Genomic DNA, 71,301 nt, shown 5'->3' on the forward strand with positions numbered 1-71,301 from the left:
GCAGAAAGGCTAAGTCGCCCCTTGATGCGGAGCCATCGGGAGGGGAAGGACGGAGGGAACTGGAGAAGCCATTTCTCTCCCAGCAGCTCGGAGGCCTGAGAGTACCCCCGCATGATTTTCTGCAGTCTGCCTTCACCCTTCAAAGAGACAATGATTTGGTTTTTATCACAATAGGCCTCCGTTTATCTCTGAAATCTCGTGGGCGCCTCCTGCCTGTCTTGAGGCGGCTCAGATCTGAATCAACCGCTTTCATCTGGATTTCAAAAGCCTTTATCTCCGTGGGGCAGATGCTCCACAGGCCAGGCCGCTGGTCCACCAACGAGAAGGTCCCTCACCCAAGCTAAAAATACCCGCTCTGCCTTCTGCCTATTCTTAGCCCAGTCCAGAAGGACAGGGCTGGGAAGATCAGTCAAGATAAGAGACACACAATTCCCAGGCGCCATTAGGAGCTTTTCAGAGGAATAACGTGCAATTTCAAAGGTCAGATCAGCACCCCTTACCCTCCGTTCCTGCTCGCCTCCCAGTGTGAAATATGTACAAACTGGATGAAAAGGAAGAGTTACAGCAGGTACCCCCGTGACACTCGCAGGAATAATAATAATTCACGTCCCTTCACTGGTCAGCCAGTTGACAACCTGGGAGAGGGCCGACCTACTTAGACAAGGAAGGAGCCACACCACAGGGTCACCACAGGTTCAAGGACGCTGCTGGATGCACAGCTATCCGGGGGACAGGGAGCAGGAGGTGTGCCCCTGGGAGTGACAAAGGTCCCACCAGCCTGCTCTCCTCCTCTGCCCTCCTCCCCTACCTCCGCTCTGACCTGGTGTTTGTCACATTGGACAACAGAAGCAATGCGCCTTGTTCCCTGAGGGCACAGCTGAAAGCCACCGTCATTTGAATGTCCTTACTCAGCCTATCCTAGGAACTTGGGAGGGAGGGGATAGGTCCCTGGACATTTTCATGCCCAGACTGTTTGAGAAGTCAAAAATGCCAGAAGTCTCCCTGGGGGAGATGCTGTGTGCTGATTCTTTACATGGGGATGGGGGGTGGTCGCAGGTGAGACACAGAGGACAGGGGGACGGTCATGAACCACACCAGGCCTGGCGGGCGCAGGAGACCACAGCGCACGTGTGCGTTCGCTGCTCTGCAGGATCGGGGCCTGATGCCGCCGGAGGCGGGAGAGCTTGGGATGGGAGGCAAGGACGCAGGAAGCCGCCTCCTGGGATGGTGGCGACCACGGTTGTAGAGTTGAAACAAACTTTTAAGGCAGAGGATGGTTTCTGCCACGGGCACTCCTGTGGCAGCCGCATGATAGCATTTTCTGTGGAGTGAAAGTATTTGAGATGGTGCGCAAGGAGAAGTTCCAGAATGGTTTTAAGGGAAGGTGCAATTTATTTCTTAAAATCGGAGTGCATTTAAAACAATGCACGGGGGGCCCTGGCCGGTTAGCTCCGTCGGTGAAGAACGTTGTCTTGAGACAACAAGGTTGTGGGTTTGATCCCCAGTCGGGGCATATACAGGAGCAGCTCGGTGTTCCTGTCTTTCTCACCCACCTCTTTCAAAAATAAATGAAAATAAAACAATGTAAGGATGTGGGAAGTGTCACCAGCCAGCGGACAGTGAAGGACACCTGTGCTCTACAGTCTGGTACCCCTCTGTCCTCTGGGCCTGAAAGGTCTTAAACAGACATCACATGATCAGATAAATGCTTTTCTTGTATTTGGGTTTTTTTGTTCTTGGGGTTTTGTTTTTGTTTTTTGCTCTTAGGAGAATCTGCATTTAAGGGAGACTCTTACCTGACAGACAATGCTTCACAAAATTGGATAAATTTGCCAACAATAGTTTACAAGGGCAGTTAAGAGATGTAGCATGAGAACTTCAACCCCAGTGAAAACAATATACAGTAGTTACTATAGTAACATGTGGCCTGAAGAACGGTCGGTGTCCTTATATCTCCACGAATCCCCCCGTGCTGTCAGGGTGGGGGGCGGGGTGCATGCATCACACGTGTGGACAACCGGTTTCCAAAAAGTCAGGGTGCTGTCGTCAGACCTCCCTCTCTCTCGGGCAAATACTGTTCCCTCTGCCTGTTTTTAGGAAGGTTTCAGGAAATGAGCAATGTGTATCATCTTACTGGAGTTCTATTTAAGCATGGAGAGCTGACAACTTTCTAACCGGATGTTTTATTTTTAAAGAAGAAATGTGTTCACCCGCAAGGCTATCTGATTGGGAACGGATATTATAGAGACAGCACAAAGGTGGACATTCCTGAAAAGCACTTTTTCCCCTGGGCTGTCTCCTACCTCCACGTCCCTCATCTCTAATAGCTATTCAATATCAGCTTTAAGAGCATCTGTTGTCATCATATCATAGACACGTGGCTGACGCATAACGTGAATTTTGTTCCAAAGGAAAAACGCCCAGGCTGGGAGTCAGACCATCTGTAAGAAGTCTGCTGTTCCGGGGAACTCTGTAACTTTGGACGGAGCCTCTCACAGCCGTCAGCATCAACACCCCCTCCTGACAGTGACAATGGGGGAGGAGGCCAGCCCTAGAAATGGCAGTGGTTTGGGGGGTGATGGCTGTGCCTGGGCTGACGGGCCAGGCAAGCTGACACCTCCTCAGCCCCCGGGGTGTCTCTGCGCGTGTCCCTGGCTGCTGCTGGAGTCTGAGCTGCAGAGAGAGAGGAGGGCTGGGCCTCCGTTCAGGGCCCACGGGGAGTGTCTGCACTGTCACCCAGCTCCCTGACCCCCCTCCCCGCCTCTCCACTTGTCCTTGGGAGAACTGTTGAAGAAACTCAAGAAAATAACAGATGTGGTGGTTTTAGTTGCTGCTTACAAAAGCAGTCAAAAATAAACGCTCCGTTATAAGAAATCAGACAAACACCCATCGAGTCAACCTGACTCTCGAAAGGCTCTGGGCGCTGGCTCCTCTTGAAGTGTCTGATGTTTTCTGAGAATTTGAAGTTTTCTGGGAATTCTGCTTGGCAGCTGGGAAGGTGGAGGGCATCTGAGGCAGGTGTCACACAGCACAGGCAGTTTCTCCCCACTGTGGTCACGAGGCTCGTCTTCAAGGCAGAGCTGAGACGTCCATGCCGCTGGCAGCCGGCACCCCGACTGGTCACCAATTTGGAAATGTGACTTGTTCACAAGGCCTGGTGGCCTGGCCGTGGGGGCAGGTCAGCAGCAAAGACTGCCCCCTCACCAGCATTGCTTCCTAATCACATGGTGGCTTTTAGTGTGTGTGTGTGTGTGTGTGTGTGTGTGTGTGTGTTTTAACACCTTCAAAGAGCCAGACAGTAGGGTTTGACCACGAAGCGGAAAAGCTTAGGGAAGGGGACCAGGAGTTCACCCTCTGAGACTGAAGTCCAAGTCTGGACGCCCCAGAGGCTGGGAGAAGCCGACCAGAAGGTTGCCCGGGATTTGGAAAGATTTGTGGGCAGAACAGTTTCCGAGAGACGGCCTGTTTAGAACCCGTAGATGTGAGGAAAGCGTGCTTCAGAGACACAACAGCTGCAGAGTTTGGCTTTGGTCACCGGCCCTCGGAAGGCGCTGCCCGGAGCCCGCCTGACCCACATCAGAGCCGGGAGCCCTCACGTTGCAACGGTGTGCACGTGGGGGTCCCCTTGGCTGAGGGGCCCAGGCAGTCCGACTGTGGTGTCCGGCCGGCCTCCACACGCCGCCGCCAGTTTGTGTAGTGACCTTGCTCTCACCTTGCTCCGTGGGTGAGACGGGGGCGGGGGGAGCGGCTCTTCCAGATGGGAACACTCAGATACCCACCCACATTCAAGGGAATAAAGAGGAGAGAGGATGTAGCAAAGTGATTCAGGGACTGTGCGTCAGCCTCAGGCACAACGAGGCCTCATGTTATGCAGGGATGAGAAACCATCAGAGACCAGCTGGGCCCTCGGACACTCCACCCGTCCCTCTGGTGCCACAGGGACCTTCACTGTCATTTCTCCCTGTCCATCTGCTCCCTGTCCTGCTTCTTTCCACATAAACGTGCTCTTGCCCCACCTCCTGTATCATCGGAGCCGCTCACCCCATCTATAGGGGCACAAACCCAAGCTCCCAGTGCCAACCGACCTCAGACCTGCCCCTGCACCACCCCTACCCCCGCTGGTGTGGAGCCATGTGGCACCAGGTGCTCCGTCCTTCCTAATGGGAGGCAGCTGGGTCCCCCTGACCCAGGGGAAAGTGGTCAACAGTGCATAGAAATGGGGCACCGGCAGCCCCCTCTGCGAGTCTGCGCGCAGGACGGCAGTCCAGGTCCAGCGATGACTGACTGTTCAGACGGGGGTTGTCCCAGCTGGTCTGGGGCTCACCTGGCGTGAGCAGCACAGTCAACGGACACCCCCCTCCCCCCACCCACCTGAAGGAAGCATTCTGGATAAAGGATGTTTGCTAGTCAAGAAGGATTCCGGAGGCTGTGACACAGATATATATTTAATGTACCATTGTGGTCGGGGTTACAGAGACTATTTACCAAGCAGTATGAGTGCACAGCATACAATATATTGGGCACAGAAGCTGTTGGTCAAATAAGTTTGCAAATATGATGTATATGTTTGCTCGCTTATACTTTGCATTTGGTGTGGGGGACAGGCTGTAAGCAGGCAGGGTTGTTATAGCCTAAGGCTTAGTTTTAAGACTAAGCTTTTCCCCACACCCTTGACTGTTGCATGATGTGGGGTGGTACACTCTTATGAGGAATCCCATTTATGCCTCAGATAAGTGACTTTGTATCAGAGACTTCCTTGTTTGTATATTGGATTAAAGGTTTTGATTCCTACACTATAAAATGGGGCAGAGGAGCCCAAGCTGGAGGAGAGCAGAGAAAAGGCCACATGGAGGAGAGGAGAAGCAGCCAAGATGGCAGAGTGCTGAAGGAGAAGCCAGTTTGTACAGAGAGAAGGAGATGGGGAACAGAGGTGAATAAGGCTGGTGAGGTACAAACCTTTGATTCTAGGAAACTCAGATAAGTCAGTGGCTTTGGGAGCCCTGAATGGAGACGGAAGTGTTTTCCCACTGTGTGTATTTCTTGCCCGCCGGGTACAAGCTAGGATTAAAGCTAATAGCCCACCAGTTCTTGGCTCTGTTGTTTCATTACCGTTTGTCCAAATCAAATGAGAACCTGCACGGGCCAGGCAGTTGTGATGGTGGCTGTGGCTACTGGCTTTACAGAAGTGAAACACACGAGTTCTTCCCACACGAGAGTGTCAGGGACAGACGCGGACAAGGGGGTTTCCAAACTGTCACCTCCACCCCTTTTCTTGGGGCCGGTAGCTCCTGGAGGAGATAACTTGCCAGTTGCAACATTTTTTAAAAACATTTAGCTTCCTCCACACCCCTGAATACTGATCCTTGACCTCAAACGAACTCTGGGCAGACATGACCCAGATCACTTCTATTCAAGGACAAATTCCTTCTGTTCCTTTTATGCCTCAGCTCGCGCTTAGACCCAGCCACATTACTTGTCTCTTCTCACAGGGGAAGGGGGGAAGGGAGACCCAGGTGTGGGGCGGGGGTGGGGGTGGGAGGGAGCATCTCCGGTGAGAAAGTAGGTGCCGTGTACGAGGTTTATGAACCTGGTGTGAGCATTAAGAGTTTGACAAGTAGCTTCTCTCCCGGAAAAATAAGATTATTGTTAACTGTGAGGCTGGGATACTGTGACAAAGTGTTGGTGGCATGTGTGGCCCTTCAGTCTCACTCTGACTCTTCATTGAAAGCTACGAATGTGTCCTCAGCCGGAAGAGCTGCCCTTTCCAGCTCCGGGATGTGAGAACTGAGCCTGGGGTGTCTGGCGCTCTGCTCGGCCCCGAGACTTGCCATTTGAGTGAGAACGTGTGTGGCACAGCAGCAGGTCCCACGTGGTTTTCTAGGGACCGTGTCCCCACAAATGTTAAAGCCTCCCCTGTGTGGCGGGATGGATACACCAGACGCCCAGGGAGGTCTAAGGGCAGCTGAGTCAGGGTGTACCGAGACCAGGACCTCACACCCAGCGCCTGTGCGGTCGCCTGGATGGACCTTGGGTTTAGTGCTTGGGTGTTGGAAGCTGTGTTCCTCACCCTTGCTGCCTGGGGATGTCCAAACCAAGTGGGGACAGTGAACCCTCCCAATTGCTTTTTTTTTTTTTTCCTAATCAACATGCCCCAGGATTTTGAGTGAAGTTTCTCATTTGGCTGTGTTGTCAGTCAAGAAATGCCTTCCTGTCTTGAGGACGACAGGAGATGGCTTTTCAATCACCCAAGGCGACCCCTCCACGCCTCCTAGCGAAGGCACTCTACTCCTCCAGCAAGACGCACCCTTCCTCACCAACTCCTTCTCTCCCCTCTCTCTCTTGTTCCTGCGACCCTCTCTCTCCCCCCACTTGCAACATTTCCAGGAAACAGGGTCGATGGCCCACTGGGGGTGGGAGGTGATTTCAGGGGTTGAAATGATTTCCCTGAAAAAACTATCAGCCTTTTATATCTTGAATGACCCCATTGGTGTCGGGACTGGCAGCGCGACCAAGGCCAGCCAGGGGCTGCTAATGAGTTTATTGACTTGATTGGATGATGGTCAAGGTTTTATGGACATTTCTAGATGCCTGTTATTCTTTGGGAAACAATGGTTACCGTGTCCTGTTGGAGGGGAGTGTGTACGGCAGACACACCAGCCAAGTCAAACACAGGGCTTTACAGAGGACAAACAGGAAAGCAATTCCTTCCCCTGTGTTCTTGATGCCCTAGAACCTGAAGCTTACTTAAAGCATGGCTGCCCCTATGGAGAGCTGGGGGAGTGGGGTTCGGGGTTCGGGCACAGACAGACGTTCGATTCTGTTGGCTTGAAGGCAAAGTTACTGAAATGCCTCAGTGAATTCCGGATTTCAGAAGATATCTGTCTGGGAGAATGAACGTGTGTGTGGGCACATGAGTGTAGGTGTGTGCACACATAGATGTGTGTGTGTTCACATATGTTTGTATGTGTTGCATGCACGGGTGCATGTGTGTGTATATGAGTGCATCTCTGTGTGTGTGCACGTGTGTAGGGGGCGTTCCCATGAACGAGCGCCGCTTCAGTAGACAAAGATGGAACTCAGAGTTCTATATCTTACTCTAGAGTCCATGGTCTGCCTGTTTCTTCTGGTCGAATTTAGGTCCTAATCTGACCCCAACCCCAGGCTGTGTCAAACCCAGTCATCGGAAGGCTCAGTCATGGGGATGTCCCTGCCTTAACCCTAGACTTCCCCCCAAGAGGGAGATGCAGATGCCCCTGTTCTCAGTGACCACATGCCTACATCCCTGGTCCACTTACGGCTGTGGGTGCACTGTCTCTGGGAAGAAAACGCGCACACACCGGGCTCCTGCACTGCCCACGTTCCGGGGAACGCACGGGGGGGGGGGGAGGGTGGAGGAGGGGGGACCGATAAGCAGATGTCACACAGTTTGTTTTCCCCGGAAGGATCATCCTGGTTTCTCTCATCTCCCAGAATGAAAAGAATGTACTTTCTCTCTGTTACCATGGAGACCTCTCGCAACACACATATTTTTCTAAGTTTAAAAACACTTCCAAAAGATTTCAAAGAACTTCTTTTTAGGGCAATTTTGATGTGTTTGCCTTTTTAATTTGGGGCTGTGCTGTTTGTATCCCTTTTCATTGTATTCGTATGTTAGAAGAGTTTCATGTGTGGGGTGTGTGTGTGTCTATGGCTTTAAATTTAAAATCACATATATATGTGTATAGAGCCCATGGAGCCTCACAGCTGGCCTTGGGCCCCTCTCCTGCCTCTGGCCCCCACGATCAGCTTATGAAAAGGTGAACCGACAAGTCCACCCCTGGCGTGGGGCGTGCGGTCCCCGGTGAAAATGCCGGCCTGAGTCTTTGTAACACCCGCCCCCTGGGTGAGCTCTGTACTGTCTATCGATTCTCTGGGCATGTTCAGACACGTCTTCCTTTCCCGTCATGTGTGGAAAACATTTGAATTTCTAAGCAAATTAAAATTTTTCTTAAAAACGTTTTGGTGCCCAAGGAACAAGAACTCATCTGGGTTCTTGGTTCCGATAGCATTTCTAGCCGCGTGAGACTGTGAAGGTCTGGAGACTTTAAACTGCATGGGGGCCATGTGGACAGGTGTTCAGGAAGGTGGTGCTGGGACCACCCCGTCCCTCCGGCTCTGCTTGTCACGGCTATACGAATGCACGTGGTCCGCACGATCACGGTGCGGTCTGGCCCCATCTCTGCAGCTGGGTGACAGGGTGTCCAAGAAGTGGGCATTACTGACACATGTGGATGGACTCACCCCACAGAGACACCTGTGGGCAGGGGAGCCTCCCGCCCATGCACAGAAGGTGACGGGGCAGAGAGGCCCAGGAAGGGATGTCCACCTTTGATAACAAACATAGGGGAAACCCAACAAGCATGCTCAGCATCTGGCGGATGGAGACAGTAACAGAATCGCCTCACCTTCCTTATTCTTGGGAAATCACTGACTTTCTTTGGGAATAACTGCATAAAACGGGTGACCGAGTTGTGAAGCCAGGAGTGTGCGTCAGACACAGGGAACGGGAAAGAGGAGAAGGCAGAACTAAGCAGTATGATCTTCTACCGAAACATTTCCGGAGTTTATTAACCCTGTAAAAACTCTTTTTTTTTTTTCACTCACTCAGTAGCGTCACCTTGGTTAGTCTCTTACATGGTTTACCGTGATTTGCCTTATTACTAAATCGTGTAAATAATTGACATCATCTAGTCAAATCTACTAATGGTAAGGAAACATCCTAGCAAGACTTAAAACAATAGTGGAATACGAATTAAAAGTGTCAGCTACTGAAAACACCATGGCTAGCCACGTGAGCCCAGTCGGGGGTCAGGGTGCACTTTGGTGAGAATTCACTAACCCAGGGAACCGGGACAGGAAGGGAACGAGAGCTGCGAAAGAAGTATATGATTTTGCAAAAGCCGGGTACTTTGAAGCTCGCTCTCTCTCTTTCACTTAGAACGCCCCTCTGTATAGTCAAATTGGTTTTTCCAAAGATAATTTGGTGTTTCTCAGTCAATTGTCATGTACTAGAAACATGTACTGCATCGTACATAAGGTCATTAATCATTTCAGGCTGACAGGTGTTCGCATTTGGGCACACAGCCCTGTTGGTTTTTGAGGTTGAGAAACAGTGTCTGTCTTAGGGGACATTCCCGAGTTAAAAGTTTTAGAATTTTACACAAATTAAAAAAGAAAAAAAAAGAGAGGGGAATTAAATCTTTGGGGTCGCATACTGGAGGCATAGATGCATTTGCAAAACAGGCCATTGTCAACCTGAGGTCACTGATTTAATGTGGAATTTGTGGGCATTATGGGGGTGTCTGCGGGAGGCACAAGGAGGAATCAATCCATATTGAGCGTGTTCAGCGAGCTGAGCAGAACACACTCATGGTTGTATTTCTTGTTCGTAATCTCTAGCCACATGAAGATTCTCTAAGAGGGTAGGCCGTATTTTAAATAATTTGCTTTAAAAATCAGAGAGTGGCTGCCTCACAAAATTCTCAACCAAGGTCAGAAACAATTAGGTGGGCGACATCCCCGGATCAGAACTCAAACAACAAGTGAGGCCCATTCATTGCACTTGACATGGGTCTCCCTGCACCCCCCCCCCCCCATGTTCCTCATCAGAACAAGGTTGATGGCGAAGCAAACGGAAGCCAGATGGCCCCGCCTTCAACGATACTGCACATTGGTCTACACTTCCTTGCCTTCGGCAGGATTCTCCTGTGATTCTGATCGGGTTTGGCAACCACGGACTAAATGGGGCTTAGTTAAGAATAGGGGCGGGAAGAAGGCACTGGGGAAAGGAAGCCACTCAGATAATAACCGTCCAAAGCAATGCAGGCCGAGCGAGCAACCCCCAGGATTCCCTGGGTAGGTGTCTTGAAGCAAAGCTGTAATGGGGGGAGATACGTCATCTGCTGGGAGCGCAGGGTTGTGACAGAGGGACAACTCACAGGGCGATTCTCAGGGCTGCCTCATGGCTACTTAATGAGCTCCTGATAAAACTCAGAACGCACGAAGCGGGGCAGGGAATCCTTCTCCATCAGGGCGTAGACTCTTTTCTGGGCCACATCGAAGCTGCTCAGCGAAGGTTCCACCAGGTTCTTCAGGGTGACGTCCTTCGTGAAGTGGTCGATGTTCACCTGTGGGCCAGAAAGCAGGGTCACTATGGGTGTGGGTGAAGACGTGGAATTTCTCACCAACAAAATGAACAAGGGGTGAGAGTCACCAACGGTGAGAACAATGCCTTCTAGTCTCTAGGCTGTGGGGAAGGCCACCGAGACTTTAAGAAGTGTGTGGCTGGCTCAGATGAAGAGGTGACCAGCGCACCCCATGTCAGACCTTCTTCCAGCTGCTAATGCGTACATGCCTCATGGAATCCTCTGGACCCCGAGACTCAGCCTCTCCTTTTATGGGGCAGGGAGAAATATATCTACAAAGGCGAAGTGGCTTCTTCAAGTTCACAGAACTAATGAATGTATTAGAAACCACACATCTCGATGTTGAGCCCGGGTGTGCATTCATCTCACAGCTCAGAGGATGGAGGCCCTGGCCAGGCTCTTTAGTTAGAGCCCACAGGTCCTTAGGATGGGGGCCACAGTATGTTTGTTCTGCTAATTCAGACAGGGTTTGTTCTATTTCAAAACTCCTTTTCTTTTAGTAAGAGAGACAGAGAGAGAGACAGACAGGAAGGGAGAGAGATGAGAAACGTCAATTCTTTGTTGTGGCACCTTAGTTGTTTATCGATTGCTTTCTCATAGGTGCCTTGACTGGGGGGCTACAGCAGAGCCAGTGACCCCTTGCTCAAGCCAGCAACCTTGTGCTCAAGCTACTGACCTTGGGCTTCAAGCCATCGACCATGCGGTCATGTCTATGATCCCACGCTCAAGCCAGCGACCCCATGCTCAGGCTGGTGAGCCTATGCTCAAGCCGGCGACTTCAGGGTTTCAGACCTGGTTCCTATGCATCCCAGGCCAACGCTCTATCCACTGTGCCACTACCTGGTCAGGCCAAAATTTCGTTTTTAATGTCTCCTATTTTCATGGTAACATCAGTGTTTGAATATAGAACCTTAAGAACAATGGTTTCCTGGGGCTCAGAGCAATCAGCCACAGTCTGGATGGGTGACTGCCGTTTGGCAGATACCACAACAGATCCTAGAATTCCATGGAGGGGGATGGAGTTGGTAGGAAGGTAGGTTGGAGCTGGGGAACCCAGTGATGTCAGAAAATGTGTGTCTGATTTAACTTGAAACCAATCTTCTTGATAACATCATAAACAGGGACTTGGGCTGGCAGAGAAAGGTCTCTTCCGGACCCTTCTGTCTTCTCCACCTGGACCCGCGGCTCCCTACACACTCCTGCTTCCGCCCTTCACCTCCGTGTCATGGAGGGAGGCTCACCTGTTGGTATTAAGGTGTATAATTTGTCCATTAGTGACGACTAATTCATAACTAAAGAGTCTAGAGCACCCATGAGAGAAAAGGGATGTTAGGGAGGGAGGATCTCTCTCCAATCACCATAAGTAGATGATTGCCTACTTACAGGGCTTGCTCGGACCACTCTGGGGCTGACTCCAAATCTTGTGAAATGTTTCATGCCCAGATTGGATTACAGGGTGCAATTCGAAATCAGAGTGATCTGACTGAAGTATCAGGAATAGTTTTTGCTGTGTGGCCGCCCTGAATTCCACAAAAGGCTTCACAGTTCAGTTGTCCATGAAGAGCAGAAAGCAGAGAAACTCCCCCCAGAGTGCCTCTAAGATCAACGCACATGCTGTCTTTAGTAGCCAACAGACGGGGTCCTGTCTTCCGACATCTCTAGCACTGTTACCTGGTAATAATTTGATTTTCACCAGCAGGTACCCTGCTGTCTCAACTTAAGTATAAATGGTGGGGGGAGGAGGGATAGACAAAGGGATGAAGGAAGTAGAGAGGAAAAAATGTTTCACAAAAAAGGAAGAGGAGGGATGAGGAAGAGAGAAACGAGAACTGAGAAGGGGTGGGAACACTTGTTAGGCATGCATCAGCTCGGACACTGAGGTATGTGTCTCTTCCCACCCTTACAACCCTGCATTGTCTCCATTGTCACAAAGAAGGTACCACGTTCATAGAGACTTGCTAATTTATCCAAGATCATGTGAGCGCCCTCCTTGCTCATTGCTGACGTTGAGACCGTGCTGCTTGACCAGGAGGAGGGGGTTGGTCTGAACAGGGTCAAGTTCATGTCTGCTTGGCAGTATGGCCCTGCCTTTGTACCCAGGAGGTGCTCGGGAAAGGAGGGCCACATGCCAGTTGGCGCATAGCCAGTAGCTGTGCACCATACAGAAGTCCTTCCTGAGAAGTCGCCGAGGGGACCCTCACGCAGAGCACGCCCGCCCACCGAGCCCTGGCGACCCACCTCTTTAGGTGCCTCCGTCTTAATGAACTCTTCATAAATTCTCTTGGCCTTCTCAGCCATCTCGATGGAGGACTTGGTCTTCTTGAAGTTCTCACAAGCCATCCAGAATTCCAGGTTCTCCTCACTGAATTCAGACTTTAGGAAACTTTTGAAACTGGCGAGCCCGTCTAGGGAGGAGAGAGGTAGAGTGAGGAAATAAGCTTATTTATTTGCTGGTCTCTATCATCTACCATCTATCTATCTATCTATCTATCTATCTATCTATCTATCTATCTATCTATCCATCCACCCACCTCTCACTACATCCTGCTGTATAGCCGAGGCTTGCTGTCTATATACTTCTGTCACTCACATAATAACCTTACAAACATTAACTCACTTTCCACGACAAACCTAACAGGCAGGTGTAATTATATCTGATGTTACAAGGGAGCTCAGTCAGAGGGGGCAGTCACGCGCCCCTGGCCAACCGCGGCATGTGGCAGAGGTGGGATGTCATCCAGACAGTCTGCATCTGGGTGACGCGGGTTTACTTGCACACGGCATCAGGGAACGCTGTGACCATGCATGCCACCGTGGCTGCTCACTGATTTTTAAATTCCAATGAGGACGCGATACCTTTAAAACTTGGGTTAGTCACAGACATGTTAATAGATAAAAGTAAAGTGGTTACAGGGAGGGGGAAGGAAGGGTTGGCAATGTAAATTATATATATATATATATATATATATTGTTTTTGTGACAGAGACAAAGGAAGACAGAGGGAGGGACAGATAGGGACAGTCAGACCAGAAGGGAGAGAGATGAGAACATCAACTCATAGTTGTGGTACCTTAGTTGTTCATTGATTGCTTTCTCATATGTGCCTTGATCAGAGGGGCTACAGCAGACCAAGTGACCCCTTGCTCAAGTCAGCGACCTTGGGCTCAAGCTGGTGAGCTTTGCTCAAACCAGATGAGGCCGCGCTCAAGCTGGCAACCTTAGGGTTTTGAACCTGTGTCCTCCGCATCCCAGTCCAATGCTCTATCTACTGTGCCACCACCTGGTCAGACACTGTAAATGATATTATTAATGTTGATTCTTGTATAGGAACTATTTATTCACTCAATTGCTCAGATGGTTTTTTGAGCAATTCAGGCACGATGATAAGTTGATAAGTCCTAAGATAAGTAGACAGAGATGTGGTTCCACCCAATGGAGCTGACAGAGTCGGGGGGAAGGAGAGAGAATTTGAAGAAACACCATTTAGGAAAAACCACACCAAGGACAGTCATAGAGGAACAGGAGGGCCCTCCCAGCCTTCAGACAGATGCGACATCATCAATTTCAGACCCGAAGGAGGAGTGGGTGGGGTGCGGGGAAGTGGCCGCACCAGAGCGGTGACCCTGTCCTCATCAGTGCCTCGAACCAATGGACCCAAACGTGACGGCAGCTCTTGTGATGACCTTTTCCGTGCACGGTGCTCACACGAACTTCAGCTCATAATGGAGACTATGTGCCAGTGTCCACCAACATGCATCCGCACATGGGTACTGAGATTCTTGAGCCCGACCCTTTCATTTTTTCCTCCCCCTGCAGCGGTAACCTCCCCATGTCAGATGAATAGCAGCAGGCTAGTGTGGGTATAGGAAGGCACAGGAGGAGAACACAGGAAGAGCCACTCCATATCTTTGTCATTTCCTGCCTTTCTAAGGGTGACTAAATACATAAAACCCCAATACTAATAACTCTGCCTATAGGGAGAGTCCACCTGCATTTGTTAGCTAAGAGGTGGCCGGGGGGAGGAGAGGGAAGACTCTGGTTTTGCACTGACTATACAGGACCTCCGGCCGAGCTTCTGTCTGTGATGTGCCTGGCGGGTCCCCTCACCTCCTCCAGGCCCCCCCTCCCCCGGGCAGGGGCAGAGGCAGGACCGACTGTCATCCTGTCACCGGAACCTCAGGGCTGAGCTTTCTTCCTCTCGCTGGTCCCCATCAGCCCCACCTTCTGTGAGCTGTTAGCTCTACTTGGGAACAGTTATTCAGACAAAATTCATTTCCTTTGACCTGATTTTATCCACTTCCCTTTCCCTAGAGTATGTCTCCCTGCTCCTTTTTTTAGACACTAAATGGCCATCCCTGAGTCACGGCCTGGTGCAGGGATTATGGCAGCAGGCCCCTAAGCCCACGTGACACTTAGACCAGGGCCTGTGGTATCCTCTGGCTAATGCACTGTCCATACATTTCCATGGTCTCCATGGCATCCGTGGCCCACCAACCAGTGCCTCACAGCCACATCGGACTCAAAAGAGATAGAAGGCTAAGAGATAATGAACTCGCATAAGAGATTTTTATATTTAAACAAGATGCTGTGAATTTTCAACCCCCCACTCCACCCCGTGTCCTTGCCCTGAAGACAGTCCTTATTGAACACCTAAAAAGCACCCCAGGGGGGCCGTGGGAGGTATAATGAATGATGTTCTTTACAAACCTAGCCAGAAAAATTACTTTAAAACCATCTGATATGATGTACATGGATAACTTAAGTGGTTTTCCTCTTTCCCTGTCAGTTATAGCCTAGGGCAGGGGTCCCCAAACTTTTTACACAGGGGGCCAGTTCACTGTCCCTCAGACCGTTGGAGGGCTGAACTATAAAAAAAACTATGAACAAATCCCTATGCACACTGCACATATCTTATTTTAAAGTAAAAACAAAACGGGAACAAATACAATATTTAAAATAAAGAACAAGTAAGTTTAAATCAACAAACTGATCAGTATTTCAATGGGAACTATGGGCTGCTTTTGGCTAATGAGATGGTCAATGTGCTCCTCTCACTGACCACCAATGAAAGAGGTGCTCCTTCCGGAAGTGCGGCGGGGGCCAGATAAATGGCCTCAGGGGGCCGCATGCTGCCTGCAGGCCGTAGTTTGGGGACCCCTGGCCTAGGGGCTCTTTCGGCAGCCTATACCCTGAAGGAAGAAATAAGGCCTCCTTCCCTCCACAGGGTTACAGTTTCCACTGTTTCTTAAACAAAGATGTCGGGCCATCTCTGTGCCCGATGGAAAACGTCCCAGGCCCTTTCTAGCTGCCAGGAAGCGAGAGCAGGGACAAGGTCTGACAGGGTTTCCACAGCCGGTGGAGAGGAGATGGGAGGAAACAGCCTCACAGACTGAGTCTGCGGCCGACTGATCGCTGTGAGCCCCATGGCCCCAACCGGGCTCTGTGAGCTATTTTCCCCTTCCTAAAAGGGAGAGAGAAAATTTCAGTGCCCCAAACGTGATTTACAACCCCAGAACATGTGCCAGACTGCTCTGCCGATTGTGTCCAAGGAACAGGCTTGGACATAACTTTCCAGGGCACGGGAGTCACCGCGCTCACTGGATTTCACATTGTGTCAGGACTTTTTGTCACTCAGCCAAGATGTGTGACATGGCTCTGTGCTCTGTTGGTCTTCTGGGAGACATTTAGCGCTGTTCTTTCTCTCACCTGGCTTCTGAGAACTTTCCAGAGAGTCCCTAACGAGGACCCTCCGCTGCCACGGCCTCATTCCTCTTCCTCCTTAACCGCTGCTTTTTTCCTGCCTCCTCCTCAGAGACGTCCTCCGTGGAACTCCCGTTATTCCAGGGAGGTCCTCATGGCTCAGAGTCAAACAGACTCCAGGCCAAATGTCTCTGTCCTGCAAAGGAACTCACCTGTCCTCTTTGCCTCGCTCCATGCCCCTGCCAATGCCACGGCCTGGTAGAGTCCCCAGCCCACATTCCTGGCCGTCCTTAGGCTTTTCCCTGCTGAGCCGGCATAGCCTCGAGATCCCTCCCGACACACCTGGTCCAGGCCTCGCTACCCAGGAAGCTCACTAACGCTCCTGATCCTCTGGCGCCTATGAGAACCCTCTGGCTGTGTGAACCCCGTGACAATCCCAGAGCTGCCCTCAGGAGTGGGGTCAATTTGACATCCATGTAAATAGAGCAGCAGCCCTACCAAAGAAAACACACACACACACACACACACACACACACACACACACACACACACACAGATTTTCCCCTCCGAGAAGCAGAAAATATTACCATAGAATCCGAGGCCTCAAGCTCACACCTGTTTGTAAACGGAAAGCCGGGGTCCCTCAACAAACACGAAGGTATGAACACTCCCTGCCCCTGCTGACCTCCTGCCTGTCTTTCTTATCCTAAGAGCTCTGTCCTTTAAAAGCCTAAAATGTAAACATTTGACCTCAGCTGAGCATTTGCCCAGCTGGAGAGGATTGTATGTGGGCCACATAAACATATGTTCCCCTCCTTAATGGTTTTGAAAACATGGCAGTAATTCGGCTAATTCCCAGGTTTCTTGACAACAGCAATAAACAGGCACCCGACCCCTGGGCACTTAGTGCTCCTTCTGTATCCACACGTCACCGGTCAGGCTGCTATTGGCCCCTGAACCACCAAGTAAGACAGTGAATGAGTCGATGAAGAAACATAACTATTTTTTTTTCTCTTCGTTAACCTCATGGAATTTTGGGTTCAAGAAGCAAATGAGCCTAATCAGGCAGCGGAGCAGTAGATAGAGCATAGGACTAGGACATGGAGGACCCAAGTTGGAAACCCCGAGGTCGCCAGCTTGAGCGCGGGCTTGTCTGGTTTGAGCAAGGCTCACTAGCTTGGACCCAAGGTCGCTGGTTTGAGCAAGGGGTTAGTTACTTGCTCTGCTGTAGCCCCCGGTCAAGGCACATTGAGAAAGCAATCAATGAACAAATAAGGTGTCGCAACAAAAAATTGATGCTTCTCATCCCTCTCCCTTCTTGTCTGTCTGTCCCTATCTGTCCCTCTCTCTGAATCTCTCTGTCTCTGTCACACACACTCACAAAAAGAAGCAAAATGAATTCATTTATCACCCATGGAGTCAATACACATTTATTGGACACTTGGTATGTGTCAGGGCAGGGAATTCAGTGAGCCCACAAAATAAAATAAACAAAAAGAGTATTTAAAAAAAAAACAACGGTTAAAATGGAGAAAGTTCCAAATAAGAAGCATTGGTATTCAGCCTCCGAACAGCAAGGATTGAGCCTGTCACAGCTAAGCGGAAGCCCGCCACCCGAAAACGAGATAAAAAGAGTGTTTGCTGTCTCCTCTGTGCCTGTTTGTCATGGAGACCCCGTGAAAGAGACCTGTTTTCTAAACCCTTATCATTGCAAAGTGTCTAACGAAATTCCGTATTCCATCCTTGCGGCTGAAGATGGAAGAAGGGGGTTGGGTATCTTAAATAGAACCATCTTTTGGAGTGAGCTATGCCACAAGTATTCATTTTCTCCATCCTGTGCACTTCCTGTTGTGAAATTTTCCAAATCAGAAAGACTTTTAAGTCCTGGCGGTCAATGGGCATTTATGACCCATAGTAAGAGGGAAAGGATTATAATGAGAATACAAAGTAGCAAATATTAAGTATAAAGTTGTAAGTATGAAGTAGCATAAAAGATGTCCAGACAACTATCTCTGGAGGCACAGAGGGAGGGAAAATTAATTCTGGCTGGTCAGGAAGACCAGGGGCTTAGGGTTTAGATGAGCTTTGATAGGAGAGGTAGGAGGTCAACAGAAAAAGACAGGACTGCAAAGCGTTCTGGATGGAGGGCGCACAGCAGACACCCTGCATGGATGGGAGAACAGTTCTGTGTGACCGCAGACCACCACCCGGTTACTGGGGCGCATCTCAAACACCGGGATACCGGCACGCGCTACCTGCCGCCTTGGGAAACGCTGAGGAGCACGGGTTAGGGGAAAGGCATGCTCAGGTGTGCTGGCATTCGCCTGGAATGGAGTTCTCACTGATACTTTTGTCACATCTCAGAGGAAGCTGTAAAAGGCACATAGCCAGAGGAGGAAGCCGACCCATCCGGGCCTCAGAGCCTAAGGCTGTTCACACCTGCACTTCAATCCTTATTGATCCATCTCCAGGCCCAGCTAGAAGAGGCAGAACTCTCTGTGACTGATGAACATATGAAGAGCCACACGGCCAGGACACATGCACACAAATAGGCAGGACCGGGGACAGGATCTGTCAGCCTGAGCTCTCAGGGCACCACCTTGCCCAACCTTCCCTTGCTGAAGTCCCTTTGGAAGATTTAAGAAATGTCCACATTGAGGAGGAAGACATGGACCCCACGAAGGCGTCTTCTCCTCTGTCCTCCCCAATCCCCCGCTGACCTAATAAAAACAGTTCGGACTTACAGTTGTTCTGCAGAAGCTTGTCCAGGGAGTCACGCCACTGCAGGGCCTCCTCCGGCGCGGGCCTGAACCAGGAGCCAGGACAGAACAAAGGGACAGCGTGAGAAGGGACGGCAACAGCAACGAGGACCTGCTCCTCTTAGAGGTGACACAGCCAAGGACCCCATCCTCAGCAGAAGGGAGTGAGAGCTGTCTTCTCTCTAACAATTGGGTTTGGCGAATCAGGTTTGCTTTCAGACATCTATGTGGTACCGTTTCACCTCACTTTGGGCCCTTTGGTTAGGTCTGTCCCTTTTTTAGGAGTGGAGTCAAGCTGTCATGAAGTTGTGTCTTGACATTCTTATATATGTCAGGATGGTGGCTCCAGTTGTTCCCCTCCCCTAAAATGTAACTGAATGAAATTCCGGGGACCACCCCAGGGTGGAGCCCACATTCTCGGTCTCGCCAGTGCCCGTCGAAACAACCACCTGGCTGAGTCAGCAAAGGGCACCGACTCCCACCCACATCCCCCCACCATCCCTTCAGGGCCGCTGGACGGCGGGGTTGGGTGATGGGAATGTGACCGTGGCGAGTCTATTCAAATACTATTTAAAAAGATCTGGGTGCATTTGCCCTGCCCGATTCGGACAGGCTCGTGATGTATAGAAGCTCTCCTCTTCCCGAGAAGCAAGGTGGCTGGCTCTACGTGGAGAACCGGAATGTAGCACCTGAGGGCTCCGGACGCTGACTCAAAGCAGATGGTAAGAGCTAAACCGTAACTCCCCCTTCGGTGGTTTGCACTTGGACATCTGCTACAATTTCAGCCATTTCATCTTCACCTCTCAGGGTCAAGTTGGGCCAGGCTGCGCTGCCTGGGAAGGTTGGCGGGCTGTGTGCTCCTGGGACTCACCCGCTCTGACGTGGTCACGTGACTTCTTCCCCATCACGTCAACACAGATCGACAAAGCCTTTGTTAACGCATGGTGAGACCAGGGAAGGCATTTTTCCTACATCGGGCTTTTCTTAACTCTTGGTTACCTACTGTTCGGACAAGCCAGGGAAATTCCTGCTTCTGTTTTGTTTGTTTTTTTCCCTTAAAAACAGTCTCTTTAGGGATTTAGTGACTCAGGGTAGCCACAGAGGTTGATGAGCCAGTTGCTACTTCTCTCTACTGTTCGTTCCCTTTGCCGTTCCAGGCTCGGACGCGCCTCTCCTGATGTAGGGAGTCAGGCGGCGGGGGAATCCGGAGCTAAGTTCCTGTGAATGATTCATTCACACCGTCCGCCTGCCGGCAGGACACGCTCAGCTCCGGAGTCTTCCTTCTATGACTTTTCGTAATGTTTACATTTTTACTCTTTGAAGGTCGGACGTGCCAAAAATGAGAGTCGTGATCCTGGTGAGATTCTGTTAGATGGTTTCTTCTTCTTCTTCTTTCTCCTTCTTTCTCTTCCTCTTCTTCTTTCTCTTTCTCTTCCTCTTCCTCTTCTTTTTCCCCTTCCCCTTCTTCCTCTTCTCCTTCCCCTTCTCCTTCTTCTTCTTTTTTCCTCAGTCAAGAAGCTTAGGTATCATCAATCAAAAATGCAACACTCATTCCTTGGAAATTTAACTTGACTACATGAACGACCTTCCCTGCCTCGTTTTCCTCCAGGTGGCGCGAAGGAGACACAGGAAGGAGAAAGGACACAGAGTGGAGTTCAGGGGTCCCCCTTTGCTCTTCTGCCTCATTTGATTCCTAACCAGAAAAGGACCTGACTCCTGGTGGTCACCTTGTCCTCATCTATATTGTTTCACGCCTGCATTTTGGCACAATCCTTGCTGCCTAGCAATAGTGGGTTCAGTGTTTTGCGTGTACCAGACGTCCACCGAGCCTGTGTTGGTCATCGGCAGAGACAGCAGGATATTAAATCACTGGATGAAAAAAACAGGCCTGCTCACGCCTGTTTCTCTGATTTTATAACTATTCTCATGAAGCGACATCACCTTCCCCCGCTCCCTTTTCCCATGGTCGGTCCCAAACGGACACGGGCTCAAAGACGTGACATGAGCAGGTGCACCCAGCTCAACCAGGTCCCCGGGTCCAGTTTGTCCCAGAGGATCCGTGAGAACCAGACTAATACTCACTGTCGTAAGCACATCACAGCCAAGATTAAATCCTTGAAAGGGACACGTGCACAGCCCGCTTGGGGGTTAAATTAGTCCAGATAGATCCGAGGACACAGTCACAGCGAGACGCGGCCTCGCAGCACGGAGCCCGCGGCTGTGATGAGTGCCTGGGAGGGAACGCAGGTTCGTCCTGTCCCGGTTCTCAGAATCTGTCGGCCCTCATTAAGTCTGATGTCTTTGGAAACGAGGGACATGCAAGCTCTAAATGACCACTAAGTACCCCATTTGCAAGGCCGTAGCTGACTGCAGAGCTGGACACAGAGTCTGTGTGTGGGTGTGGGGTGGGGGAGGAAGCCGGTCCCCATGAAAGGCTGACTAAACCCACAGCAATGATTAATTGGGGGACGTGTGACACCCGGTGTTGGTGCCTTCTGGTCCGGGAGGTGACCACCCTTGCTTCACTGTGCTCGCTGTCCCTCATGGAGGTGCAGCCTGTTCGTCACGGGGGCCCCTTCCACTCTACCCATGTCCCTGCCGCATTAGCTACCCTGCGGCCTGAGCCCGTCTATGTAGTATATGCATTAACAATGGTCCAGTCTGCCTCTAGTGACTGACTCCGGGCAACAAGAGCCCCACATAACCCACAACTTTAGACGTGAGCAATGTGAACCCCTGGACCGTTCCTGTAGCTACTAGCAACTCTGACACTTAGTAACTGGGACCCCAGGGAAGGATCCCAACCTCGCTAAGCATGGGGCGGGGGTGGACGCTGGCCTTTGTCCTTTTTTCCTAGAAAAGCCTACACAGTCTCTGCGCCTGTGTCAAGAGTCCTGGCTGTGCCCTCACACACTCCTACTCCTGACACGAGAAATAAAATTCGAGTCACTGATGGGCGCTTGTCAGCGTCTGCTCTGTTCTTGCGTTCTTCCCCGCAGAGCTGCCTGCCCAGGACGGGGCGCAAGTCCCCGGGCACCGACCGAGTTCCTCCCCCAGGGCCGCCAGGGACCCGCGCACCGCGCGGAGGGGGACCCAGATGTAAACAGCCTCCGCGGCCTCCTCTCTCTCTCTGTGGGCCGGGCATTGTCCGTGCACTTTGTCCTCCCAGCGGTCTCGCTCTGTGTCTACCCAGGTCACATGTGGGTGTGGAAACGCCTGTCGCTGCGTACAGACCAGTGAGTGCGTGCGTGCGTGCGTGCGTGTGTGTGTGTGTGTGTATGTGTTTGGGGGGTCCTTCTAGAGTCGCTCAGTGGTGGAACAACAACAGAAGATGGAGTGGATGGAACGTTAGTGACCCGGGCCGGGGAAGGGGAGCACCCGGAACAGAAAGTGGGGTGCGAGGCTGTCCCTGCTGGTGCCTGAGCGTTTCCCAGCAGATAGAGGACAGGACAACAGGGGTGGCAAACTCGACGTGTGCAGTGTCCTGATGTGTGTGTTGTTGATGGTGAGGCCCTGCGACCGGGCCTGAGGGTCGCTCCCGGGAGCCGGTGGGCAAAGCCGGACCAGTGAGAGAGAGAAAGCAGAGAGAGGGCCCAGGGAGCCGGTGACAAGGACGGTGCTAAAGGCGGCCGAGGGCAGGCACAGTCAAGTGCTGGGGGGCGGTGGGGGCAGGGAGGGGGTGCGGCCTCAGAGCTGCTGGTTTCACAGAGCGAGGTGACTTTCCGTGTCCAGAGCCACCCGACAGCAGTGAGCAGGGGCAGCGGGAAGGGCTGAGGCCTGGGAGAGGGCGTTTCAGAGTGGACGTGGGGGTGCTTGTCTGTCTCAGAGGGAATGGAGAGAGCAATTAGCCATCCTGAGTCAGTCAGGGGGGCTGGCGTGGACGACAGAGATGTAGGCCATTTGTTTTTTTCTTATTTTTTCTCATGGTGCAGTAGTTTTGCTTCTAATGAGGAGAATAAACATATATTCAAAAAACAGAAAAGGTTTGTTTAAAAAGGGATTGCATTTTTTTTTTAAGATGAAAGGGTTTAAAAATACCTTCAGTCTGGTAAAGGTTTATTTTATCTTCCGAGGTTTATTTTCTTCTCTGAGACAAGAATGTGTGTTTAAAAAAAACCAATAAAAAAATAAAAATACAGGGAAATTTTAACATGGGGAGGAGAGAGACCGTGAAGCGGACACGGACCATGGTCCCATCCTCCTCCCAGTTGAAGGGCTGGGGATTTGCCCCACCCGAGGCGGAGGGCGGGGTCCAGGGCCTGGGACACGGTGGGAGAGCTCCGTGGAGAACATCGTCTCCAGGGACAGGACGTTTTTTCCAAAACAATTCTAACTTCTGCAAGAAGGGTTGGAAGTCAAGAAAAATGATCCAGTAATAGCCCCAGGTCTTCTTCCAAAACGCCTGCCCCCCGCCCCACCCCTGTCCAACCAAATATTTCGCGGTCTGTGGGAGCGGAGAGCAGCTGCTCCAAGCGGGGAACAGGGTCCTGTAGTTATTTTTAAAACAAACTCCGACCGATTGGTAAGCAAGCACCGTGTCACTTAGTTCAGAACAAACTCTCTGACCAGGTGCCGCTAGGCAACATGGGTCTTTCTTTCTTTCGGTGTCAGAGCCGTTCGCCCGCACCCCACACGGAATTAGAATCCCATTCTAAAGGCAGAAAACTCAATTACCCCTCCCGTCTGCTGGCAATTTCTTTGAAGTCATGAAAGCCAAAGAGGGGAAATATCCACTCAGGTTAATGGGAAAAAAAAAAAGAAAAAAAAAAAAAGAAAATACCAATTAAGAATAACCCATCTGTCTCCCAAGCAGGCCAGCTATATTATTAACTCCAAGGTCATCTGAACCGAGGAAGAGATGGGCCCATTTACACGGATGTTACCTTTAACAAGAAAGGGAGGTTAAATGGGATCCCTGTGCTTTTTGCCCCAATTCTGTGATGATTGTCTCGATGCTCCCTTGAGGGGAGAGGGAACCTCGGAGAACATTTGCCGTTTCTCCTCCACACCTTCCTTTCCGGATGTGGATGTGTGGAGGGAAGACAGCATGTTGTCGGCCCAGCAAGGACAGGCGACGCGGCCGGTGGAGCGAAGGCCAACGGTGTGGATGCAATGAGCCGTGGTATTAAGTGACCGTGTAGTAGGTGCAAATAGTGACCCACATTCCCTGCCCTGATATCTGAGCCCTGAGAACTATCGTTTTCCTCCTGAACTGATAGGCGGGTGGGTGTGCATGTGGGGAGGGAGGCCGGGCTGCAGAAGTCCCGCCGGGGATATTGATTCACAGATCGCAGAAACATTGCTCTTCGGACTGCGAGTGCGTGACACTGAAACCGCTAGTCAGGTGCGCACGCCCCCAGCACGGAGCAGTCCTCTGTTTCTGTGTTAGACCTGGATGGCCCAACATCTCGGAGAAGAAATTAAGAGGCTTAAATTGGCTGCCTTGAGCTGAGCATCTTCCTGGGGGGGGGGGTCCCTGGGGCATCTCCCTGCTGGGGAAGCCCCCTCGGAGACCCCACAGCGACCCCTCAGCAGGGGAGCACCTGCAATCAGCCTTAACCGGGTCAAAGACGGCCACACCTGAGCCCAGGGCAGCACAGGAACAGGCGAGGAGGTGGCTGGTGCCATGTTACAAGGTTTGGTTCCCGGGTGGGGTCTTCCCTTTATTGTTAAGTATCCTGACACAGGGAGGTCAGGTAATGTGCCTGCTCATGAGCAGCTCTGTGAGGGCCCCTGGGCTTAGGGAGCAGTTGGAGGGTCTGCAGGTGAGGGTCCGCTGAGCATGTAGCCCAGCCCTGCTCTGGGAACCCAGGGGCACGACCCACACTCACGACTCACTTCTGGGTCTTGGCTGGCTTTTCCGGCTTCTCATTATACGGAATGACAAGGTCAACCGCTGAGTCTGGCTTCTGCAGGAGAATTCCCAACTTGATCTTAATCTCCTTGGCCCTGAGGGAAGAGACAGAGGAAGACAAGAACAGCACGTGAGCACATGGACCTGAGCACTACGTCTCCCGGGTGTGAAACACACAAACAAACGAGGCCCCCTGGTGGACGGCGGCAGCAGGAAGGACACGAGGATGGACATCGGGACCCTTGAGTCCTCCTAGTTAACATCTCGAGCTCTCACCGTGTCCATGGTTGACAATCTTATTCCTGTCCGTAGCCTCTCACTTGATACAGGGCAGAGACGATAGTGTTATTACCGTTTCACAGAGGAAGAAATGGAATGATGGAGAGTCTGAGTAGCTCACTTAGGAGAACCTGGCCGAGAAGGAACAAAGTCTCCCTCCTGCATTGCCTGCCTGGCTTCTGAGGGCTCAGGTTACACCTCTGCTGTTCGCTAGAGGGACGCTGTTTGAAAACAATAACCAAGTTTGATGGCCCTGACCTCTGTTCCTTGTCCGTGAAAGGACAGTGTAGACGTGGTCATCGGCCATTTCCAGCTGTGAACTTCAATTAGCCTGCTTGCTAATCTAATTAGCAAGTTGCATGTCCTGGGGGGGGGGGGGGCAGACACAGAAGGAACTGGAAAGGAAAAGATGGTGTGGAGGTGAGCGAGTCCACGTCCTCATTTTAAAACCGTCTGTGCAATGAAAGGAAAGTATGTATGAGTCAAAGTAACAGCATTTTTGTAAATTAGACAGGAGATTTTCTTATCTTTCACTCCCTGAGATCCGTAATTACTCATCTTATGCGTTTTATGTGCTTAAAATCGTCTCATCGCCGTCTCCACAGGAACGAACGAGGAAACTGTTTGCTGTAGCAAAGCCCTCTCTGGCCACAACGTGAGTCCCGTCCTGGCTGTTCACGTTGCATGTCTGTAACATGTTACCCGTGTGTGTGTGTGTGTGTGTGTGTGTGTGTATCTGGGTTTTCTCTTCCCTAGCCCCTCACCCATGGTCCCAGAACGGCCATTGGAGTATCTTCTGTGCCCACAGTCATCTTCCTGTGGACGAGCCTGGGCTGCCAGTGGGTGGCCTTTGGTGCATTGCCCTCTTTTCCACCTTCCACGTGTCTGCAAGTCAATGCGGTCGCAGTTCTGCGCACGGCACCGGTCGCAGGACGTGACTGTTTTCACGACCAGTTTCAAAACTAACCTGCTAACATGCCCGTTGTTTAATCACGAGTCTCAACTCAGAAAAGCACCCAGAAGGTCTTTAAACATCAACCCACAGGGCAAGTCGCTGCATGGCAGAGGCGAAAAGCCACCACCTGTCACCACCATCTCCTCGGGGCACTTAACATAAGCCTCTAAAATGGGAGTTTATCGTAGGCAGGACGGCTGTTGATTTATGGGTCTGTTTTCCAAGCTGGAGGGAAGAACTTGCTGAAGGGGAGAAACTGAGTCTCAAATACCTCCTGTGCGTGGCCCAAAGCTTGGAAACACAGCGTACAAAAACATCAGCCAACGTGAACTAAAATAAAAATATATCAGTTTTGTTCCTCACAAATCTGCTCACATTATCTCCAGGTCAGGGCTGGTCATAGTCAAAGCCTCTGAACAGCCAGGACGGGACTCACGTTGTGGCCAGAGAGGGCTTTGCTACTGCAAAGTTTCCTCGTTCGTTCCTGTGGAGACGGCGATGAGACGATTTTAAGCACATAAAACGCATAAGATGAGTAATTACGGATCTCAGGGAGTGAAAGATAAGAAAATCTCCTGTCTAATTTACAAAAAAGCTGTTACATTGACTCATACATAGTTTCCTTTCATTGCACAGACGGTTTTAAAATGAGGACATGGACTCGCTCACCTCCACACCATCTTTTCCTTTCCAGTTCCTTCTGTGTCTGTGTCCCCCCCCCCAGGACCCTCTCGGGCTACGGCCAATGGGGGCCTACCACAGCAGTCCCCTGAGTGTCAGGGCTGAGGCTCAGACAGCTCTGAAACATGAGAATAAGAAGACCTTTCACTTTGACTACAGGCTCTGCATGTAGCTTGAATTATCTGTTTAGGTTTTGTTTTTCCTCTTGCTAGCCACAGAGTCTGAAAAAAGAGCCCATCCTCACGGAAGTTCCTGTGATGATTCACTATGCTAATCCAGGTGACACTGCATGAGGCCGCGGTACTGACACCTGTCACTGAGAAAAAAGTGGAGCCCTGGCTGGCTGGCTCAGTGGTAAAATGCTGGCTCGGTGTGTGGATGTCCTGGGTTTGATTTCCAGTCAGGGCACACAGGAGAAGTGACCAGCTGCTTCTCTACCCCTCCCTCTCTCTTTCCCTTCCGTAGTCATGGCTCAGTTGGAGCAAGTTGGCCCTGGGCACTGAGGATGGCTCCATGGCCTTCGCCTCAGGCACTAAGAAGAGCCTGTTTGCTGAGCAATGGAGCAGCAGCACAAGAAAGACAGAGCATCACCCCTTAGTGGGCTTGCCGGGTAGATCCTGGTTGGGGCACATGCAGGAGTCTGTCCTCCTCTCACTGAATTTAAAAAAAATGAGAAAAAAGTTTGTAAGGAGTGTATGAGATATTGCATGTAACACACACACATGGCATGTAAAACTTGGTAGCCATCACCATCATCACCACCGTCACCACCTCTACTGTCTGTAATGCCCATCTTATATCACCTATAGTTTTAGTAGTTTCCCTCAATTTACGGGATATTAATATCTGATTTGCGTTACACTCATTTTCTCTCAGGTAGACAAACGAACGACATTTCCCGAGCATGACTTCTTTGGTGAAATTACAAAGCTACAAAAGCGGGAGGATTAGGGGAAAGTCAGAAACAGTTCCTGGTGACTGCACCGAGGAAGACGGGAGGAAAGCCAGGGAGGGTCTGAACGGTAATGAAAAATGAAATCGAGGCCCTGGCTTGCTAGGGATGGTATGGGAAGGGCTGTTTCCTACCAAGTTTTTTTTTCTTTTTTTTTGGTATTTTTCCGAAGTGAGAAGCAGGGAGGCAGAGAGACAGACTCCCGCACGCGCCCAACCAGGATTCGCCCAGCATGCCCACCAGGGGGTGATGCTCTGTCCATCTGGGGCGTTGCTCTGCTGCAATGAGCCATTCTAGTGCCTGAGGCGGAGGCCATGGAGCTGTCCTCAGTGCCTGGGCCAACTTTGCTCCAATGGAGCCTTGGCTGCGGGAGGGGAAGAGAGAGACAGAGAGGAAGGAGAGGGGGAGGGGTGGAGAAGCAGATGGGTGCTTCTCCTGCGTGCCCTGGCTGGGAATTAAACCTGGGACTTCCACACGCCGGACCGATGCTCTACCACTGAGCCAACTGGCCAGGGCCTTGTTTCCCACCATTCTTGTTGGTTAAACACAGATTGAACGAGGGTGGATTGATGTAGCCTGGACCTCTACTTCCTCAGTCACCTGGGGGAGAAGCATGCTGCCTCCCCAGGTCGCTAAGCTATTCAACCATGGGAGAGGACGTGGGGTCACTGAACTTTCATTTCAATCATGTGATTCCTGAATCCAGATGCAAGGACTCTACCCATGGTCGAGGGGTAAACCCTTCTTACAGCAAAAAGGCCAAAAAACTCCCCAAAAAACAAAAACAGGTGATCTGTAACAATTCTTAAAGATTGTAATCATAACAACTTAGATGAAATATCAATTCATTGAGGTGTTCAATCACGTTTTCTTCTACATATGACGGGTTTCCCTCTCACTTTTGAGTTATATGGTGCCTATAATGGGACCTGATCTCCGGCTTCACCCTGGACTTCAGCCAGACTCCGAGCCAGGGCCCCGGAGTGCCGTCAAGGGCTTGTGAAGCTTAGGACAAGAACCATGTCAACAATGATGCATCTGTTTAAAATTTTTATTCCGAAGCCAGCCACCAGTGAGTATGAAAAAATCACTTTTCGCCCCCAAAAGCAGGAAGTGGTCAGGAGACCGTACTAACCGAGGGGTGTTGAGCTTGGAATCGGGCGATGGACCTTTCTGTTGACTGTGCCCAGCGTTTTGGGAACACTCAGTTACGTGACACCTGCTCTGAGCAGATGATGTCATGAGACACTTTCCAGACTCGGTTCTGTTGTTGCCGTTAAGGGCAACACACTGAATTGCGTTAAATCCCTTCCCTGCACCTGGTGGAGAAGCCGTCTACCTCCTGCCTGGGGCAGAGCGCCCGCCGGGGCCATGTAACCAGGAGAGGGTGTGGAGCAGCTGGGACGGACGCACGTCAGAAAGGCTGTTCCTGGGGAGAAGGTGAAGGTCCAGTGAATGCCAACACGGGGCTTTTTCCTAAAAGCCAGGAGACAGAATGGCACAGGGGCAGCGGCAAGGGTGTGGGCGCCAAACCACCTGGGTTTACTCTGCATGTGTGGGGCTCTTGGCAAAGTTGTTACACCTTCCCTTCTCTCGGTTCTCTCATCTATAAAATGGGGATAATCACGGTACCTACTTATAAGGAAGGTTCTTGTGGCTATGAAGGTGAGTGATTGACGTGACGCACTTGTTGCTATGCGGCACGTTGACACGCCCCCCATCAGCGGCCGGGGGTTGTTACTGTGCGGCTGTTATGCACAGGAAACCTATGCCTGTGACGGAAAATGTCTCGTGTCTTCATGAAGGAAAAAAAAAAGACAACTTCCAACAGAGGATCTGACACGGAGGGAAGACATAGTGTCACGGAGCAACATTTGCCCTTGGCTAAGCCCTACTGTCAACTCAGTCGCTAATGTGCTGGGTGATCCTGGGTACGTTATTGCAGTTTTGTCTTCAATCAAAAAAAATTAAAGAGAGAGAGAGAGAGAGAGAGAGAGAAAGAGGAACAAAGGAAGGAAGAGGGGGCAGGGCATAGGAGTCCATACACACTTGGGGTTCTAGTCCGGCTCTTTCTGACCAAGCTGAGTGACATTGGTGAGTGACTTCAATTCTGAGCCTCCAGTCTTGAAGCAAAAATGGTGATGGTATAGTTTCTACCTTATATATGTGTGTGTACATTTATGTGGGTGTGTGTTATAAGGCTACTAAATAAGTTAACACATTAGAGAGCTTAGACCAGCATTGGGCACACAGCAAACGTTCTATAAATGTTACCTATTGTATTCCTGCTCAGCTACATGGGTGCTACTGTTATGATCATGGCACCTTGCACGTGGGTGTTGGTAAATATGTGTTCACTGAATGGATACCTATATAGAATAGAATGGAACAGAGGAGAATTATGCTCAACCCAGATCTGTTTGACTGACATGCAAGACAAGCCTTGCAGGGGACCCTGGACTAACGGCACTAATTCTGAAAGCGCAGGGAGGCCACATCGCCGGACAGCCCTGCCATGAAATGACAGCGAGGCCATCGAGGCCTCCCACTGACCAGCAAAGCCTCGGGTCCCCCCGGCACTACCATCTGTCTTGTGCTGCTATTTAAAAATGAAAAAAAAAAAAGAGTATTGTTTTTTTCCGAGCACGGCCACTCCCTGCTCAAAGATTCCCACGACAAGGAGCTGTTTCCCATGGTTCTGTGGCCAGTCTCTGACATACTTGTCAATCAGGGAGGTTATTGGAGGTGATGAAGGAGAAGAATGAGGGGACAAGACAGACAACAGGACAGAGGCATGGAGCCCCTGTGACCTCCAATTCCCTGTCTTATTCCAAATGTGGTCGGTTGGCAGCGTCTCTGAATTTTGGTGATTCAATTTGGAAGCCAGATGAAGAACAGTGGGAAAACGGTCCTCAGGCGGAGGAAGACAGAAATCTATGTTTATTTTGAGTTCCAAAGGCGGATGGGGTCAGGCGGCGTTCCCGCAGGAGCTGCCCTGAGCCCCGGGGGGACCGGGCTCTCTGTGTCCCCGTGTCACTGGGCTGTAAATCACGGAGAAGGACTTCGGAGTCAGTTTCCAGTTGTGCGTACAGGTCCTACTTTATTTCACTCACTTTCTCTAAGACAGAAGAAGGACATGAAAGTGGGAAGAAGCGGTATTGGAGAAGGAGGGAGGGAAAGAGGAATAAATTTCACCAAGACTTTAACTAAAGTCGACACCTCTTAATAATAAAACTAACCAGTCCACCATGTGACGGGTCCTCTCCCACGAACTTATGTCATCGACCCGTGTGCATGGCCTGAACTCACTGGAACACTTATAAACACGTACTTTGGCCAAATTTTGGAGAGGGTTTGTTGGGCCTAATGTGTCTCGTCTGAAGGACACGGTTAGATTTCAAACCGTCTCTTCTCTCCCACCCCCGACATCTTGGAGCACCAGCGTCTCATTATTCTTGAGATTTTTGTTTTCAAGGATCTGTCTCCTTACTGATTTCATGTGCGTTTCTGGACCCACTGCCTTATCAGCTCTGTGTGCCGGGCACTGCGGGAGGCGGGGGAGTGTTTCGCAAGGGCAGTGAGACACTGCTCTTGACCTGCGAGCCACTTCCGTCGAGGAGATACGTGTGCGTCGTTTTACTGGGACGCAGCTCCGAGGTTGTGTTGTGGGGAGCTCACCATCGGAAGTTAGCACACCGGAACTCAGGTCCTGGAGTGTGTATAGTCTGACCTTGGGCCAGACGTGACATTTAACTTATTTGTGCTGGTTTTATGGTGATAGTGTGTGCCTTGCAGGGTTAGGATAAGAACAAAATCAGGTGATATCCAATAACCCAACTCGAGTGGAATCTGAGGACCAGTGGGCAAGAAAGGATATGAGCCCGCCACAAGGAAGCTGGGAATGTTCTGTGAGAGGTCAGAGGGCAGAGGGTTGGCTTCTGAGGGTGGGTCCTGGGGACACATGATTTGTCTGGACCCGAGTGACAGGGAAGGAACAGGTAGGTGTTGGTTGGATCTCAGAGCAGGTGCTCCCCACAGCTCCCCAGGGGTCCTCCCCAAAGTGGACACAGAAGTCCACATCTTCCTGACACATTTTCTAAAAACTCCAAAGGAGCTTTCGAGGTCCCTGCTCACATCCCAGAGTCATAGTCCCGGAAAGTTCTCGCCAGCATTCTTAGCGGATTCCCTCCCTTCCTCCCAGTGAGCAACGCGGTCCACCCGTGGCATTCACACCCCAGAGCAGAGGGTGCAGGCTCCCGGAAGGGTGTGGTTAACTGGGTAGGAGTTGCCACCGAGTTAGAGGTCTGAAGAAGCAGATGGGTGCTTCTCCTGTGTACCCTGACTGGGAATCGAACCCAGGACTTCCACACGCTGGGCCAACGCTCTACTGCTGAGCCAACCGGCCAGGGCTCGGAGTGGTCTATTTTTCAATGTTCTGTTATCTAACTTCCCTCCCTGGACCAGCTAAGTTCTTCTAACCCAGCTCCTTCCCACCTAGACCCCCAAAACTCAAACCAGGCTCTTCGGAGCGCAAATCTTACAGTGTCCTGTGGGCTTCATTTCTACACACAGTTGGGACATATGTTGGCTGTCTACACAGGCTTCATTTTTATAGCAGATGCTGTGAGTTACTCCCTGGGCTCTTGCATAGGACAGTTCTAGTTGGGCATTTTGAAAAATGAAGTCAGTCACTAGAAAACTACCAGGGAAGGTCAGGGTAAGGAAAAGGGTTCTGACTTGACATCATCACCTAAGAATCGCTGAAGGGGAAGGTCAGAGAGTTCAGAGGAATAAATTCATCTCCTCCTCCTAAAAAGAATTTCCCTTCCCAGGCTGCCACAGTTTGCCAACAGCCCATTCATCTTGTCACCCACCAGGCCAGGCGCAGTGGGTTATCTGTGTCCTCCTTCTCTCTGGCCCCCTGCACCCTGCCATCTGGGTCTTGTTTGCTTTCTAATGTCCCCTGTGAAGGGCCGTTATGTTGAGCCCAATGCGATAACTCCTCTTTGGCTGCATTGGGAAACTTCTCCAAGTCCTCTGTTCTGACCCCCTCCCTTTCTGTGACCAGGCTGCACAGCTCTCCCAGCACGAAGATAACCAGGAGAGATCACCCACAAAGAAGCAGCATTCCCTTCTGAGATAACTAAACAGTTGACTCAACACATAGACTACGTATACTTTCTGGTGCTTGTAGCAATCCAATGAGAGAGGTATACCTGTTACACCCACCTTCCAGGTGAGAACACGGAGTCACAGAGAAGTTAGGTGATTTGCCCCCAAATCACGTAGGAAATGACAAGTGGGTGGGGTCCACCCAACCTCATGTTAGCCTCTGGGCTCTCAATGACTCTACCATGTCACCTCTCAGATGTTCAGACATTCTGATCACAGCTGAAGCCTCTGGTGGATAGAAATGGAAAAAGTCATTTCTCCTTAAAGATGATTAGTAGTTTGGTCATCAAAACATTTTAAATGATGGTGCCGGTGGAAGAAATGACTATTCTCAAAGGTACACACAACATTCAAAAATCAAAGTTCATCAGATAACATGAAGGTTATCTGGGGACCTTAATTAGCTTCACCTCGAACTGTGATCTTTTTGGACAAGTCACCCAACAGTCTGGACCGGCTTTTTGTCTAGAAGAGAAGGGATTGGTCTGTGACCTGGGGCCCTTCCCCGTCTCTGAGTCTGACCTGGTCCCATTAGAAGAGAGGACAAAAGAGGTCAGGGAGCAGACTGCATCAGTGCACATTGTTGGGCTTTTACTGTGTGTCTAGGTGTGAGCAAAATGGTGTGAGGCATCCATTTTTAGACTCTCCTGATGGTCAGTAGTCTTGGCTGTTCTTGTCTTCCAGGAAGAACAGAGTCAGGGCCCCGAGCCAGCATCCATTTAATATAATGTGTCTGTAAAGGGCTACCCGGAGCTCCATATTCCCTTCCCGAGCTGCGGTCCGGCCATCCGTTTGCCTGTTTCAACATGATTGCAACCATCGTGCCCCATCTGGACGTGGAGGGGCCTGAAGCTTACGCTAGTCTCAGCGTCGCTGAAGGATAAATGTTGGGAGGACAGGTAGAAAGAGTGTGAAGCCTTTTTAAACCTGTCGAGGAGAATGTTGAGAAAATCCCAACATCGAGTTGTCCCCCTCGATGTGCAGCTAAAGAGAGAATGCAGAAAGGGAGCGATGGATGCAGGAGTAGGCATCTCCCCGAGAAGGAAGGAATCCCCTCCAATGAGCGTTCCTCTTCGTGAAAGGACTCTGCTTTCTCGAGGTGGACACATCTTCACGTTCGTCCTGTCTGCGTAGATCTCACCCATCTTTTCTCCAAGTCATAAAAAAAAATACCAGGGAGGTGTGCATGCGTGCGTGTGTGTGTGTGAAGACATGCATGCATGTGTGTGTTCAAGTGGTATCTGTGCTCGCGACGTGTGTGGGGGGCAGGGTTAGAAACAGGGTCAGACTGGTCCGCACCTGCACCGGACCTCAGATGACCGACCGGCTCTTCTGAGAAAATCTTTGGTGTGACCTGCCTTGTTGACCTTGCCCCAAGTGCCCGGGTCCATCGCTGTCCCCCACTCCGCCCCACGTTTCTACTGACCTCGGTATACCTTGTAAACTATTCATTAAAATAGGACATCCCAGTACAGCCAACTACATTATCGATAAAATGTCCTGACTCTTCCTAAGCCTCCTGGGTCCCCCCAGACCCCAGGGCCTCATCAGGAGACGGAGGTTTCATACAAGAAAAGGTCAGAGAGCCCGCACTCTGCGCTCCCAACCATAGGCGCTCACAGAGCTGGACGCTTCCCATTTTTCAAGCGTGTTTTTTTTTTTTTTTACCATGTGCTGCCTCTCTGACTCTAAACCGGCTGTTTCGACATCGTTCTAGAGCCCAGAGTTGTGGCATCTGGCTGAGATTCCGTCCAGAAGGGCTGGGTGCTGTTCTGAGCAGGGTGTGCGGGGAGCCGTTGGGAAGGAGACAGGAGCACGTATAGAGGACAGAACAGTCTGAGCCTGATGCGCTGTTCACGAAGCCAGCGTGATTATCGGGGGTCAGCTGGCTGAAGCCCTCAGACCTGCTGGCCGGAGACCCTTCAATCCCGAAAGGTTTCCTTTTGGAAGGAGATAAATGGTCAAACCAAGTTATTTTGTCCTGATGCAGCAACGGATGAAGCCTTGCAAAGAAAGAACACCGTGTCTGGACTTCCTGGGGGGCGCCCTGGTCAGGGTGAGTGAGGCCCGGGACACGTGTGCTTTGGCTGTGTGGGTGACACAGGCCTCTCATGACTGGGTGGACCTCCCGACAGGTTTCCCAGGAAAGACCCAATCTCCCCAGCCTGGTCTAGGGGCAAGCCGCGCGCCCCCACGCTTGCTGAAAAGGGAAGTTTCTGGGATGGCACAGGCCTGGCACAGGCTGGTGTCATGGGACACGGTCTCCACGGCTTGGAGGATGGCCGGTCTTCCAGGGGCTGCTCAGCTGCTAGAATAACTTCATTACGTAAAACCCTGGACACCTGATTCTCTTCCTCCTTCCAGCCTCAAGGAGGGAAACTCCCTGTCAAGGACGAGGACGAGTCCCCTGGGCAGCACTCAGAAGGGCGTGAGTGGGCCGCCCTTCCCACAGACAAGACAAAAACGTGACACGGTGTGTACGCATTCGCGGGAACCACACCCCCCGAAGGCCAGGTGTGTATCCGTGTGCTCCTGGCACCTGGGCCCTCCTGCCTGCGGGAACTTCCCCTCTTAAGAGGAAACTAAATGAACTGTGAGCAAAGTGTAAGGACCGTGGACTGTCAGAACCCACGGCCTCCGTGAGGGTGGAAGTCCCCCTCGACTACGACAAGAAACCCGGACCACCTTTTCCCTTCACAGGAGTCACCAGAACTAAAACACGACGCGGCACACGGACAGGCAGTTTTCACAAACTGGGAGCTGGCTCTGAATTGGCCGCAAGTCTTTTCTGATTTAGCTCACTGAGATCCAAAAAGCCTGGAAGGAAATCACATGTTTTTCACTGAGGGAGGTTCTCAGTCTACATCCTGTCCCTGGCTTTCTTCCTGTAAGGGGTGTGTGTGTGTCTTTCCCCCAAAATACATGGTGTCCAAGTTAGGAACGCTAGGGCGGGCAGGCTGGGAGGCATACAGATGGTCCGATTGTTGACTCATCGCCTTTGATGAATCGCTAATGAGCCAGGACAGGGCAGCCGGTTATGACGCCCCCCCCCCCCCCTTACAGTGGGTGGAAGCCTGGTTCCTCGTTCAGTACCCTGGAACCCCACCCAGGACTTTTTTCCTCATTTACAGAGCCCCTTACACTGCTATATGAAAAGTCTGTTCTATAAATATCTGCAAGGAAAAAGGAATGAAAGACAAAGCCTACTGATTGGAGGGTGGGGGTGGATATAAGAGACTGTGAGCCCCAGGCTGGTGTGGTATCTGTGCCCTGGGGGACCAGGGGACACCCTTTCAATCTTGGGGGTGGGTGGTTGCCTGAACACCAGCTCAGAGGACCTCAGGGCAGAGGGTGGGTCCCCTCACTATTGGGAGGCAAATGCCCCAAGCTGAGGTTTCTGTAGAGAAGCCTGGGGGTGGGGGAGGGGCTTGGTGAGACACTCTCTGCAGTCAGTGAGGGGGTGAGAGACCCCAGAGCCAAACCCCTCAGGTCACACTGTTTGTGATGCTGGATGTCTCCCATATCAATACTCTAGATTAGGACGGCTAATGTCCCCAGGATGAATGAAAGCACTGGTCTCTGTCCCTGTGTGTCCAGAAGTGCATTTGCAAGTTATATAACTGGAGCCCAATTAATTGTAGGAAGAACACTAGTCCACAGCTAGTGTTTATCAGCCTAATTACGATGAAGTTGAACAAGAGTAAACACACATGTGACCCCAGCTGGGTCCCACTTCAAACACTCCACATGCCAAAGACCCCTGAGGGAATTTGGATACCCAGTTCCTTTTTAAGTGTGACCCTGGTGTTTAATGTCTTATGTTTTAGAGAGAGTCGTTATGCTTTTAAAAAAAAGAGATACCTGCTGAAAGAATTATGGGTGAAATGGTGAAGATACTGTATTATCTTACAAATTCATCTTTGTTTCTTTTTTTAAAAGCTGAGGTTCTGAGGAGGAAGCGTAAAAAGAAATGTTTCCTCGTTGTGTCATTTGTTGCGTAGCCAGCTTCTCTCCTGACAAGGCAAACGCCCTCATTCACAGATGGGAGATGAAGCTCAGAGAGGTGTGGTGACTTTCCCAAGCTCACACAGCAAGCATGGAACAGGGCCGGGGTTCCGACCTCCAGGCCCTCGCACTCCACAGAAGGTGGGCTGAACTCACGTCCCTCCTTACTCTGGGCCGTTTCCCCATTTCTTCAACATGTCCTCTTAGAAGTCACCTTCTCAGGCAGCCAACAACCAGCCCACAGCTCAGGCGTTCACGCTCTTTGTCCTGGGGGGTGGGGCTCGGCCTTTGAAATACAGTGCAGACCCAGAACCCTGCGCTATCTGAGGACTGATGGCAACTTTCAAGGAGAAACGCTAGGGACCTGGCGTCTCTGGCTTCCAGCCGCTTTCTGGTTCCTGTTCCTCATGATTGATCCTGACGGCACTCATTAAAGTTTGGGTCCTTTGCTTTCTGGCCAACGGGACAGACAGAAGCCATGAACACTGGCCCCAGAGACAAAAAGCTCACCTTAGATATCATCTGTCCCCTAACAGCATGGAGTCTGTGCTAACGGGAGAAAAACAAATTAGATAACCTCTCCTGGATCCTTCCGAACGTCAGACTCTGGGATCTGACAGCACAGCCCAGGCCGAAGGACAAAGAGACAGGCAGAGGCAGCGACCACGCTGTCAGAACGCGCTCGTTCAGGAGCGGGGACAGAGGCTGCGGGGGGGTGGGGGTGGGGGGCAATCGGTCTGGTGACTTTCACCAGCCACTGAAGGCCTGTGCCCTCAGTTATCATCGGGTGCCCACGGCGTGCCACGCACGGGGTGTCCTCTTGGACATTTAACAGTTTAGGCCGAGGGGATAAAAATCTTCCCCTGAGCAAATCTCTTGAGTCTTGAGAGTCGGGAGTGGGTGGATTCTGGACGGACCGCCCGGAAGGGACTGTGATGGGGAATTCAGCGTCCCCTCGGTCTCGCTGGGGACGGGATGAGTGGCTCATGCGATGGGGGAGCAGCAGCCTGACGCTGGCCAGCCCACCTTCACCCCTGGACATGCAGGCCGCCACGGTCTGATTCTCGCCTGTCTTTCTGTGTGGACCCAACTGACCGCCCTGCCCTTTGAGGGCCCATCAGGAGCCCTCGGGCAGGCATCACCCCCTGTAACTAAGTTTACCCTGAACCAAAAGCTCCCTGAACCCCCATGCCGCTGCCTGGCTTTCTTACCACTGGGAGCATTTATTCCTTCACAGGGGATCCCCAACACAGAGGACTCATTTCTTCTTTTTTCCCCCAAATGGGGCTGCAATTTCAAGCTCTTTCGCCTTCCTGCCTAAGGCAAGTAGGAAGGTTTGCAAGGCAACCCAGAGAAATAACCTAGTCTTGTCAGGAAGGACTGGAAGGAAGGCTTTCTTAGTGATGACACCCCCCACCCTAACTTTGTTAACGAGCTCATCCCCTCTCTCAACATCACAGCGTGTTCCTGAAACACCAGCGACCGTGTTTATCTGTGGGCTGCAGTGAGCTTCGGGTTCCCGCCATTTCCCACAGCGCGTGATCCTAACCCCGGCTACAGCTCTACCACCGGCTCTGTGGTTCGTCTTCTTGGCAGATCCTGGGTCTGTTCTTATGATCATCTGTTCATGTTCATTGCCACCATCTTTTTTTAAAAAAATTTTTTTTAAGACTTTATTCAATTTTTAGAGAGCAGAGAGAGAGAGAGAGAGAGAGAGAGAGAAGGTGGAGGAGCAGGAAGCATCAACTCCCATATGTGCTTTGACTGGGCAAGCCCAGGGATTCGAACCAGCGACCTCAGCATTCCAGGTCGACATTTTATCCCATTGTGCCACCACAGGCCAGGCCATTGCCACCATCTTTAGCGTACTCCGTGCCGATCATTCCTCTAGGGCAGGACCCAAGGATGAACCCATGGCGTGAGGAAAAGCAGTGTTTGTTTAACCTTGCTGACCACAGTGGCTTTACGGTCTTACAGGAAGGTTAGTTAATTAGTGGTCCTGCTCCTAGTCACTTCCCCACTCTCAACTGTCCCTGTCAGACCCCCATAAATCAGAGAAGATGGGGGGGAATGGGATGTTTAGTAAAATAAAGGCACAAATGTCACCTTTTCCATATACTGCGTACGGCTGTTGAAAGTCCCAGCATCACCACACAGGAAACGCCCCAAAGCCCGTGGGAACACGGCTCTCAGGTGTCCCGCCACCAGCAACCTTTCTAACCTTCAGCAGAAATCAGAGTTGGGGAGACACCTGCACAGGTAAAGGGTTGGTGACAGCCCGCCCGGTCCTTGTTATCTGTCCCTCACTGCCCTTTGCCGATAGAGACTGTGAACTTGGCATCAGGACTCTCCCCACAGGATGGACAAAAATAATAAGAATCACACTGGCTGATGGGTAGATAATGGTGGCATTTTGGGGATTCCTAAAAATAACACTGTGTGTGTGTGTGTGTGTGTGAGAGAGAGAGAGAGAGAGAGAGAGAGAAGACTCTCATCTTTCCCCAAAGAGCAATGTTTCCTTTGCAAATTCAGCTTGTTCAGGGATATTCAAGACACCCTGGGAAGAACATGAATTTTCATAAAGAAGGCTAGAATTTGAAGTTGAGAATCATCACTGCTGACAAGAAGACCTTCAGTTGACTCAACTCTGTCCTCCTAAATTGGCGGTCTGACCTTCTCCCACCCCTGGCCCGGGTTTCACAGTGCAACAAGACAGCACCTGGGGACTGGCGGGCCATTTGTTGCTCAAATGTCTAGACTATTGGTCTCTTTAAATATATAAGAATATGTGAGGTCCCCTTTGAGTTTTCAGAAGGAGCAGTCTCAAAAATCTAAATATGTCGAGAAAGAATTGTATCTATAAACACATCAAAGCCAACTCTGGGTTAACGCTTCTCTAAACACCGAGACAGGAGCATTTCCTAGGCTCAGAGCTTTGTGAAATCGGCGTTCTTGTAAATCAGGATTAGAACCACAGATTTCAGTGTGGGGCTGGGTTTCTCAGTGTTTTTTGTTTTTTCTTTCCATGAATCGTGTCTTTTTCTGCTCCTGAACTTGTAGAGAGACATGAATTAGGAAGAATTTCCCTTGAAGTGCATCCCTTGCTAGTCACTGAGACCAAGCGCCCTTTACTTTATTCTAACTACTCAGAATTGGAGAGGGCGTTAGAGACCAAGCAGCCCAATGCTCATGGCTGCAGGGGCCCCTCACCGGGACTCCTTCCCGTGACTGAAAAATGAGGATGTGATCACCAGGTTTGTGTAACCGAATTCTAGCTCCAAGGCAACAGAGACCTTGCACCTTAACTAACTCTTCAGTAGGGCTTGCCATTAATAACAGACTGCTTCGTTGTCCTGATTTATGTTAAGCAAAGTTTGAATAGCTTTCTCTAGGCACGGAGGAGCCGCCCTGTTCCCTGGGTAGCAGAGAAGAAATGAAAGGCGGGGGTTGGGGGGGGGGTGGCAAGGCAGGGGTGTGGTGGGAAGCAGGGGCAGGAGGGGCAGATTTGGAAGCATGAAGTCAGGGTCACTGTTCTGCCAGGGTACACAGTCTTAGTTTCTCCCCACGAGTTCATGTGTGCTAACAGCTCCACGGCTCCCCTGTCCCATGTCCCCCAAACACCCCTCACCCCCAGGCAGCACTGTAACTGGAAAGAGGGCTCCGGGTGCAACTGGAACAACAGACCATGACACACAGACACACGAACTGGGAAGGACACAAAGGCTGCAGAGTGCTACCAGGAAATCTAAAGACTTGGGAGATCCCAAAGCAAGAAAAGCTTCCCCTTGGTGACTTGGCCAGAGTCCACATGAACATCGGTTACGTCCTGGGGTATAAGAAGGGACCGTGCATTAAAAGGCACAGAAAAGGGATGATTTATGTTGCTGGTGAATCAGACACAAAACCTCAAGAGGAGTCAGGGTGAAAAATGTTCCATCCACGTGTCTTCGTGAGCAAGAAGCTTGTTGAAAGGAACAGAAAGGACAGCAAGATCAGTCACCGTGCCACACTTTCAACACACACCTATCAGTTCTTCACCACATGCAGGACGGCGGGGACAAAACGCCTGCCAGACCGACATCACAATCGTCCCACAGTCCACCGTTCCCCCACATGATAAGGCGAGATCTGTCCACGCCTGAAAGCACAGCAGGATTTCAAATGACAGGTGGGCCAGCGGCATCCATCCCGTTGAAGCTGTGAAAGGCGGGCGGCAATTTTCAGAGTCACGAAAACAGAAGAGGAAATAGCCGGGTATCCTTTCCCATTCGGGAAACCCTGGGCTGCCTCTCTCTCACCTGCCCGTTTCTCAGGCTGAGAGCCGTCAGCAGCAGCCAGTATCAACATCTGTCCTTCCCAGGTCGGTCCCGTGGCCAACCTCACCACCACCCTAGCTTCAATCTAACAGTGATGACTTAACTAGGAACTGTTATGTCTATCTTTTCAAAACAATCCGGGCTTTTGACAACAGGGAGAAAGGGTAGGTTTTATTCTTAGTCACAGGGTTGTTGGAAACAAATCTTTTGCCGTAATGCTGTCTCTTTAAATATCATTTGGAGGGAGGGTATTTTTTGGGTAAAACTCATCAGCAAGAAGACCTGAGCTAAGCTAGTGAGAGGAGAAGTCAGAGCTGCCCATTGGACAACACAGACTTCTCAGACAAACACTGCCCCCAGCCTTAAGGATAGTCAGGATGTCCCCAGGGTCACCTTAATTTCCTTCCGACAATGAAGGCTCAGTCCTAATTCAGTCAAATCCGTTCTTAAGAAATAAGAGAAGCATCCTTTCCCACTCTGCGTCAGCTAGGATCGTTGGGGGTTAAATTTTCTAACAAGTGAGACATTTGTCCTAATCGCTCAGCCCAGACCCTAAGGACCCCCACCCCCACCCCTGTCCAGATTGTCATCCCACTTAAGGAAAACCAGGGAACCTCCAAAGGGAGTCTCCATCTCCCTCGAACAGAATGGTAGCCAATAAATGGCCTCTGTGTCTCAAGGGCTTTCTCTGTCCAGCAATCCAGCTGCTTCCTTCTAACGGAGTCAGGACGCAAAGAAGAGTGAGAAGCCCCATTGCCTCGCCCAAGCCTGCCTTCCTCCGGGGCGCCAGCACATGAACGAACACAGGCTGATGTTTACGGAGCTCTAACACGCGCTAGGCGGTGTGCCGAGCCTCTCATGTCACCTCACCCATCCTCACAACCAGCCTGTGAGGCAGATGTTCTTGGCTCCATTTTACAGATGGGGAAACTGAGGCGCAGAGGGACTGAGTCAACTAACTGCCCGGCGCGTGCACGCGCGCACACACACACACACACACACACACACACACACACACACACGAAGCCAGGGAACCAGGACGAAAACCAGGCCATGCGGTGAGGCACCATCTCTGAGTCTGAGCATGCAGCCCAGACAGGCACCTCTGCAGGAGGGGGTTGCTCTGGGTGCCATGATGCATGACCCAGCCCGGGGTGTCAATCTCCTGGCTCAGGTCTCTCCGATCCTCCCTCCATGTGGCTCACCAAGATGACAGCTCCACTCTGCCTCCAGCACCTGTCTTGCCAACTCCCCTCCCCCCCACCACCTGCAGGACCCTCTGCTGCCTCCGGGTACCCTCCCCTGAGCCGATGCAATGCCTCCCCAACGCCTCTGAAGCCAAGCGAGTCCTCACCTTTCCAGGCAGGAATGGGGCAAGGCTGCGAGTCCTTTGCACATGTTGGCAACTGAGTCTTCAGCTGTGAGGACAAGGTCTGAGCAGAGCAGTCTTGGTGAACTGAACTCCAGCAATGCCTGGGCGGGCTCCCCAGGGGGACTATAAGGAGGCCCTGCCCACCGCCCTCTGGTGCTGGTGGCCAATCAAGAGCCAGGAGGGGCTGGGAGCAGCCTATGCCCAAGGAGGGGCTGCATTCCTCCTGGGTGGAAGCCTTAGGCTCCAGCTGCTAACCCTGGGCAGGGCCCCCTGTTCTCACTGGGGGTCTGCAGCCCACCTGGGGGGGGCTCTGCCCTAAAACAGTTAGGAAACCACTCAGCTCCCCGGACAGGACTTCAAGCGCCCCAGGACACAGATTCAGAGATTCTGGGGGCTGGATTAGAAAATATTTAGAGCAATATAGCAACACTTGAATACTATTTTGTAAATTTTCGTTACCGTCTCCTTCTAACCCATGATTTCTAAGAAATGTAGGGGGTTTTGTGGTTGTTGTCATTATTGTATTTTACTTTCAAAATGTATGATTTTTAAAGTAAGACGTTTCATGGGGGGCCGGTAATTTCATTGCAGGACATTTGAGTTAAGGTGGGCTAGAAGTTTTAAATTCTATTGAAATTTGCTGTCTATTAACCTTTTTTTTTGTAAATATTTCTTATATACTTCAGAAAATTTGTGTGTGTGTATATGTATGTGTGTGTGTGTCTGTATGTGTGTATATATATATATATATAGTTAGATATAAGCAAGGTTCCTACATATTTTAGCGACTGCAGTTATTCATTTTGTTCAAATCTTCTCCACATTGACTACTTGTTATGCTTGTCTATCCGTTCCTGATGGAAATACTTTGATACTCTCCACATGAGCTGGATTTTGCAAACTCTTCTAGTAACTGAGGTGGCATTTGCTTCATACACCCCGAAGCTCTATTTTTAGACAGCTACGAGGTCACGATCACAGCATCTTTTAATGGAGTTGGCTTTTAAAAAATCTGTATATAAGACCTATGATGGTCTCTTAATGGATTTTAGAGCAAAATCCATCTTGTCTGCTATTAACATTTCTACCTGACCTTTGCTTTGATTAGTAGTGGCCTATGTTCACTGGTCTTGGCTCTTTTTAAAATTTTTTTCTTTTTTAATTCGGTGAGAAGAGGGGAGGCAGAGACAGATTCTTGCATGTGTTCCAGCTGGGATCCAACTGGCAAGCCCACTAGAGGGTGATGCTCTGCCCATCTGGGGTGTTGGTCCATTGCTCAGCACAGAGCTCTTCTTAGTGCCTGAGGCAGAGGCCATTGTGCCCTCTTCAATATCCAGAGCCAACTCGTTTCAATCGAGCCATGGTTGCAGGAGGGGAGGAGAAGAGAGAGGGAGAGAGAGAGAGAGAGAGAGAGAGAGAGAGAGAGAAGCGAGGGAGGGGGGTGGACAAGCAGATGGCCACTTCTCCTGTGTACCCTGACAGGGAATCAAACCCAGGACATCCATTCACCAGGTGGATGCTCCACCACTGAGCCACCTGGCCAGGGCCCATAGATTTTTAATAGTCTTATTAACTTCAAGTCTGAACATCACTTAGCAACTCTCTCCTCTCCCCAAATAAAACAAAAGCCTGCGATCCCACACAGGAAGTACCTCCCTCCCTCGCATCTCACAGGAAGTATTCCCCACAGCACAGTAGGTTATCGTTCCTTCTCTGACTATTTGCAGCTGCTCTGGGAGCTCAGCCTCACGTTGTCACCCACTGTGATGTCTCACCTCCCGCACTGCTTCCTCAGTTCACTCTCCTTCTCCTTTTAGCGTCCCTGTTAGCGAGGACGTGTGGGGGTCCACGTCACAAATCCTTGCGTTTCTAAAACAGAGAGCGAGGCTGGTCTCAGAGCCCTCGTTGTTGAGTCTGGTTTTTTTGTCACTGAGCATTCTAAAAGTAGTTCCTTCTCCCTGGCGTCTGTTCATGTTGCTGACCGTCCCATCCACGTGGCAGCTGGATGGTGAGGGGTCTCCGGGAAACTTTGGGGTTTCCCTCCATCCCCAGGAGAAAGGGGCATGCTATGTCTTGGTGTCTAAGCCCTCCCAACACTGAGGACTGTCCCGTATGAGGTCCAGGCCTTTCTTCAGTGTGGAGACGCTTGGTGGCGGTTCCCTGCACATGGCTTCGTGTCTCAGTGTCCCTGTTCCTTCTCAGAGCTTCTGGAAGGTTGAGCATTGCTCTCTGCCTGCATTTCCTCTCTTCCTGCGGATGTTTTTCATCCCTTTAAATTTCTGGGTAACATTTGGGAGGGGTTTCTCAGTGTTATCTGTCAGTTCACTGATTCTGCATTAGGCTCTGGAAATTCTACCGTTTACCTGTTAAAATGAGATGTGTTCTTCCTTAAAAATCTTAAGAGCTAAACATTTACTTTCTAAGATTTCTACTGGACCCATTTGAATAATTATCCCTGCTCTAGTCTTAGGACTATGATGTGCTGCTTTATTCCCTTAACATTTTTTTTTTACATTTGATATATATTTTTTTCCGATTACAGTTGACATTCGTTATTATTTTGTATTCATTTCAGGTGTGCAGCGTACTGGTTCGGCAATTGTACACCTTACAAAGTGACGGCCCTGATGTTCCCAGTACCTGCCAGCACCCAGCACGTACACAGTTGTTACAATATTACTGACTGTATTCCCCAAGCTGTGCTTCACATCCCCATGATATTTGGTTTATTTTCCTTCTTTTTTTGTGACAGAGACAGAGTCAGAGAGAGGGAAGCTAGGGACAAACAGACAAGAAGGGAGAAAGAGATGAGAAACATCAATTCTTTTTTTTTTTTTTTTTTTTTTTTTTGTATTTTTCTGAAGCTGGAAACGGGGAGAGACAGTCAGACAGACTCCCGCATGCGCCTGACCGGGATCCACCCGGCACACCCACCAGGGGCAACGCTCTGCCCACCAGGGGCAATGCTCTGCCCCTCCGGGGCGTCGCTCTGCCACGACCAGAGCCACACTAGTGCCTGGGACAGAGGCCAAGGAGCCATCCCCAGCGCCCGGGCCATCTTTACTCCAATGGAGCCTTGGCTGCGGGAGGGGAAGAGAGAGACAGAGAGGAAGGAGGGGAAGGGGAGAAGCAAATGGGCGCTTCTCCTATGTGCCCTGGCCGGGAATCGAACCCGGGTCCCCCGCACGCCAGGCCGACGCTCTACCGCTGAGCCAACTGGCCAGGGCCAACATCAATTCTTTATTGCAGCAACTAGTTGTTCATTGGTTTCTTTCTCATATGTGCCTTGACCAGGGGGCTACAGCAGAGCGAGTGACCCTTTGCTATATAGCCAGTGACCCTGGATTTCAAGCCAGCGACCTTTGGGCTCAAGCCAGTGACCATGGGGTCATGTCTATGATCCCACGCTCAAGCCAGAGACCTCACACTCAAGCTGGTGACCTTGGGGTTTCGAACCTGGGTCCTTGCTTCCTAATCCGATGCTCTATCTGCTGCCTGGTCAGGCATCCCCGTGACTATTTTGTAACCATCAGTCTGTACTTCTCAACCCCTTCACCGTTTCTCCCCCAGCCCCCCAACACCCCTCCCCTCTGGCTACTGTCAGTTTGTTCTCTGTGTCTATTTTGTTCTCTGAGTCTGTTTCTATTTTGTTTGCTCACTTAGTTTGCTCTTGACATTCTGGATATAAGTGAGATTACATGGCATCTGTCTTGCTCTGACTTCCTTACTTAGCACCATACCTGTGAGGTGCATCTGTGCTGTTGCAAATGGTAAGATCTCATTCTTTTTTGTTTTTGAGTGGCTGAGTAATCGTCCATTGTGTGTATGTACCACGTCTTCCTCCAATTGTCTCTGGATGGGCACATGGGCTGCTTCTGTATGCTGGCTGTTGTAAATAACGCTGCGACGAGCACGGGGGTTGCACATGTCTTTTTTTGAATTAGTGCTTTTGGTTCTTTTAGTTAAATACCCAGAAGTGGCATGGCTGTGCCTTAACATTTTTAAAAACACTTACCTGTGTTTTAAGGGATGTCAGTAGCCTCTCAAGAGGGCAGTGTGACATTGTGGTCTCGAGCACCGATGAGAGAGACAGAAAGTGCCTCCTCCAAACAGTTACTCTAACCACGACACTGAGCAAGTTGCTTAAAATGTTGGCAGCACGTGGTTTTTCCTAAAGTGAAACTCCAAGGAGATGAGGATGGTGAAGTGTTTATAGTAGCAGCTCCGATCAGGAAACCCTCACAAAAGACTCTCCTTCAAACTGATCTCTTGTTTTGTTTTCGATTTGTTTTCCGTGGCCCTTAGTTTGCTCATGGTGTTTATAGTTCCCTCTGGGGTCCTACGTTCTGTGGAGTTATCTCCTGTGGCACCTCCCCTGCCCCCCGGCCCCGAGCGTGAGCTGCGTGATGGCCAGGTCCCTGACTCTGCACCGGGTCTGGGCTGAAGCCCGGCCCAGGGGAAGGGTCTGGGATGAGTAATTCAGATCTGGACGGTGCACCGGGAAGATCCACATGAAAGCACAAGGATTTCAGCACCTAGTTATTCATTGGTTTCTTTCTCATATATGCCTTGACCAGGGGGCTACAGCAGAGTGAGTGACCCCTTGCTCTAGCCAGTGACCCTGGCAGGAGGGAGCGGCGGGAGAGGAGTAGACTACGTTTTCCGCTTCCATCCAGTGAGCTGGCCAAGAGGGGAACTTGAAGATGACCGTTTCGGGGATGCCATGGGTGCAGAGCGGCAGTTGCAGGACGTCTGTTGGCAAGTGGGGGTGGAGGCGGTTGAAGCGACTGGTAACGATATCTCTCTCAAGAAGCTTGGGGGTGTTTGGAGGAGAGAAATGACCAGGTGACTTGCACAGCAATAAGGTTGAGGATTCTTGTAGTAAAAGGATCAGCAGGAGGTGAGCTTGTCATAGGGTGACTCGAGTGGGCAGGTGAGGTTTGGGAAGGGGGCGCCCCCACCCCCAGACAAAGGGGAAGGTCAACGCCAGGACGGTGATTCTAAGGAAAAGGGTGGGGCTGGGAGCAGCAGACCAGGAGGAGTGATGGCCTCGTTCCTCACAGTCCAGGAGCCGGAGGCGTCGACGCTTGTGGGGGAAATCCTCACTTACTCCTGCCGCTTGGTTCCTGGAAGCATTGGAATGGGGGACCCCATATTTTGTGACCCCGTTAAATATTTGGACAGATGGAATTCCCGCGTTGTCAGGGTGGCCTCCCTGTATCTAAACACCACTCAGCTGCAGAACAAGATGCCGCCACCCGTGGAAATTCCAAGAGCCTCTCCCGGCATGTGTGAGATCTGAAGTCAGGGGGTGGGGGAGGGAGGGTAGTCGGGTCCAGACGTCGTCCCTTTGGCTCCTAGAAGATGCTGGACACAAAGAGCCCTCCTCTGTCTCTGAAGAGAACAGATCGTCAACAGAGCTCAGTGAGAGCTGCCTCTCTGGTGTAATTACAGTCAAGTAGTGTTTATCCTCAAGGTCAGTCACGCTGTTCCAAGGCACCCCACCCCACCCCCCAGCCCCGGAGAACAGCACACTCTCCAGATAAATAATTTCTGTTGGAAGAACATTCTGTAAGTCCGTGTTCTCACCACAAATGTCATCCAACTTAGGGCTGGAAGATATTTTTAAAAACAAAGCCTTTCTTGATGTTTCTCAGCTGAAATGTCTTGGACCTAATTCCACTTTCCCCCCAAATAAGCAGGACCTCGTAGATAGAGGGGGTGAGTGTCCCCATCCTCGGCCCTTTCTGGTGCCGGCTCCCACCCACCTCTGGATCAGGGATCGGATGGATGACCTCTGAGTTCTCTTCCGTGTCTATGACGCTGGACTCCCGGCTCCTGGGTGACCACAGCCATTTGTGCCCGAAACCCACCCAGTCCAGCTGAAGCTTCTCGAGGCTAAATGGGGCATACGTTCTGTCTTTGGGTCCCCAAAGCATGTAGGATGAAGGGATGGTATCAGTGAATCTCTGATGCTGACCATATCAATAAGGTCATTCATTAAGGGGCGATGCATCTGATATCATGGTGTCTTCCAGGGATGCCACCTTCCAGAGCCTCAGGTGAAGCTTTGATCTGAGAACCTGATGGGGCCCTGGCTGAGTGTCACCTAGCCCCTTGTTGGTCACATGTTTGTGTGTAGAGTACAACCTCCGTGAAACTGGAGACTTGGGCTCCCTCTTAGCCCCCACATAGGTCTGTGTGTAACCTGAGGGGACAGCAGTCCTAGGAGCCACTATGCCCCTGACCTAAGCATCTAGACTAAGACACACACACGCACACACACACACACACACACACACACACACACACACTCCTCTGAGGTACCATTAGGGATCAGCATCACCATGCCTCCTCTCTCTACCCCGAGCCCCCGGAGAAGCACACCCTTGCTGCTCATCCACTGACCGCGTGCTGTTCTGACCCTGCCCTGTGTCACTGGCCCGCTGTGGCTCTGGTCTTATGAGCCAGCTCCCTTTCCTTATCACCAGATTCTTCTCTTCTTCCCACCACATCCTGGACTCCCTGACACTGAACAGTGTCTTCCCATTAGGGGATTTTTTTCTTCTTCTGTGTTTGTTTTGCTTCTTCCCATCCTGTGGCTTTTGGGATCAGGAGGTATTTGGGTTTTTTTCCCCTCACTCTGCACTGCTGCTTCGAGATGAATAAGCGTCCTTGCTCTCACGCGTCAACTTCCCCTCTAAGACGCTCAGACCCCGAGAGAATGTGGGGCTGACACAGCTCGCCGCTGGCACGTTCGTTATAGTCACCCTCTTTCTTTCCAAAACAGAAAACCGACTTTGAGTGGAACAGCAATAGATGCCCATCTTTTTTATAAAAATTAAAATGAAGTTTCCCTTGGAGTGGAGATCGGGGAAGTCATAGGGTCTGGGTTTATTCTCATGTGGAGGAGGCAGAAATCGCTGGGTGGAATGGCGGAATCTCCCTTGTGAAGGGGACAGATTGCACTGGCCCCGGCTTCTATCCCCTCCTTCGCCTCTGACTGGAGCCACAACAATGGCTGTGGGTGGCATTTGGTTGGCACGGCGTCTTGGTAACCAGGGGCAGCACACGTGCGCGCAAGAGGCACATGGTGGAGACAGTCGAGGAGGGAAGGGGGAGCCCAGTGTGAGCCCCGAGAATGGCTGTCTGTCCATCCAGACTTCCTGTCATGCAAGAACAACAGCGTTCTTGTATTTTTAGCCCATGTTTGAGGCTAAGTAACACCTCTGATTTCTCTGGTTCCTCTTCCCAATGCCCCCAGGACATTGACTGCAGGATGGGTCTCCCTCCAGCCATCACCCACGGTGACACCAGCACACCAGCACCGGTGGAGGGGCCCAGGCCACATTACCATGGGAAGATTGTTTTGTTTTTCAGTTCATTTCTCATTCGCTCTGTCTCACTCCATCAAGGGCTTACTCAAGAATTTTGGCAAAACCAGAAATGGCACCCCCTCCCAACTCTCAAATCCACAACTTCCATTTCATGACACCCACTCCTGTTCTTTGGGATTCGTTGCTCAAGCAACCCCATGGAAATTGTCGCTTGACCTCCTCGGACCACCAATCCCTTGAGTTCTCTCACCTCCTTGAAACCCTTCCTCTCTAAACCTTCCGGGTGAGACCCCTGAAACTGCCCACGTAGGAAGGTGCAGACACGCACGACCTGGAGTCAGAACTTGTCAACACATTGTCTTGTTTTTTGTTGTTGTTGTTCTTATTGTTTCAGATTCTTCAATGTTCTGCTGTTTTAAACATCATGATGGGAGAAGCTGAGACTCCCTTTGTCCTGTACCCAGAGACATTTCTGTTCGTTCCCAAGAAAACCGTCATGATACATCCAAATCACTGTGTGTTCTTTATTGCATACAAACATATCTTTTTATTTGATGTATTTTGCCACATATAAGCGTGTATATGTGTGTATACATCTCCCTCCAAAAACAAAACAAATCTTGTCTTGTGGGTTTATTCTAAAACATACATGAAATGGAATGATTGTGTTGGAGAGGTTCCTGGGTTGACTCACGCTGATCTACGTCACACGGTGGAAGTGCTGTGTATTATTTCATGATGTGAATTCAGAGCTGTTTATCTGAGAGGACGTGCCACACGGTGATTAGGAGTGGGCCCTCCAGAGCTTGGCAGCTGAGCTTAATCCAAGCCCTTGTCACTCACTCACTGGTTACAACACTGTAGGCGAGTTACTTCATCTCGTTGACGTCAGCCACTTTATCTATAAAATGTAGTTAACACATGTATAGCCGCATTTGGGATTCAGTAGGGATCAAACGCGTTAACCTATGCAATGTGCCTGGAACCCACCCCCCGGCCCGCAGGAAGCACACGCAGTACACATCTGTGTCCACAGGAAGACAGATGCAGATGCCCAAATGATGGGAATTGGAAAGGCACTTGCTTATGCGGGGACCAGTTATGGAAGTGTCGGCCAGAGCCGGGGAGGGGGTGGGGGGGGACCTGGAGGGGCAGGACAGGTGCCCACGGTGGAGGAAAGGGAGCTGTGAGCACTGCTCGGACAGAACAGAAATAAACCAATCACCTGGCACAAAAGAATCAGCACAAATAAGTGGAAACCAGCTCTGTGCCCTCTTGTCTAAAGAGCTCCGATGAGGCATTTGGGGTGTGTGCAAACTGTATTTTAAAACAGTTATCTGCACAGCGCTCAACAGGAACCCAGAGCCGTCGTGGACACCTTAGCATGGGCACAGACTTCCTCTTCCAGGGCGTGTCTGTGTTAAACCCACTCTCTGAATTATCTTGCGAATGACTGACTTCTGCTAAAGCGTTCGGATGTCAGTGGACACATAAGATGCTTTCTGGTGGTGATATTATTCATATGGGATGAGGAAGTGAGGAGAGGTCACCCATGTCATCACTGACAGGATGACAGGCAAATCCTTCACTGTCGCTGTCCAGTGGAAATATTCCTGTGACCCTGACACCCCCCCCCCCCCGCAAGGTCTGTCACACTACCCACTGGGCCTGCACAGACAAGGGTTTTGAGGAAACACCTCAGTTTTTCTCTAATACAGGAGCATTTCCGACTCCAAACCAGATAAAAGTGGAGTCAATCCTCGGCCCGACTGTGCCCTGCTAAGTCAGTGGGAGCCTGCCAGGTAGGTCTCTGTTTGGGGACCTGTTCAGCTGGACACAGAACTCAGGTGGGGAGCAACAAACAGAACCATCATGCCGTAAAGAAACATAGCTCCCGGGAAGACAGGGAGCGTGGATCTAAGGGTGAGCTCCTGAAATTCCTGTGTTGGGGACTGGGCTCCAAAAGCATAAAATCACATTAATAACAGTTCCCACCACACGGGGTTCTTGGGCCGCTCCGGGACTATCCTGCATGTGACATGGAATGTTATGGCTGTGATATGACATGATATAACCTAATAATAACCTGACAGCAGCTCACTGGATACGGGCTAACCGTGGTTACTCACATCTTCGTGTAGAGCCAGAAATAGTTCCGGGGGTCTCCAATCAAACCACAGCACTATAGAAACACGTCATTTTCACACCTGAAAGTTATCCAGACACATCTACTCATTTTTTTCAGCTTCCTTTTCCCACTTCCCAATCTCTAGGGCCAGATCTCTACCAATAGCGTTGAGTTCTCTCGATTTTTCTGGGAAAATTTCGGAAAGATCTGTGACTGTGCCTTAAACCTTTTTGAGCAAAACTGGAGCCATCAACAATGTATGAGCCCATAAACGCCAGCATTGCCTGGGGGGTGGGGGGAGGCATTGAATGGAAATCAGTATTGATGAGATCACTGACCAGCAGGAAAGGGGACCTCTGTCCCTTTGCTCTGTCTGAGAAGACCAAGATGGTGGAGGTCAGGTGATCTTCCCTGTCCTTAGAGTCAATGAAGATGGAATAAGTCCTCGCTGTCGGCCACCCCTCCCCTGGATGGCTTCGGGGCTTACGAGGCAAAACTGAATGTCCGCTGGCAACCAGTGTGTCCTGAAGGGTGTTCAACTTCAAAACGAAAAACAAAGGATGCTAATATAATTAAGCTTCACGAAATATTTCACATACGGTGTGGACATCATCAGGGACGACATCAGCCCCAAGGAACACCCATCCGTGTGTGGGTGCGCCCTGCCAGGGGACACGCCAAAGGCCTTCGTTAAAACAAGCACAGTCCCTACCTGTTGGGAATCACATTCATTGAGATCATCCTCTCTTTAAAAATCAAAAAGAGTCCCTGGCACTTTAATTCTTTTTTTTTTTTTACAGAGACAGAGAGTCAGAGAGAGGGATAGATAGGGACAGACAGGAAGAGAGAAAGATGAGAAGCATCAATCATCAGTTTTTTGTGCGGCACCTTAGCTGTTCGTTGATTGCTTTCTCATATGTGCCTTGACCATGAGCCTTCAGCAGACCGAGTAACTCCTTGCTCGAGCCAGCGACTTTGGGTCCAAGCTGGTGAGCCTTGCTCAAGCCAGATGAGCCCGCTCTCAAGCTGGCGTCCTTGAGGTCTCGAACCTGGGTCCTCAGCATCCCAGTCCAATGCTCTATCCACTGCGTCACAGCCTGGTCAGGCAAACAGAGTCCCTGGCACTTTAATTCTTAAAGGTGAAGGCTGAATTGCAAGGCTGGGTCCTACCTACTCTGCGGATGCTCTCTCTAACCCTCCTGACTCATCAATGGGGCACCCGGTGGGCCCTGAAGAGTGGCTCACGTTGATGATGTCACCAAAGCTCACCTGCGCCATTGGTCGGCTTCAACCAGGTCTGGTTATTTGTATTCACGCTGATTTTTTTGGTTTTATCTCCTTTTCAATTTTTTTTTCTTTGAACTTGTGTTGATTTTTAGATCGTCTTTCTCTGCCATGACTCTCTGCCGTCATGAGTTTAAGTCGCAGTTCTAAATTTACCGTTTGATTTCAACACTCCTTAGGGCGTCTCCTTCTCTGCACGATTTCCAGAGTGGCAGTTTTTAGACCTTTTTTTTTTTTATTACAGTTTCTGTCTCGGTGCAACACTGTGTTTCCTGTAGTTCCTAATACGGCTCACTCCTTCAGACGCGTTTCCTCTGGAATGTATGATCCCCCCCACCACAGTATTTTTAAATATTTCGCCTATTATCTTCGCTACCCGGTTTTTCTGTAACTCAAGTACATTATGACCTTAAACAAAAATCCCTATTGTTGACGAGCACTCTTGTCCGTCCATCGACATGCTCATTTGCACTGTGAATCTCTAAGATGAGACTGTGATTCTATGAGGTGTTTCAGGAGCGTATGTGTCCCCTGGGGTTTTTCTCTCTCTCTGTTTTTGCCCTTATGAGCAGAGCCAGGTGTGATGTAGGTACCGATCCAGGCTGTGTCCACAAGGTCTAAACATCATCGTGGTCACGAGGGAACGCCTTTGCCTCCCTGGGCTTGCTCCATCCTAAGGGCAAAGTGGCATTTCATAGGGGTCACAGGAGACGTGACCCTACGCCGGTATTCCTGGTTTTAAAAACGAGTCAGTTTTTATTTCGAATATGGTAAATATTAAAAAAAGAACAGGTTCGGTCCAGGGGTCAGAGGAGGTGGAGATCACGGACGGGCCACATCGGTGCCACGTTGTGTTTGTTTTAAACTTGGTGACGTCCTGTCCTGCTTGTGGATGGCACCACTGTGGACTTTGACAGGGAGCGTGAGATGCAACAAGGAGGTGGTACACGTTAGTCCACTTCTGATTCTCCTGTCCGTCGGGCAGAAACGGGCTATGATGTGAATGCGAACAACATCAACAGGAGCTATTATCACATTGTGTCTGGGCGGTGAATTCTAAAACGCCACAGCGTGGGTGGTTTTGGTCCCTGGTCCCTCACTGGCCACGCAGGACTGTCAGGGTGGGCAGTACCAATCGGCCGCCCTCACCCTCTTTACAAGAACCCAAAGCTTGGGCTATGGTGACAGTTGCTTCGGTGACACCATTCTGCCCTAACTTGCTTTTGCCACTAATTATCTCTGTCACAGATAAGGGACTCACAGGACCCGGACACTACTCTAGGCAGCTCATGGTTTGCTGCATTCATACAAAAAGTACACAGCGAGGGGACATGTCGGAATGGAGTCCTTTAGAAGCACTGGTTAATTGATTCTTTCTCTACGATCTCTCTGCGTGTCATACAAGAATCATAACAGGACCCATCTGGCAAATTGGTCCAGGTGTCCTCCAGACAAATCTGTGGTTACACACACACACACACACACACACACACACACACACACACACACACACACAAGGAATTCAACCCCGTTTAGAATCACTTTGCCCACAAATGATTATAAGATGGCAATGCTGATGTTCCAAGGACTTTGTAACCGTGACTGACGTTGTTGTCACTGGCACCTCACACCAGGGAACATTTTCTGGCTGATACAGAAAGGTGGAAGGGGTGAGAGGGACCACAGTATGTTGGAGGGGGGGGGTCTGTGAGCCACCGGGGACCGGCCAGTGACAAAGAGGTTACCTGGAGACTCCTTCCCCACACCGTCTCTCTCTCTCTCTCTCTCTCTCTCTCATATTAAGCCATTGAAGACATTTACCTCTCCGGGTCCCTGACAGCCATACGAGCCTACAGAACTTGTGTGAAATGTCTTTACGTGCAATGACTGGAGGTGCTGCTCTGATTTTCCTGCTGGGCTGACAGGGAGATGGGGGGGGGGGGGGCGCTGGCCGGCAGTGGGTGGAGTGCTGATGGAAGATAGTGCCCGTGGAGTTGGGGGGGGGCAGGGCATTCATGGGAGTAAGCCCATGAGACTTAGCTTCTGTGATCCCCAAAGTCCTCTCTTGGGAAAACCTCTCGGCCTGCAGGATTTAACAATAGCACAGCAAACAGAGCCCCGGGAAGGAGAGGAGTGAGGCTCTATTTTTAGCCCAGTGGTATGCAGGGGCACAGACAGGCTGGGGGGGGGGGTGTCTCCTGTGGGGAAGAACGGACTGGACTTATTTGGTGCTGTCTCCTCTCACCCATGTGCCCTTGGGAGAAACAGACTGTAGAATCAAACCAGACCACCTGGGATGGTCTCTTCTCCTTGGGGCGGGGATGGAGGGTTGGAATTGGCACCCCGACACCCTTGGGGAATGTCTGGATTTGCCCATGACACCGCGGCATGTGCAGAAGTAGAATCCCGTCACACCAGCAGTTGTGGTTGTGACTCAACAGATGGACTTCTTGTATCTCTGGGTGAAATTCGAGAGATCGAAGTACAAAGAAAGCAAGAAAATGAGTTATGAGACCGAGATCCTAGACCTCTCCTTCCCACTCAATTACCTACCCCTCGAGGGATGGACAGACATGAAGAGGCCTCCACTGTTTTGTTTATTTTGTTCAGTTTTCCTGTGAAATGGGTTTTTTTTGGGGGGTAATGAACTTAGTAGTCTGTTGGTTTGATTGCAGACGCACCACCATCATTCGTTGATAGGTTGTTTTGTGGGAAAACTGTGGGATGGAGACTGGTCCAACTCGTGCGACGTGCAATGCGAGAGCAGCTCTGAGCCGCAGGTCGGCTCCGAGCAGATGCCCAGCCGGGCGTGTCTCTCCGTCACAGTCTCATGCCACGAGTGCATCCTGGGGCTGCTGAGAGAGGTCACCCCCCTCACACCCCCATCCAGTCTGATACATTTCTGTGTCGCCTCCTCCACACTCAAAGCTCGAAGCAGAATGGCTCTGGGACACCCATCTTGGGCTCTGTTGGTCTGTGGTCTGAAGTTGACTGTGCGTGTCGGGACAGCCTAAGCTACGCCCATAGAGAGAGTCGGGGGTCAGCCAGCCAAAAAAAAAAAAGGGTATCCCCTTGAACCAGATGTCCCTCAACACACCGCAGAGGCTACCGGACTTCAACCTACTTTATTTTTCCTCCCTAATGCCTGATTGTCTGTGAACCTGTTCATTTATTTACTCCTCAGACTGGAATGTCGGTTTCACGGTAGCGGGGATTTACTTTGTGGTTAATGTGTTTTACCTGCTCCCCAGAACCTAAAATGATGTCTGGCACCGAATGAGCCCTCAGCAGAGACTTGGTGAAGGAATGAATGGAGGAATGAATGAATGAGTGCCTCCTGGCTTTGCCTGGAAACATGTTCTCTTCTGGTCTACACGTTGCCAGGGACTCTCCCCAATGTTTAACAGCTCTTCCTGGGACCCGGCTTCTCGTCCCTCCCTGCCCGTAATGGCTCGGACTGAGTTCCTCCCTTGTGATCAAGTTTTTCCTCCAACGCAGGTATCACACGACAGTTTTGCTGGTTTACTGTGAACTTCTGGGCTGGTACAGGTCACACATACGCAACCTAGGGTCACAGGGCCACGCCTTCTCTCATCACCTGGATTCTAGTTTGGCTGTGGAGCTCAAATTGAATCACGCCATTGACCCTGTTCCTCTGTTAAATGGAAGCAATGGATGTGATTGGGCTGCCCACGCTTTGGGGTGGCCAGTCAGTGATCCCATGTTCAGTTGAAGACAGAAAACAGTGGCACGGACATCCGGGTACAAAAATAAATTTAAAACATTTTACATCAGGGGTCCCAAACTACGGCCCGCGGGCCGCATGCGGCCCCCTGAGGCCATTTATCAGCCCCCGCCGCACTTCTGGAAGGGGCACCTCTTTCATTGGTGGTCAGTGAAAGAAGCATAGTTCCCATTGAAATACTGGTCAGTTTGTTGATTTAAATTTACTTGTTCTTTATTTTAAATATTGTATTTGTTCCCGTTTTGTTTTTTTACTTTAAAATAAGATATGTGCGGCGTGCATAGGGATTTGCTCATAGTTTTTTTATAGTCCGACCCTCCAACGGTCTGAGGGACAGTGAACTGGCCCCCTGTGTAAAAAATTTGGGGACCCCTGTTTTACATAGACGGGGACCTCAATACTTGCCCTGGAAATGGAGGACTGGTGGTGGCTCTAGTTGATGCAGAGCTTTGGCTGATCTATCCCTGGGGCGTGGGGGGGGGGGGGCTCTGAATCACCATCGTTACGAGACAAACAGCTGTCTGTACAGGACTCCTATTGCCTTCACTCTGGACGAAACGGGATGACTTGTCCATGAGTGTTTAGCTCGAGCGCCGCTGGCTCCACCCCGCTGGTCGCCAGCTCCGGGGCCACAGAGTGGGATGTGGAACGGAACCTCTTCTCTGCATAGAGAGTCCCCCTGACAAATGATAGCCTGTCCCTGAAATGTTGGAGCCCTGCATTCTAGATGAGTTCTGCCGAAGTTCCAACCTGAACATTGAGGTTAGTGGCTCCCTGAAGACAGACAGAGGATGGGTCAAATAGGGCAGATTGTTTGACTTTGCCAGAGACACACTTACTCTTTGGTCAGCTGACAGACGCTCATTGAAATGAAGTAGTTTTGAGCAACAGGGAACATTAGCCTCACCGACGTTTTCTGAGCATGTGTTCCGTGTTAGGCAAGACAGGACAGACATTAGGCACTGTTCCCATGTCTGAGGAGGTGGGGGGCACAGAGTGGGGAGACGTGAGATGGGGCAGATGTCAACACGGATGGGTATGATGCTTAGAACCAAACTTCCAGACACGGCGCCCAATCCGACTGCACGGAAGGCGGGTTCTGCCCTCGGTGACTTCATCTGAGTCTCCGAAGCCGAAGCCGCAGACAGGGGATGGGGAGGGACTTTCGTCATCACGGGAAGGTGCACCCAGGCAAGAAACTGCCTGCGCATCCCTCCGTCTGCGGGGCGGTGGGAGTCCAGCGCGACAGGAACTTGGGATGGGAGGGAAGACTCAGGGAGAGGGGAGGTTGGGAGAGGAAGCAGAGCGGACAGCGAGGGTGGATCAGTCCCCTCCACGGAGAGGCGGGGCCGCCTCCCGAAGGCAGCAGCGGTCTCGTCAGACCCGTACGCTAAGTCACCTCCATGGAGGTGTGCTGGGTGGGGTGCGGGGAGTCAGCTGGGGGCAGGGGTCACGGTGAGTGGGGGTAGTTCTGCTCTGTGTCACCAAACAGTCTATAATCCAAAGGGCAGGTCTGGCAGAAAATCAGTGAGTCTACAGGGTAGAATACTACAAGGACATGGGCGTTAGACAAAAGCCTGGTCCCATTACTGGCTGTGTAACTAGGCTTCAGACACTTAAACTAATATAAGACGGAGTTAAAAGTACTTGCTTAATCGTTTTGTGAAACAATGAATATAATAAGGTATGTGAAGGGTTTGCTATCGTTCTGGGAAAATCAAATTTAATGGGGGACATGGATCTATAAGAGTTACATAGGTTTCAGGTAAACATCTCAATAGCATTTGAACTGTTGCTTGTGTTGCGTGCCCGTCACCCAAAGTCAGACATTCCTGGTCTATTCTAAGTAGAGCTGGCAGCTAATGTGAGCGTTTTCAAAGTTCCTGCCAGTCTGGATCTGAGCCCCGCCCCACGTCCGTCCCTTAGCCCCTGGTCACGGCATTTACTGGAAGCAGCTTGGAGTCCACATAAGCAGGAAGATGAGCCCCCCCCCCCCCGCAATGACAATGGTATTGCCATTTTAACACAAGAAGATGCACACACAGAGCACAGACTCCTCCAAAGTCTCCTCCAGGTGTGGCTCCCAGAAATGGCCCCAGGGAACAACCAGCTCCCCTCTGTCCGTCCACTCCGCCCTGAACTCCCTATCTCACGGCGTGGCTCGGCTCAGGAATGATGCCTGGTGCACGCACTCAACACGACAGTTTATCAAACACACCGTCCCTGACCGTTGACCATCCGTCCCGCGGTGGCTACCCTGACTCAGCCAGAAAGCAAGCGATGAGAATCCCATGGGATTATTTTACTTTGTATAAACAGAAATAACAAGACAACGGTAGCAGAAGCAATAATGTTTGCAACACACACACACAAAAAGATAAAGCGAAGGTAAGAGCCTGGAAAAGACGGCGAGGGTCATTGGTCCTCCGCTCTGGCTGGCGGCGTGCGGCGAGCCTGATGCCGACAGAGAGTAAACGGCCCGACCGGCTCCCTGAAGACGGTGATCCAGGGCTCACGACTGAAATGGGTGTCAGCACCCGGCATCCCAGAGTCACCCAGAGGGCCCCACTTGTCATAACAGCCCATCTATGACATGTCCAGTGACAGGAACAGAGAGAACCAGCCCCAGGCCCCATGGTCGCCAGGGAGGGCCTGGGTCCCAGCAGACCTCTGCCTCCCGATGACTCCCTCTCCCTTGTCACCCCCCTGGTAAAGGCACACAGGCCCCAAGCCCTGAACAACAGCCCCAACCCGCAGAAGAACCGCCCTTCCTAAGATGCCATGTCATAACCCAACCCGGGAACCTGGTGTCCCCTGAGGAAACCCCCGGGGTTTTTGCAATGATCAACTGCCCCAAATTCAGAAGGTCTTTTCTCTGCAATGTCTGATGGAGTTACCGTCACCAGCATAACTTACGGAAACATTTTGACGGGAGACGGTGAGTTTTACTGTGGCTGAGTGAATTGGCGAGCTTGTAGGGCCAGGAGGTGTGTCCTCTCATCCTCAGGCCATGGCTCCTCACAGTGTGGTCTGGGACATGCGTGCACGTGCAGGGTGACCTCGGACTTCAGATCGACTGGAATGTCATCGGTACCTATGACGACTGACTGCCTGGCAAACCAATCCAACTCTATTGCAGGTGACTCTCCCAAAACATTTTCAGGTCTTCTATGTACTTCTTCAGTTACAGAAAATATATTGCAATGAGGATGAAGTTGATGATTTCATACACATAAAATTATATAGTATTTATACACACACACACACACACACACACACCCCTCCTCTCCTGGTAAACTGCTACTCCCCCTGAGGGGTTTCCTTGCATGTGGTACAGAGTTCTTCTAAGCATGGTCAACATTTTATTGCTCCCAGGAGGAGCCAACAAGTAATATTTATTCATCTTTCGTCCTGTCCTTACACCCAGCGCCAGGCTGACCCGTGGTAGATGACCAATTACCTTTGTGCTTTCAATCAATTAAGACATTTTTTGAGGAGCCTCTTCTCGGTCACTGACTTCTTCTATGACTTTGAAAACCTCAGCAATATCCCTGGGCTCCACCCCCACCCCCCGCTTCCTCCAAGGAGAATAAAGGATTGGAATCTCTGATATTTTATAATTTTATGAAAACAAAGAACCTGCAGGAAAAGAGACACATGGTCCGGTGGGTCCGTCCCCCCAGGGGCATGTGCAGACAGCAGACAGGACCGTGCTTGGCGCTCCGGGTCCCAGAACACACCTTCCTCCCGCCCACCCGTACGGCCCCCTTGGCACGGATGGTGACGGTGTGAGGAAGAGCAGAGATGAAACCACCGTCTTTATTAGATCTGGGCGAGGCCAGCCGGCCCGCAGGCGTGCACGGAGTCCGCTCTGCCCTGGCCCTTAATGCGGTTAGAGAGCGTCCCTGGGCACCGCCCTCTGTTTCTGAAACAGACTGATGGCCAGGCCCCAGAGATCAAACACTCCTGTGGTTCGTCTTTTACCCCTTTACTCTAATGACAGCTGACACCCTAGCAGGTGTCCTGGAGCCGCAGATGCAGTTCTGATTGCGATCAAAGATGAGATGACAGAGAGCTCACTGGGCTCTGCAACGTCCTACCGTGAACCCAAGAAGGAGGGGGTGGGGAGCAGCATTGCCCACCCTTGGTTAAAACAAGCCACCCCTGATCCTTACTTGAGATAAAGGACTGGAGGCTCAGAGAGAGGCGCAGATGTCCTTGCTCAGGGCGCTGCTCAGGCAGGGAGGCGGGTTACCCCAAAGCACCAGAAATGAGCATTTCCCTGGGAAAAATTGCTGCTTCGTGAACACGAACCTTTCCATTCCACCCCCATGAATGCTCCTCTCCCGAGAGAGAGAGAGAGAGAGAGAGAGAGAGAGAGAGAGAGGGAGAGAAAGGTGAAGAGAATCAGCTTTATTGATGGCGGGTCAGCAAGACACAAAATGCAGAGCTTCCTAGCAAAGCTGGACATGAGACTGCAGCTGGTCCCATCCAAGGCCGACCTGGGGCCATGAGAACCCTCCACCCTGGACATGGACACGGGCGTCCATGGATAGAGTAGGGTCCAATTTACTCTCCAGAATGGCAAGGAAGGAGCCCAAAGGGGTCCACCTTCACCAGGTGGAGGGACATCTGCCCGACTGTGAGAAACACAAGCCATCAGGAGAGTGAGGAAGGTTAAGCCATGCCACCGCCGTTCGACCAAACCTTCAGGAATGCCCCGTGGAGGCCAGCTTCCCCCTGTGTGTCCATTTCCTCCTCTGTCATGCGGGGACGGCGCTCATTGCTCTGCCAGGTTTCTGTGAAGGTGGAATGGTTTGAGGTCACAAAGCACGGAAGTCCCCACCGTGGTCCTCACATGCACACGTGTCTTTCTCTACCTTCCTGCTCAGGACCCCATGTCCTCGGTGTAGGGACAACCCCGCCACAGCTCCTGGAGCAACATGGGCTTGAGGCGGGACGTACAACACTCGCTCACCTAATGGAACACCACCTCGCGTGTCTCGGCCAAGCCCGGACACATGGTCCCAGCAGTGACCGTGGGATTTCCCGTTGAGCCCTGGGCCATCTGTCAACAGGGCTCAGGCTGTGGGCTCACTGCGTCAACTGCGTGTGTGACGCTGTGGACAGAAAGGGACTAGGGGCACAGGCTGCAGGTTAGATCTATGGAAGTAGTCAGAGCAGCCGTGACACGACCACAGATGAGTGCATGGGGGTGGGGTGGGTGGGGGTAGCCGAAGACTACTCCATAAGGAGCATCTGCACTTATCAGAGCAGTGGCCTTAAAGCCTCTGGTGGCCTCAAACCCATCACGAACAGAACACCGTCCCAAGTGCGCCTCCAGCAGACAAGAGGCGGGGCTGGCGTGACCACTAAGTCACCACCGCTTCAAGATGGAATGCCTCTTCTGTCCGAGGTCACACAGTGAGTTAGTGTCATGATTACACACGGAACCCAGGGTCACTGGCACCTCTATTCAAGGAACCGATGGAAGACCGCTGTGGCGGATAGGGGACCCTTGTGGTGGCCGATGCCAGGGCAAACTCTCATGATTTGGTCTTTGGACAAGAAAGGCCTTTTTTCCGCTCACCTCACTCCTTTTAAACTCTTGACCAAAAGACCTTGACAAAAAAAAGAAAAAGAAAAAAAGAAAATAAAAAGAAAATGGAAAGTATTGTTTGTGTTAGAAAAGGGCCAATTTCAGCTAAGCTCAGTTGAGTCAGTAACTCCACATGAGGGGACCGCCTGAGAGGGCAAGAATGACTAGCGGGTAAGGTTCCCAGAGCATTTGAATTTACGACCCGTAAAGCTCCATCCATAAAAGGGAAAAAATTTGGGCATCAATGTTATAGACAAGTTCTGCCCAGGGCTTAGTCATGACCAAGAGTTTGGGGTGTTCCTGGTTGGTTAGCAGACCTAAATGTTTTCACACGTTAAGGAAGCCGGCGAAGGGGGCAGCTCCATGCGGAGAGCGAGGTAAACACCTCCCCTCGCGTTCGGAAGCTTGGAGTCAAGAGGAGGGATAGCTCAACCCCAATAGGTGTCTGCTGATGGAGTTTAGATTCTTGTCTTCCCCCTCAAGTTGGGCTGACATCAGACAACAAAACGTTGACCAGATGAACTGTATTGTGACACATGAAGATTTCCTAGGGCCATTTTATGTTTTGTTTTCTGGGAACTCTGTGTCGTCTTTGGTTCCTCTCTTTTGTGTTTCTGTCAGTTGTTTTTCTTTGGTGGTATTCCATATTCTTTCCCTGGTTTCCTTTTTTTTTTTGACAGAGACAGAGAAAGTCAGAGAGAGGGACACACAGACAGGAAGGGACAGAGATGAGAAGCATTAATTCTTCATTGTAGCTCCTTAGTTGTTTGATTGCTTTTTATTTATTTATTTATTTTTTTCATTTTTCCAAAGCTGGAAATGGGGAGGCAGTCAGACAGACTCCCGCATGCACCCGACCAGGATCTACCCAGTATGCCCACCCGGGGGCGATGCTCTGCCCATCTGGGGCGCTGCTCTGTTGCATCCAGAGCCATTCTAGCACCTGAGGCAGAGGCCACAGAGCCATCCTCAGTGCCTGGGCCATCTTTGCTCCAATGGAGCCCCGGCTGCAGGAGGGGAAGAGAGAGACAGAGAGGAAGGAGAGGGGGAGGGGTGGAGAAGCAGATGGGTGCTTCTCCTGTGTGCCCTGGCCGGGAATCGAACCTGGGACTTCTGCACGCCAGGCCGACGCTCTACCGCTGAGCCAACCGGCCAGGGCCAGATTGCTTTCTTATATATGCCTTGACCAGGGGTCTACAGCAGAGCGAGTGACCCCTTGCTCAAGCCACCGACCTTGGGCTCAAGCCAGTGACCTTGGGCTTCAAACTAGTGACCCTTGGGCTCAAACCAGCAACCATGGAGTCATGTCTATGATCCCAAGCTCAAGCCAGCAACCCTTGTGCTCAATCAAGCTGGTGAGCCTGTGCTCAAACCAGTGACCTCGGGGTTTCAAATCTGGGTCCTCCGCATCCCAGTCTGATGCTCTCTCCATGGTGTCACCTCCTGGTCAGGCCAGTTTCTTCTTCTTTTTTAAGCTGTGTGTTTCAGTAGTGGCTTGTTCGAGGGTGCTTCCTATTAAGTTATTAAGAGAAAAATGTTCATAGATTCAAGAGTCCTTTGTCTTATGAGTGCTTCTGAACTCCATCCTCTTTTGCTACTGCAGATCTTTATCCTCTCCCCTTTTATCATACAGTTGTCACAGATTATCCTTGTTTTTATTGTGACCTTGTTGGAGTTTTTACTTGTAGTTTTGTTTTGTTTTGTTTTGTCCTTTGCGTCTGGTCGAATTACCCCCTTGAGCTTCTGTATGTCTGGGAAAGTTTTTATTTTTCCTTTGTATTTGAAGGATAACTTTGGTGGACATAGTTTTCTTGGCTGGTAATTCTACTCTTTCAGTACTTTGAATGTTTGGGTCCACTCTCCTCTAGCTTGTAGAGTTTCTCCTGAGAAGTCTGATGATAACCTTTCCTTTATATGTTATGTTCTGCTTTTCCCTGGCTGCCTTGAGGATTCTTTCTTTGTCGTGGATTTTTGACAATTTTATGACAATGTGCCTTGGAGTAGGTCTGTTTGGGTTTCTGTAACTCGGCATTCTGTTTGCTTCTTGGATTCAAAGCTCTAACTCTTTCCACAGGCTTGGGAAGTTCTCATCAATTATTTGTTTGGATAGGTTCTCCATTCCCTTCTCCCTCTCTTCTTCTTCTGACATACCCATTATTCTTATATTGCTCTTTCTGATGGAGTCAGACAATTCTTGTAGAGCTCTCTCATGTTTTTAAAATTTGTGAGTCTCTCTCCTCTTCTCTCTGTAACATCTCTAGTTGCCTGTCTTCATTATCACCGCTCCTATCCTCTACCTGGCCTGATCTATTAGCTAAACTTGCTACCTCTGTCTTTAATTCATTCATTGAGTTCTTTATCTCTTTTTAAAGTTCAATCTCCTTGGTGAGGTATTCATTTTGTTCACTAATTTGTTTTCTGAGCTCATTAAGCTGCTTATCAGTGTTTTCTCACATCTTGTTGAATATTTTCAAACTTCAATTTTGAATTCTCTATCATCTAACTCCAAGGTTGCCATGTGATTGACATTGCTTTCTGGAGATTTTAAAATTTTCTTTCTGAACTGCGTGTCTTTCTTGGGTAGTCATGGTATTCGTTCTTTTCTACCTTGAGGGCATTTGAGAATAGTTTTGTCAAAAAATCAAGCAGCCTGACCAGGCGGTGGCACAGTGGATGGAGTGTCGGACTGGGATGCAGAGGACCTGGGTTCGAGACCCTGAGGTTGCCAGCTTGAGTGCGGGCTCATCTGGTTTGAGGGAAGGCCCACCAGCTTGAGCCCAAGGTTGCTGGCTCCAGCGAGGGGCTACTTGGTCTGCTGAAGGCCTGCGGTCAAGGCACATATGAGAGGGCAATCAATGAACAACTAAGGTGTTGCAACGCACAATGAAAAACTAATGATTGATGCTTCTCATCTCTCTCCGTTCCTGTCTGTCCCTCTCTCTGACTCACTCTCTGTCTCTGTAAAAAATAAATAAAAAAAGAATTCCCCCTCCCCCTCACTTATCTTAAAAAAAAAAAAAATCAAGCAAAGCCTCTGCCTTAGGTGCTAGAATGGCTCTGGTTGCAACAGAACACCACCCCAGATGGGCAGAGCATCGCCCCCTGGTGGGCGTGCCGGGTGGATCCCAGATGGGCGCATGCGGGAGTCTGTCTGACTGCCTCCCTGTTTCCAACTTCAGAAAAATACAAAAAAATATATCAAGCAAATAACAACAACAAAATAAATTATAAAATAAAAAATGAAAAAAGAAATGAGATGACCCACAAAGAAAAAAGAACCTCCCCAAAATAAAAAACAGACAAAACAACAACAAAAACAACCTAAAGAAAAACAAAAAAATAGAAGAAAAATCCATCCCCCCAAATATCCAAGCAAACAACAAAATTTCCAAGAGGGTTTTCTGTTTTCTTCCAGTAGTTGGCATTGTGAAATTCCTGGACTGACCTCCACTAAGAAGCTACTGTTGCGATGATAGAGGTGGGGCTGCAGTCACAATGGTGGGTGGGGCGTGTTGTGAGCACTTTACAGCTTTAGGGCTTTAGCAATGGCGACCTCAGGCCTCCGGGCACTCCTCCCTGCATCTCAACAGACCAGGGGACCAGACGCGGAGCACCTCTGTTCTCAGTGAAGAGAGTGGCTCTGGAGAACTAGCTGTGGGGTAAGTCTTTGCCAATCTCCGTACCCCCGAGGGGAGGGTGGCGGGATCTGGGAGGCTGGGGGGCCACAGTTTATATTTCTCCATCTCTGAGTGGAGTGCAGGCTGCCAGCAGATTGTAGGAACACTGGCCATGACCCTTTATCCTGCCACTTTGGTTCAGCATCTCTCCAAAATTCCCCCCAATCTCTCCGCTCCTCCAGGAGAAGAAGACCCTGTCTTCTATAGAACCTGACCACTAAGCATCCTATCTTCTGCCCCCCTTCTCGCCCTATCCCACCTTTAGTCCATTCTGTGCACAGATCTTTCAGGCACACCTGTGAGCCCTGCTGGGGTTCCTTTGCTGCATTATAGTTGGTCAGTTTGTTGAAATTTCAAGGGGAGAGATCAAGAGTATCTCTCTCGCCACCGTTACTCTGATGTCCCAAATTAGGATTCTTTTAAATTGTTTCCAGTGTTTGGTGGTTACAGATTAAGCTCCTATGAAAATTCACACATAATGTGTTTCTGTGTGGACGTAGTTTTTATTTCTTTGGGCTAAACATCCAGCCACATGATTGTGGGTCATATGTTAGGGTACGTTTAGTATTTTTAAGAAACTGCCAAGTTGTTTTTCCAGTGTTGCTGTCCCATGTGGCATTCTCTTCAGCACTTAGGAGAGAGTAGGTTTCACCACATCCTTATCAACACCAGCGGTGCCTGTCCTCTTGATCCACGCCTCTCTAGCGCCCGTGCCATGGCATCTCCTCGTGCGGTTTCATCCCCCTATTGGTGTTGAACTTATCAGCCATCCGTGAATTCCTCTTGATGAAATGCCTTTTTGTGACTTTTGCCAATTTTCCAATTTTATTGTTTGTTTTTACTCCTATTGACTTTTGAGGATTCTCTGCTAGATAAGTCTTCTGTCAAATGCATGGCTTGCAAATACTATCTCTGTTGGTAACTTTGTCTTTTTGCATCCGTTACAGGGTCTTTTGCAAAGAAAAAGGGGGAAATCTCACTTAACAGTGTTCATTCCAGGATTTCCCAATTGGTTTATCCAAGATCATGTTGTTTGCCCATATGTAGCATGCTTACACATTTCCTACAAAGCACAGACATGGAACACTGTCCTAGCCCTTCCTTACCTCTACCCCGGTGTCCAAGTGTACCTGTTCAACACCCCAATTCTCTCAGGACCCACCTTCCACCAGGGTTGGGAGCTGATCTGAAAACCAAGTTTATGGCAGCAAATGCTATGAGAATGCTCCATGCTCCTCAGCTGTGCGTGGGCACTAGCAGTTTCTAGAGGAAAAACTCAAAAGAAGCAAGAAGACATTGGAAAGGTGGGAACATCAGTCTTCTGGAAGCTGCCTGGAAAAAGACATTATATCGTTCAAAGAGAAGCCCAGATGTGGATTGTCACCCTCAACTCACCATTCGCTGTTGGTGTGAGCTTGATGAGCCATTCTATTCCGGATCCGAGTCCCTCATTGGGAATAATGACGGGAGAAGAGCAGAGTTCATGGTCTATTCCACGAAACCACACCAACTCACCACCGGACTGCAATGCAGATTTCATCTGTGATGCAACCATTGCAGGATTCTGCTTGGGATCATTCAAGCACACTGGGTGTTTTCAGTGACCCTAAGAGCGCTCTGAGGCGACCACCTTTCTGACACAGACACGAGGTGTTTTCGCTCTGGGCCTTCTCAGAGAGAAATGTTGGAACCATCTTTCCCGTCTCCAGGTTTCCCAGGGTTAGGAGACTCTGACATCTCCACACCAGTTCTATTTCCTTTCTCATCTACATCAGCACTGATACTCGGGAACCAGGAACGAAGGATGGAAGGAGACCCCAATTCCTCACGTCAGACGGGGCCGGGAGAGGAGGGACTGGGACGGTTAATGGGCCATCCAGTGGAAAGGGCCTCACAGAGACAGGTTTGCAACAGATTGCAGCAGCGTCTTTGCTGAGAAGGAACTTTACTCATGAAACTGCATCGCCAAGGCAACATGGACATCAGTTTCAAAGGATGCTCTCCTCCCAACCTGTACCCCCAAGATGGCGGGACACAGGAGCTTTATCTGTCCCCTCAAGATGGGGGAACTGTGTGTACATGGAGGGCAGGGGTGAGGGACAGTCACCGTTGACTCGAGAGCGCGAACATCCTGGTGCAGGAGGAGGGAGAGGTAGACCTGTCAGCTGGAGATGTAGGTGAGCAGACATCCTCGTCGTCATAGGAGAGAACAGGTAGGAGGGCTGGGGGGAGGGGCATCCTCCCACAATCACGTCACGGTAGAGGTAGAGGATGACGTGGTGAATCTCCAATCTGAAAGGAAATGAAAGGTCACCTACCTGGCCAGCTGCCCATCCCCTTTCTCTGGGCTCAGTTGCTTTTCCAACCTCATCATTCACGCATCCTCCCTCTTGCCCGGCACAGATTTTTTCTGAGGTCTGACTGTGCCAAGGACTGTGTGCCCAGGGTTCTCACAGAGATCGAGATGTGGTTCATCAGGGAGTTCTTACAATAGTCTGGTCTGGTCAAGGCTGGACAACCAAAGAAATAGTTAAAATCATGTGAAGTGTTGTTGTTTATTTATTTATTTATTTTCTTTTGGTTCTTTTTTTTAAGATCTGTCCAGGGGAAAAACGGAAGAAGGCTGACTTCTGCCTGGGCAGGTGGGACACCCACAGGAAGGGGATTTGGGGGTTTGGGAGGGCAAGATTCAAAATGCTTCCTTGTCGAGGATGGTTTAAATACACCAGGTTTTGCTCCCTGATCAGAGGGCAGGTGTGGGGGGCGGGGCAGGGACCCTCGGACCAGACCGCAGGCTTATTGTCAAGTGGCACAACGTCCCCTCCAGCTGTTTCGGAGCTGCTACCTTCCACACAGTCCAAATCAGGCCTCTTGCATCTTCTTTCTGTTTCCTTACTTGGAAACAGCTCTGCAGAATCTCAGCACAAGGCTGTATTTCACAGAACATCCCTGGAAGCGAGGAAACCGAGGCCCCAGAAAGAAAACGCAGTGAGACCCACACCAGCATATTCTGGCGTGCTGGGGACTAATCTGGTTTTCTTTCCCCTTCCCCCCTTCTTTCTTTTTCTAGACTTACGGCCTCCCCAGGGGGAGAGATAATGCTTGCACATCCTGGCTATTTTCGTGTTTGCCTGACTTTCCCATGAAGATGTTGTTTCCTCTCAGACTTGACCCGAGGACCACGGGCTGGCCTTCTTAACTGATCCCTGTTGGCACCTCAGACCTCCTCCCGGGGGGAGGGGGACGCAGGGGGCAGGCTGCCCCCACGCTGCGTTCCCAGCAGGGCTGAGAGGCCAGCGGCTGACCGTCCTCTTGAGGACATGTCTTCGCAGTGCCTGCCCAGGCTGGCTTCTCCCACTGTCCCGCACAGCCTGGGTGGTCCGGGTCTGCTCCTGGCCGAATTCAACCATGGCTCTGAGCGTTGTCAGCGGAGAAACCCTACTGGGTTCTCAGGGTACCCTCCCAGGAGGTTTTCAGCCGCAAAGAACGTGTTTCCGGCGGACTCGGGAAACCGGCTTACCAAAATGGTGCCCTGGTGGGAGATGGATATAAGTCTGGAGAAAAGAGAGACTGCTGGATAGGGGCAGAGCCATCCCCCTCTGCGTCCCTGACCATCCACGGTGTCTGACTCAGAATGCTAAAGCCAAGGCTGGTGTTATTCAGAGGCGGGAACGTGTGGCTGTACTTACGTGCGGTTTGGGACAAATGGAAACCCTCATCTACTACGGGTTCTCCCTCTCTCCACGGACCCTCCCTCCACTTTGGCCGGCCAGGGTCTCCTCCAGAGGCTCACGCATTGAGCTGTTTGACTGACATGCACAGCCTTCCCTTCGGAGGAGGAACCTCCGGCACGTTGTACCGTGTGGGGTGTCTCCGGACCGAGGACTGTGTGCATACGTGACGACCGTGGTTTCACTTCACCAGCTGACACCATACCTGCCCTCTGGTCCATATCCAGTGCGTAGTGAATGGGAGATATGGTCAGTCTCGGCTTTCAAAGGGCTCCCAGCCCCTGAGGAGGGACAGAGGGTCATCTAAGGGCCGTAGTGCAGGGTGGCAAGTCATTAACCTTGAGGATGAAGGAGGTCACAGGTGTACCTGCTCACAGGGACAGGGTGTGTGACCTCTGACTCCTACCTCCGGAGGCAGTTGTAATGATGTGATTCCTAGGAGCTGCAGGAGTCCATCTCTCAGAGGATTACATAATTTCAGAGGAATTTACTGAGAAGTCACAAGTATCTGTGTTTAGAAAGAGGGACATTTTGGAGAGAGGAGTCCCAGAGTCTTGAAATGGGAGAGAGAACAAGCCATCAGCAAATCCAGAGTGAACAGGAGAGCTGAGAGGGTAACCGGGGGTGTGCAGGAGGGGCTGGAGCCCTGAGCATGGGGCACTTGGGGACCAGACTGACCACCCCCTCCGCCAGGACCAGGGACACCCAGAGAAGTGGGAAGAGAGCCCGTGGTCTTAACACCCATCATTGATCGAATGCTTACGTGATAATAGCTTCATAACATCACATCATTCTTTATAACAATCATTAACTGTATCTTCCCAACAACAACCCAGGGAACTGTGGGTGCCTCACTTCCCTTCAGGCAGAAAGGCCAGAGCTCAGAAAAGTTAGCAAGGGCTGAGCACCTTGCCCGGGGTACCAGAACGAGACAGATGAGGACAGGAACTCAGGCCCAAAGCCAGATCGCTTCTCGAGCTTTGGAATCAGACGTGTTTGGACATTAAACAACCGAAAATGATTTCTGTTCTTGTCCCATGGGACTTTTGTGATGTTGTCTCCCCTTCTTTATTGATGGGGGTCTTGGGCTGGTTTGTTTTAGTTTTGAACCCTATGTAAATATTTGTGTCTTGCCTTGGCCTACTTGGGCTTTCTGGGGAAAACGTTCTCCAATTATGGAAGTTAAATTCTCATGCTTCAAAGAGCATGCGTTCCCACCAATGCAGGCAACATTTTCACCGGACGAACCAGATGTTTTCACAGTTAGTGAGCTACAGCGGCCACCCTGAGTCACGACTGTCACGGCATTGCCACCACCTGACGTGCTGTGTTGAGTTCAGGTGCGTGCTGTCCGTCTCCCGTGCAACACCTAGGCTCCGTGAGACCGGGGACACCCTCTGTCCCCTCTTGCCCAAGGTCATATCCTCATTAACTCAGTTGTCCTATACCCTGGCCGGTGCTCTCCAAGTACCTGGTAAATGACTGTGTGACCATTAGACACTGAAGCGAACTAAGGATGCAGAAGACAGGCGATGGTCCCCGTGTACATGTCCAGTTGTGAAGACGTGAAT

General features: G+C 50.8%; 1 protein-coding gene across 1 annotated transcript; it reads right to left on the reverse strand.

Annotated features, from left to right (window-relative positions):
- Positions 1–4,427: 4,427 nt before the first annotated feature.
- RGS5 (regulator of G protein signaling 5) lies at positions 4,428–42,328 on the reverse strand. Its single transcript, XM_066371368.1, has 5 exons — positions 42,212–42,328; positions 24,482–24,592; positions 18,629–18,690; positions 12,423–12,589; positions 4,428–10,166 (listed from the first exon to the last, which is right to left on the reverse strand). Exons 1-5 carry the CDS (start codon positions 42,253–42,255, stop codon positions 10,005–10,007), a joined length of 546 nt encoding a protein of 181 aa, XP_066227465.1. The 5' UTR covers positions 42,256–42,328; the 3' UTR covers positions 4,428–10,004.
- Positions 42,329–71,301: the final 28,973 nt, after the last annotated feature.

The sequence above is a fragment of the Saccopteryx leptura genome, chromosome 2 (genome assembly GCF_036850995.1).
Source record: "Saccopteryx leptura isolate mSacLep1 chromosome 2, mSacLep1_pri_phased_curated, whole genome shotgun sequence".
Taxonomy (NCBI): domain Eukaryota; kingdom Metazoa; phylum Chordata; class Mammalia; order Chiroptera; family Emballonuridae; genus Saccopteryx; species Saccopteryx leptura.

Bases quoted from the DNA above. Each gene is read 5' to 3' on its own strand.
- RGS5 (XM_066371368.1), bottom strand. From the start codon at position 42,255: ATGTGCAAAGGACTCGCAGCCTTGCCCCATTCCTGCCTGGAAAG. The intron at 18,691-24,481 runs GTGAGTCGTGAG...CTCCTGGTTCAG, and splicing joins AAGCCAGCCAAGACCCAGAA to GCCCGCGCCGGAGGAGGCCC. The intron at 12,590-18,628 runs GTAAGTCCGAAC...TCTCCTCCCTAG, and splicing joins CAAGCTTCTGCAGAACAACT to ACGGGCTCGCCAGTTTCAAA.